Source organism: Hevea brasiliensis, chromosome 9 (assembly GCF_030052815.1).
Source record: "Hevea brasiliensis isolate MT/VB/25A 57/8 chromosome 9, ASM3005281v1, whole genome shotgun sequence".
NCBI lineage: Eukaryota > Viridiplantae > Streptophyta > Magnoliopsida > Malpighiales > Euphorbiaceae > Hevea > Hevea brasiliensis.
The window spans coordinates 76862021-76934109 of NC_079501.1; the positions used below are offsets into that span (position 1 = coordinate 76862021).

Sequence of the window (72089 nt, forward strand, 5' to 3'; positions counted from 1 at the left end):
TTCATGAAGAACACAAACCCAAATTATTCCCTTAACCAAGTCATTTAGCCACCAAAATTTGGTGACCTAGAACTGCCAGAACCAGTTTTGGTGCCCAGAAAATCTGGGTTAGGCCAATTCGGCAGCCATGTTCAAATGGCTAAAAAACTCCAAATGGAATGATTCAAAGAGGAGAATAAAGTTAAGATAATAAGGAACAATTTCTATGAAGAAAACTTAGCCAAATTCTAACAGCAACATGACCAATGGAATAGTACAAAATAGGACACCAAAACTAAAAATTTGAAATTTTGCCTAAAAGACTTAAGTTTTGAGAAAACAACCAAAACCAACAAATTAGGTAACCAAAATGTGGTATGTGAGTGAAATTAGAATTCCCATACCTATTAAGCATTAGAAAGTCAACAAATCGACTTGAATAATGTCATAAATAGTAACCCCGAAATATAAATTTCAAAGAACGTCAAATTAAGCATAATAAAGTTAAATTTGAAATTATTTTTGGACTTATGATAAATTATGATACTGAAACACTGTGAAACTGTGTGTTTCAGTGGAAAAGAATACCGGGAAAGAACCCGAGGTGTCGAGTCAAGGCCAAGAGGCGACTCATATAAGGTTTGTGCACAATCTAGAATTTTTGTAAATTTTCTTCTGCATATTGTTTTGAATAAATTGAAATATTGAATTGTGACACCATTGTCTTGAAATGTTTACTATGCTTTTGATTTAAATTTTTGAAGGATTATTTGTTTATGTTTGAAATGGAAATAAATGTTTAGTAAATTGTTAAAATAGTTTTGAAACCACAGTGTCATGACCATATATTTGAATACCTCACTAGCATGACTAATGGGGGAAATTAGTTTCGAATTTTGATTCCTTCTCTGGCTGAAGTATTGAGGTGTGTGCCAGTAGAAGAAGAAAAAGAATGGGTTCCCATATATTTGAGCTAGCTAGCCTTGTGATGTGACTTCTCCTTAGCCTCTGGCTACTGAGATGGTATTTGTTTCGAATGGCATGATATAACTGTGTGTTTTAATGAAATTTGTTTTGAGACTTTTGAAATGAAATTGTTTGGATTAAAATCTTATAAATCATATTTTCAATTTATATTTCATGTTCAGTTTAATTTTTGAATAAATATGATTTAAATTTTGCATAAAGGTTATTTCAATATGTTGTGCACTACTGAGTCTTAGTACTCAGCGATGGCTGTTATTGCTGTCGCAGATATAGAGACTAGAGGAGTAGCAGAGTGAGCTGCTGAGGATTGAGGAGCTACCTACTCTAAAGTTTATCGGGTATATTTTATACCTTGATTGTAAAAATTATTTTGATGTATGTAATGTATGTAATGTATGTAAATGTAAGAAATGGTCATGATCAGTTATATAAAGCTTGTAATAAATTTTGGTTTAGATTTTTTCTAATGTAAATTTTTAGAATGATGTATCTAAATTGTTTTATCTTTATTGAAATATGAATGGAAATATTTTGTTTTAATTTGAATGAAATTGAATTATAGTATTTTGATGATGTTGAATTTTGGAAATTGAGAAATGATGTTGAAATTGGTTGAGATGGATGTTGATTTGTTGAAGTTGATGAGATAAGTCATTGTAAGTTCTTTTTACAGGTATTTGAAGAACTGTTTTCTCAAAATACAAACGGCACTCTGCCGAAATTTTTATAAAATTTATGGAAAAATAAAATGGGCCAAAATCTTAACTAGTTTTCAAACTCTAATTAAATGTTTTGACACCTAATAGAAAATGCTCACCACTTATAAAAAGTGAGAAAATTGTTTTAAAATCCCTTGTAGGGTACTTAATGAGTTATCGGTAGGTGAAGTTCAGTAGTTCATTAGGTATTCTACGGGATAATATTATGCCTTACAGAGGGGTAAGGTGTGACATTTAGGCATGGTGATCTTCAAAGAAATTGTTTTCCTATGTCCTATGATCATTGAGAAATTTGAATCACAATTTTTCAAGTTTTGTAGAATTATTTATGGCCAATTAACTGACTGGGACTCATATACCCTGTGCTAACAGGTGTTCAGTTCAGGTCAGTGACTGCAGGTCACTTTTTGAGATTCTTAAATTCATAATTTGAGGAAGGTTCCTAAAACAAAGTTGTATCCCTATCTCTTAGGTTTCTGCAAAGGTATGGCTCATCCCAATTGGATTTTTCTAGTGAGAGTTATGACTAAAAGACTATTCTGGGGTCAAGTGAACTTTGGTCAGATTCTAGGTTTTTATGCAGTGACTTACTCTAACTATTTGACCTAGTTCTCTTGATTTCTGGGTTTTGGTCAAAATACTAATTTTGTAGGTCTGTGTCTTGTGGACATTTTGCCATTGGTTTCATTACATTTGAGTTGTTGTAGACCATGTTATGGCCATTTTGCCAAAACTAGTCGGGTGAGTTTATGTCCAGCAGTTTTTGGGCAACCTAATTCTGGGCAGTTTTGTGACCCAACTTGGGCCAGCAATTTGGTTTGATTTTTGGCATTTCTGGGTTCAGTGATCTACATGAAAATTGTAGCCCTATATCTAAGCTTTCCAATGGTATCAAATTCAGGTCATTTGGACCAGTATAGAGGGAGTTATGACCAAATGAACAGTAGTTCATTTGGTCATTTTCTAGGTTTTGTGCAGGGTCATCCGAATTTAGGCAGATTTTAGGTCAGGTTTTAGGTAGAATTTGGGCATGGTTTCTTTATAGAAAATGGGCTATTTTGGGTCTAGTTTGACCTCCAATTGGCCTTATACCAATTGGAGTCACATAATTTCAGTTATGGTTCAAAACTCATGCTGGACTCATTGAGTCCCAAAACCTATAGAAAACAAGCACTCCCAATTTCAATTTCCTCCATCTTCCTTACTTCAATTGGCATGCATAGCACTTCTATAAGCAATAATCTCAACTCAGCCAGGCCAATTTCAAGCATTTACATAAAGTTTCCACATCATGTACATAAACCCTAGTTTCAAAGTTTCAATTTGCACAAACACTACAGATTCAAACTCCCAACATATCAACTTATCAAACATTCTCATGGAACCCATTTTCATCATTTAAAATCATCAAACCCCAAGGGTTCCATGGCTGCTAAAATTTGGGCATTTCATTTTCTTATCATTTGTTTTCATTTTCATGTGATACTCACTCATCTCATCATTCTTACAAGATTTAAAGAAGAGAGAAAGTGGTATTTTACACTTACCTTTGTGACCCAACTTGCAAACTTAAATTTCCCTTCTTCTAATGGCTACCAATAGCTTCCTTATGGGGTGGAGATGATTTTTAATAAAGAGAGCTAAAGGTTTTGATGGGTAAATGGAGAAGAAATCAAGCTTTAAGCTTGACAACAATGGTGGAAGGGAGAGACCAAGGGAGACAGCAAGGAGAGAGAAAAGAGGAAGAAGAAGATGGTTGGTGGGGTTTTGTCTCTTGTGGGTATATATATATATATATATATTTATGTGTACTTAAATTTTTTTTTTTTTAATTTCATAAGCCTTTTTTTTTCCTTTTCTTTTCTTTTCTTTTCTCTTCTCTTTTTTTTTTTTTCTAATTCATTTCATAAATTTTAATTTATGTTAATTATTTAATTCTCTCAATTTTTAATTTGACATTTAAGTCAAAATTCACCTCTGGGGGGTGAAATGACCAAAATGCCCTTCAGTGTGCATATCGGGATATTTTTATTATTTTTGTACCAATTAATAAATTTTGTAAATTTTATTTTATTTTCTCTAAGTTTTCTTTAATATCTTTGATGTCATTTTTACCTAAATAAACCTTTAATTAGGTCCCAAAATTATTTCCAATATTTTGTTAAATTTTCTTAACATTTATTCCATCAATTTATGCCTCCTCACTATAGTTTAAGTGTAGTTCCAGACATCCTGACTGTCTAAACAGACATTAGTCATCGAAACAGTATAATGTACGGACTACCTACGGTGAGGGCATTACAATTCTTCCCCTCTAAATTGAAATTTCATCCTCGAAATTTACCTAATGTGAAGAGCTGAGGGAACTGTTGCCTGATCGTCTCTTCGCTCTCCCATATTGCTTCTTCTGTGTTGTGGTGTCTCCACAAGACTTTCACTAATGGGATCCTCTTGTTTCTGGGTTCTTTCACTTCCCATGCCAAGATTCTAACTGGTTCTTTTTCATATGTCAAATCAGGTTGCACAATTATCTCCTCTGCTAAAATGACATGTGAAGGATCTGATCTGTATCTCCTGAGCATTGACACATGGAATACATTGTGAATCTTGTCTAACTCAGGTGGTAAAGCTAGCCTGTAGGCTACTGGACCCACACGTTTAATGACATTGTATGGACCAATAAACCTAGGGCTTAACTTACCCTTATTACCAAATTTTAGTACTTTCTTCCAAGGTTATCTTGAGAAACACCTTATCACCAATCTCATACTCTATATTCTTTCTCTTCAGGTCAGCATATGACTTCTCTCTGTCTGTGGTGGCTTTCACATTGTCTCTGATGAGTTTCACCTTTTCCTCAGTCTGCCTCACTGAATCTGGGCCTACTAATTTCTCTTCTCCTAAATCTATCCAACAAGTGGAAGTTCTGCATCTCTTCCCATACAATGCTTCATATGGAGCCATTTTTGTGCTGGCTTGGTAGCTGTTGTTATAAGCAAACTCTACCAAAGGAAGATACTTCTCCCAACTTCCTTCAAAATCAATGACATAGCTTCTTAACATATTTTCCAATACCTATCATATAATTCATGTCATATCATTACTATCATGTTTTTAACATCTATAACAAATTTAATAAGTTCTAAGGGTTACCTATATCACCTTTTCGGACTGTTCATCCATCTGGGGATGAAAAGCCGTACTGAAGTGCAATTGAGTGCCCAATGATCCCTGTAACTTCTGTCGAAGTAAATCTTAGGTCTCAGTCAGTTATGAGCGATATCGACACTCCATGTAACCACACTATCTCAACTATGTAGATCTCTGCTAATCCTTAGTCTGTCTTACTAGATCTAGCTCTATAACCTTATCCCTATCTCGATTTACTATCAGAAATACGTAGCTCTACACAATTATCCCAAGTTGATACTATAATCTACAACTTATAGCACAAACATCGAGAACATTGCATAGTTACCACGATATATCCCAATAGATCAGGTTTTTCCTATACTTATCCTTAATCAGTTATGCACTCATCCTCTTTCATCTCATATATAGTCTCTTTCTTATTTCCATCCATTATCTTTAACACAATCCTTTTGGGTTAATAATCTACAATCACTTGATGACCTAAAGTGTTAGTGACAAGTATGTCATCTTCTGACCCATCTATCGGTATCCTCTTTCAATAGGAGGTACAATGCATATATAGGGGTGAACATAATTAGGGTCTACCAATACATATTTAAAGGTATTATAATTAGAAAATGTACCTCTGACAACGTTTACCAGGTCTGGCTCCTCTCGAGCCATAGCGTACACGCAGGGTGCTACTTCAACCTCGGCCTATTCTATAGTCTCAAAAGCCCTCGATGATGTACCAGCTATCTCTGGTCTCATCGGTCTTCTGCCCCTCTGTACTATCGGGGCAGACCTCTGAGTCTGTGGTGGAGCTGTGGGAGCACTCCTCTGTGGGCAATCTCTCAAAAAATGCTCTGTGGACCCACATCTGAAACTTCCACCCGTTAGCAATCTACACTTTCCTCTGTGGTTCTTCCCAAAATGTGTACAAACTGGCACTAGGGTTGATCTTCGCGCTATAGGATCCACAGAACTGCCAACTGATACACCCGTCTGACCTCCTCTCCTCGGGGCAAACCGGAACCTTTGCCTCTGTTCTCTGCTCTGAATCTGACCCTGAGACCCCCTGGTTCTCTTGCTCTCTGCAGCAGCTGTGCTAGACTGGCCAGGTCCAGACCCTCTCTTATGCTGTCTGTCCCTCTTGAACTGCTCATCATCTCTAACTCTCTTTACTGGGGTCCTACATACTGGTTTGGGAGGTGGTGGCATAGCTCCGGTGACCTGATGGAGCAATTGAGTCATCTGCTCTAGGAAGGCCTATTATGTCTTTACTAAAGTACCCAATGATGGTTCTACTCTACTGCTACTGTGCCCCCGACTAGACACAAGTGCAGGTGCGTGACTTTCTACCTCTTCCTTTATCGATCTTGGAGACCCGTGCTCTGATAGATCGGATGCCATCGATCCTATAAAACAGACAAAAAACAAATTTGCATTAGTGTTACCTCGACTCTATTTAAAGGCCCATGCATGTAATACACTCTATCTATTTCTATCTATCTAGGTCTAGGACCCCCTAAACCTATTCTCTGATACCACTAAATATGACTCCCCTTACCCGTCTACTGTATAGCCGAGCAAGGAGTGCCACATTCGGTGCCTAAGCACCCTATCTTATCCTATCATGTCCATTGTTAATTTTAAACTTTATAGAAAACATGTGGAATTTTTTGTATCACAATTTAATCCTATGGATACCCGAGCAGAGCCTCCTCTATTTTATTAGCATCTGGCGGGTTCCACTTGTTACCTATTAAAAACAATTTCATATTTGTCTTATATATCCATAGTCATATCATATCATATCAGTTCAAGAAATGAAATTCATTCATTCATTCAGATGGAAATTTATATACAAAAATTCATAACTTTATTTACAACTCAAAATATATTTACAATTTTTATTTACATCACAAACTAGTGATTACATCATGATTATACACAATGAACCAACATACTAGTCTATACATGGTCTCTACCAAAATACAAAAGACTAACGAGGTGAACTCTATACTATCTGCAGATCTGGTCAACTACGGTCAAAACACTACTGTGGCGACTGCTGCTGTGCCAACTGCTGATCTCCAATACCTACGCGATGGAAAATCCAACGCGCTAAGCAAATTGCTTAGTGGTGCAAAATCCTAAAGCAGAATAACTAAATGATTTAAAATAACAGTAATATGTGTAATTTCATAATTCTAGGTCAATTGCATTTTTTATAGCACTTTGGAATCAATATTATTATCAGGATCTTATCTATGTATACATTCCATTTTCAGTCTCCTTAAACTCATATCAGTGAATTTGGCATCAATTCTAAGACATTTAAAAATTTCCTACACATTGGGAACAGTTAAATTTAACAGAATCTTTTCTACTCATTTCTTATATAGTCTAAATCATTTATGACTTTTCTATACTTTGGAAATAAATTAATTATCAGTATCTTTTTTGTTCATTTCTTATATAGTCTAAGTCATTTATGACTTTTCTATACTTTGGAAATAAATTAATTATCAGTATCTTTTCTGTTCATTTCTTATATAGTCTAAGTCATTTATGACTTTTCTGTACTTTAGAAATAAATTAATTATCAGTATCTTTTCTAGGTATAAATTTCATTCTCTGGCTTTTTAAACTCATATTTGAGTCTTTGGAATCATATCAGTGTATTTTATGTCATATCAGTGTATTTCATGTCATATCTATATGTTTATGCCCAAGTAACCGATAACAAACTATAGTGCTGGATACATGGGAGTATACGGGTTAGACAGCCATATGTCTACCTCAGATACATCTGTCGTGCACGAGACAAATTGCCGAGCACGAGGTTCGCTATCAGGCTTGTAAAGCCAGAAATAATGTTAGGCGCAATGGCCAATGGGTAGTCATATAGCCTGTAGAACAATCACATCAAACATAAATTGTCAGTTCATGATTTACTCTATAAGCAGTACTGCTATTCGTGGTCCCTAATTGGTATACTAATCGATCCAACTATATACATATAAGCCTAGGTATACTTTGGGCAAATTAGTACTATTAAGCACTTATAGTTTTATTATTTCATACTATGTACTATTAAGGATTCATAACATGTTATTTCACTTCATGTACTACATATGCTTTATAACATTTTCATGTCATTATAATGGGAACATAGGTCCCAAGCACTTATTCATATAACTTATGTATTTATCACTCTCAATATTTTATGTCATGTACTATACATATTTATAGTATTGTTATTTCATATATGATGGAAACATAGGTTCCAAGTGTGTTTTCCTATGACTTATGTGTTTAGCAAACCATTTAGGTAATTTACATTTTATGTATCAACTGATTTCATGTCACCTTGTAGTGGGAAAGTAGGTCCCACATACCTATTTCATGTAATTTAGCATGTAGTGACTTATTAGGGATAAGTCCTTACTAAGAACAATTCAATTCAAGAACCTTTCTTTAGGTTCAGTTTCACTGTTTTGACTTTACATATCAAATTGAGCAATTACACATTATTACTTATTTCTTTGAAATGAACATATCACTTTATAGTGGGAAAATAGGTCCCACATACCCCTTTCATGTGGTTTAGTGTTTAATGGCTTGTTAGGGTTAAATTCCTACCATAAGATAATTTATCTCATGGACCTTTAGTTTTTGTGTCTTACTTTTACCTATCCATATGATTAGTTTGTAGCCACTGTTTGGCCACACTTCCTTCATGGAAGTTGTTCCTCTATGTCTTATCTTTATTTTCCCTTTTGAATCATGTCAATTTGATTCTAATAACTCAAGGTATGGTCAGATAACCATAACTAACTCATTTCCAGATTCTGGTTCCTTAACTAGGCAGCTTTTGGACTTAAATTTTACCTCATTAATGGAACATGTTGCAGTCACTTTTAGGCCTAGTGATCTTCAAAAAAATTGTTTGTCTATGTCCCATGATCATTGAGAAATTTGAATCACAATTTTTCAAGTTTTGTGGAATTATTTATGGCCAATTAACTGACCTGGACTAATATACCCTGTGCTAACAGGTGTTCAGTTCAGATTAGTGACTGCAGGTCACTTTTTGAGATTCTTAAATTCATAATTTGAGGAAGGTTCCTAAACCAAAGTTGTACCCCTATCTCTTAGGTTTCTGGAAATGTATGGCTCATCCCAATTGGATTTTTCTAGTGGGAGTTATGATTAAAAGACTACTCTAGGGTCAAGTGAAGTTTGGTCAGATTTCAGGTTTTGATGCAGTGACTTGCTCCAACTATTTGACCTAGTTCTCTTGATTTCTGGATTTTGGTCTGTGTCTTGTGGACATTTTGCCACTAGTTTCATTACATTTGAGTTCTTGTAGACCAAGTTATGGCTTTTTGCCAAAACTTGTCGGGTGAGTTTATGTCCAGCAGTTTCTAGGTAACCTAATTCTGGTCAGTTTTGTGACCCAACTTGGGCCAGCAATTTGATTTGGTTTTTGGCATTTTTGGGTTCAGTGGTCTTCATAAAAATTGTAGCCCTATATCTAAGCTTTGCAATGGTATCAAATTCAGGTCATTTGGACAGTATAGAGGGAGTTATGACCAAATGAATATGTACTGTTCATTTGGTCATTTTCTGGGTTTTGTGCAGGGTCATCCGGATTTGGGCAGTTTTTAGGTCAGGTTTTGGACCGAATTTGGGCATGGTTTCTTCATAGAAAATGGGCTATTTTGGGTCTAGTTTCAACTCCAATTAGCGTCATACTAATTGGAGTCATATAATTTCAGTTATTGTTCAAAACTCATGCTGGACTCATTGAGTCGCAAAACCTGCAGAAAATAAGCACTCCCAATCTCAATTTCCTCCATCTTCCTTACTTCAATTGGCATGCATAGCACTTCTATAAGCAACAATCTCAACTTAACCAAGTCAATTTCAAGCATTTACATTACGTCCCCACATCATGTATATAAACCCTAGTTTCAAAGTTTCATTTTGCACAAACACTACACATTCAAACTCTCAACATATCAACTTATCAAACATTCTCATGGAACCCATTTTCATCATTTAAAATCATCAAACCCCAAGTGTCCCATGGTTGCTGAACTTTGGGCATTTCATTTTCTTATCATTTGTTTTCATTTTCATGTGATGCTCACTCATCTTATCATTCTTACAAGATTTAAAGAAGAGAGAAAGTGGTATCTTGCACTTACCTTTGTGACCCAACTTGCAAACTTCAATTTCCCTTCTTCTAATGGCTACCAATAGCTTCCTTATGGGGTGGAGATGATTTTTAATTGAGAGAGCTAAAGATTTTGATGGGTAAATGAAGAATAAATCAAGCTTTAAGCTTGACAACAATGGTGGAAGGGAGAGACCAAGGGAGACGACAAGGAGAGAGAGAAGAGGAAAAAGAAGATGGTTAGTGGGGTTTTGTCTCTTGTGGGTATTTATATATATATATTTATGTGTACTTAAATTTTTTTTTTTAAATTTCATAAGCCTTTTTTTTCTTTTCTTTTCTTTTCTTTTCTTTTCTTTTCCAATTCATTTCATAAATTTTAATTTATGTTAATTATTTCATTCTCTCAATTTTTAATTTGACATTTTGATCAAAATTCACCTATGGGGGGTGAAATGACCAAAATACCCTTCGGTGTGCATATCGGGTTATTTTTATTATTTTTGTACCAATTAATAAATTCTCTAAATTTTATTTTATTTTCTCTAAATTTTCTTTAACATCTTTGATGTTATTTTTACCTAAATAAACCTTTAATTAGGTCCCAAAATTATTTTCTATATTTTGTTAAATTTTCTTAACATTTATTCCATCAATTTATGCCTCCTCACTATAGTTTAAGTGTAGTTCCAGATATCCTAACTGTCCAAACAGACATTAGTCATCGGAACAGTAGAATGTACGGACTACCTACGGTGAGGGCGTTACATTTTCTCTCTCCCTCATCTCTCATTTTACCACTAGATGGCTTGGCCTCTCTTTTATTTTCACTCACACTCACTTTTGCCTCACTAATGGACTTCATAATGTTCATTTGGTCTTAGTGAGCTGAAGAAGGTGTTAATGGTAGCAAGGTGACCTTTTGGCCATCCTTCATGGAGGTAATGGTGTTTTTTTGGCCTTCTATGCTAGTATCTCTGTCAAATAGTCATGGTCTCCCAAGCAACAAAAAATATAGCTTACATAGGTATCACATCGCAATAAACCTCATCATGATATTTACCTATGGTGAATGGAATAACACATTGCTTGATCACTTTCACCTTTGCACAATTATTCAACCATTATAATCCATAAGGTTTAGGATGCTTAAAAGTGGGCAAACCCAACTTCTCCACCATAAGTGAGCTTGCTACATTACAATAACTTTCACTATCCACAATAACACTACAATGCTTGTCCTTTACTTTGCACCTAGTGTGGAAGATGCTCTCCCTTTGTAACAGTTCCTCATCTTTCTCTTCCTTTGCTTGTGTCTCAGCTCTATAAGCACCTTCATCATCATCATCCTCATCTTGCACTTCCTCCCTCTCTTCCTCACTCTCTAACTCTCCATCATCAGTAAGGAGCATTACTCTCTTGTTAAGGCATTGAGAAGCAATGTGCCCATTCCCTAAACACTTAAAACAATTTATATCCTTACTTCTTTGTGTGGCATTTGAAGCAATGGAAGTGGTGTTTTTCTCCTTCCCCTCAAATTTCTCTTTTCCCTTCCACTCTTTTGTGTGACTAGGAGTAGTTTTCTCAACCTTAGCCTTAGAATCAGTATTCGGCTTCCATGAAGGTTTGGAGACCAAATATGCAATTCCCCCACATTTAGCCAAGTGCTTCTTCTTAAGTTGTTTTTCCACCTTAATGGCCATTTGCACTAGCTCATTCAAATCTGCATAATGGTGTAACTACACTATGTTAGCAATTTCTGGATTACGCCCACTATGAAACCTAGACATGGTACCTTTGGCATCCTCCTCAATATTAGCCCTAATCATAGCCATCTCCATAGCTTTGTGATAGTCGTCCACACTTTTGGAACCTTAAGTTAGTCTTTAGAGTCTTTGATGTAACTCCCTAATGTAGTGTGGTGGTACAAATAGATCCCTCATCACATCTTTCATGTCTTCCCAAGTCTGGATTGCTTTAGCTCCATTTCTTCTCCTATGGGCTTGCACTTGATCCCACCATACTATTGCATAGTCCCTGAATTCCACAGTTGCCAATTTTACCTTCTTCTTCTCTATGTAATTGTGGCAATCAAAGATCAAGTCAACATGCCTCTCCCATTCTAAGTACACATCTGGGTCATTCTTGCTAAAAAATGCTAGAATTTTCATTTTGATACTTCACACATTGCTAGTCATTCTCTCCCTTTCACCATTATACTCATTCGGTCTCCTTCCCCCTACTTCATCATCCCTAGTTACCTGTCCTCCTCTTTTTCCTCTCATCCCTCTTCCCCTTGGTGGCCTAACTCCTCTAACCCCAAAGTGATATGGTTGGTCTTTATCAAATTCAAATTCTACTCAATCTTTCTCATCCGGATCCTCTTCCCATTCATGGTCATGTTGTTCCTCCCTTACATTTTCTCTCCTACCTCTTCCATTTCCACCCAAATTCAACCTTTCCACACCTCCCTAATGTCTCTCACCATTTAGATTCTTATCTTTATTACCCCTCCTCAATTTGGTTCTAAGTCCCTTAATGGGATCTTGAAGATTGTTCAACACCATAGCAAACCGATCAAATTTTTGTGCTATTGCCCTCCTATACTTGGTCTCACTCCTATTCCCTTCAACTTCAGTTTGTATCTCCAAATCATCACTAACAACATCTCTTGCCCTACTAGTTTCCTTTTATTCCCTTACTTGTGACATTTTGGTACCTACAAGAAAAATGAGTAAATAGAAATGGCTCACCCTCTCAAAGTGTTTAATCACTCAATTTTAGGCTTTTACCCTCTTAGAGTCTGACACACTCCAGCCTTTTACCACTTAATGTTCTTATACCACAAGTTCCACTTTTGAACCAAAATTATGTAACACAACTAGGTCATAAAATATGGTCCTAAGTTATACTCAAGTGATAATTATGGAACAATACGTATAGCAAAGACTATGTATGTGACACTAGAGCCAAAAATAAGGTTAGACACCAAATTGGAATTCAATGCAACAAAGATAAAATGATAGGTTTTGAGGTGTTGTCCAAGTTAAGTCTTATGATGCCAATCAAATTCCAATTGCATATTAGGTCTATGGTAGTCTTAAGATACTATGTCCAATAATTTAATTGTTCAAGTCCTTCAAAGGGCACAATTCGGCTTAACCAATTCCTTTGTTCTTTCTTTTTTTTTATCTTTTTCTTTCTTTTACACTACTTTTGCAATTAGGGAATTAAGTTTCTGCCCCTAACTCAAGTGTTTCTTTCTTTTTATTTTTCTCAAGTCAAGGCTGAGTATGAATGTCCAACTAAAAAGGTTAATGTTTGGTTTTTATCCAAGGTCACAACTTATGTCCTTTGTTTAAGTGTCCCACAACTTCTATAATAATGTTCAAGTAACAATTTCATCCACAACATCAAGAACATAGGCGGTCACACAAGAAAGATGCAAATAAGTTAAAGAGACGCACTAGGAAGAGTGAAACACAAATGAACAACAAGGAAAATGTGACAAGTGTATGTTTTGACTCTTAAAAACACTAAGAACCAAGAATAAGTTACTGGCCAAAAAAATGACCAGGCTTTGGTTTTTGGTTTTTTGAGTTTTTAAAGAAGTTTTATAGGAAAAGAAGAAGAAAAAAGCTAAGCACAAAATGTAGGAAAGCTTTGAGTTTTTAAAGAAGTTTTGTAGAAAAAGAAGAACACTTGTAGGAAAAGAAGAAAAGCTTTGAGTTTTTAAAGAAGTTTTGCAGGAAAAGAAGAACACTTATAGATGAGCACTAGTAGAAAAAGCTAAAAGCTCTACTACCACTTGATGAAAGCCTAGCTAAATTGCTAAGGAAGGGTATGTTAGGTTTGGCCAAGCATAAAGGATCTATTCCAGCAACCAAGATTAACTCCAGCAACTCAAACACAGTTAAACATTACCAAACAAACCATAATACTAATTTAGAGAAGAGAAATCTTGAATATATTAACTAACAAAAACAAATTACAAAGAGTCAATGCACTTGAAACGGCAACTTGTTCCAAGTAATCCCAAGTATATGCTTAAGACAATACAAGTGACAAACTTATATTGAATCTAAGTTCTGGGTGGAACTTAGCAAAGAACATAACCTCACTTAAGAGTATTTAAGCTTAAGCTCTTACAATCTCTCTCTAATGGAGTTCTAAAAACATAAAACCTGATCTTAAAATTGACAAAATGAAGAAGAAAGAGTTTAAATGGTTGTTTGGCCAAGCATGGCAAATGCCTAATGGTCCATGCTTGGATGGTTATTATATAACAACTTTCCTTAAATGTTTGAATGACTTAACTACAAAAAGAAGGCTTCCAAAGTCAGATTTCTTCCCCCCAGAGTCTGCCATTATCTTGCAACCAGATTTGCAACATTAGCTTTTATTAAAAATGCAAAAATGTTAGATAATGACATTTCCCACTCATCACTTGGACAATGGATAATGACTTGAACCAAAGTGGTAGGTAAGCATGCTAACACATCATCCACATGTGCTGCCACCTAATCCAAGCTGCCAGCGATACACATCATCCACATGTGCTGCCACCTAATCCAAGCCACCACATCACCATTCATGTGGCATGCCAAGTCAACAAGCCTCCAAATAGCTTCCTCTAAATTCGGCCAAGCTAGGATCACCTTGAATATGTAGTTGCAATATTGTAAAGCACTCCAATTGACATTCCATAGTGTTGGCCAAATGTGTTAGGGCTTCTTGCTTTATGATTAGTGCTTGCAAAGCTTTAGCTCTTAGTGCTTGAATTGTGGTGCTTTAAGGTCCACCATGATGTCTTCATCATAACCATATCTACCTTGTATCATCTGCAAGAGGATCACTTGTGAGGTGATCATCTCTGTCAATACTTTTAAGATACACATGAACCTTTTTACTCCAGTCAATAAAGTTTGCCCTAGAAAATTTGTGTTCCATGATTTTTGTCATCATCAGAATCATGTCCACTATCACTGAATTACTCTTCATCATTTTCATAAAGAAAAACAATAATGAAGTAAGCCCACAAAAAAAGTCATTGACAAAACCGAAGTCAACATAACTAAAAAAAAAATTAACAAAACCACAAGCAAGGATCACAGCAAAAAATAACCAGAAACAACGCCCATAACATAGTCACAATACCCAACAACCCAAACAAAGCTCAAAAAAGGCATCATAGTACCTCAAATAGAGTAGGGTACCTTTAAAGAGGTGTCAAATGAGCAAATAGGTCACTGGGTTAGACTCCCCTCTCCAAGCTGACTATGTCAGAGGAGATTAAAGTAGATCAGGTCATCAAAAACCACTCCATGTACTAACGTGTGGCTTGACGGCGTTTGGAAAAAAATGGTGCATGAAGGACACTTATGGCTCCTCCAGTGATTGGTTACTGGGGATTGACTGATCGATGACTGGCACACCTCCTAGGGCCAGCGATGAGAGCAAACAATACCCTATATAGGTTACCTATGTTTAAACAAGATACTGAACAGAGAAAATTTTACAATAGAAGGAAAATCATTTCCTATATATGCTTTGATACCATGTAGAAGATGGATTTTTTATATTTCTGAATAATCAGTAATACATATTTGTATAAGTCTTTTTCTTATAATTCTGCTACTTATTTAGAAATAAATATTTACAATTATGGCTTATACTAAATAAGAATATACAAGTATACACAAGTCAACCCTTTCAATAACAAAATGCCTACAACAAATTTGGATGTCGTTAGGGAATAAATATACATCTGGAAAATAAGGTACAGATAAATCTTTGAGCATGAATTTTTTTTTTCCTTTAGTTTTACATGTCAATAATAAATCTATCATGGGTCAAGTAAATGAGTTGCTTGTTTCTATTCTCTAAACTCAAATATTTAAACGCGGGGGTTTTAAGTAACAAAATAAAATAAGGGACAATAGCATTAAATGAGGTATAGTTCAAGGACAATAAGTGAAATTAAGTCTATCCATTTCTAATAATGAAGATGGAGAAACCAATCCCAGCTAATAAACCATGTGGTACCACTGGCTATTAGTGATAAACAAGTAATCCAAAAAGAAAAAGTAGCCATTAAAAAGGAGAGACCAGAACAAAGTCAAGAATGCTAAAAGAGGGCTAAGAGGATTCAAATGTTTAAATTTTTTGAAGATATCCAAATGGGTTATTATGTCGAGTTGTAGTGTTGGTGGTCATTTACTTGAAAGAACAAAGATTCAAGGATAGTGTATTATTTTCAAAGATGGTATAAAAGGATGTCCTTTAACAATGATTTCCAAATCTAGCATTTGTCCATCAATAGCCACAACATGCACCTTAATGTTTCCTTTTCTTCTATAACTATTATAGGGCATTTGGTACGAGATTACCAATGAGTAATTATTACTTTATAACTTTTAACGTTTCACTAATATTGTTTGGATACAATAAGAGAATATGTTAACTTTTAACCTTCTTATTATTTAACAAGGGGTAATGTTAACCTTGCAGGATTAGATTAACAAAGCTTAATAAATAGAAGATAAATTATTATTTAGTCCCTATATTTTAACGAAACTAACTACTTGGTCCCTATATTTTGAAAAATACACTATTTAGTCCCTGTATTTTACTTTCATTAAACTATTTAGTTCCTCAATTAATTTTCTGTTAGTCAATAGTAGCCAAACTACTATTTAGTCCCTCTATTTTAATGAAACTAATTAGTTAGTCTCTATATTTTAGAAAAACACATTAGCTAGCTCCTATTATTTGACTCTATTAACTCTTTAGTCTTATAATTATTTTTTAAACCTAAACTATTCTAATTCTCTACCCCTTATTTCTCTTTTATCATCCCTTATTTTTTTTCTCTCCATGTTTCTTTTCCTCTACACCCACACCCTTTTCCCCCTCATTGTAACACCCCTATATTCAGTGGTGCATTCTACTATTTTGGTGACTGGTGTCTATCCAGACAGTTAGAATGACTGGAATTACACTTAAATGTTAGTGAAGAGACATAAAATAATGAAATAAAATAGAGGAAAATACAAGAAAAACAAAGGAAAAATAAGAGTAATGAAATGTGATTAAGTTAAACGAGCCAAAAACTGTAGCAATGTGTGACCGCACCGGGAAATTGCGGCGAGATCGTTGACTAGCCCTAGACCGTGGGAAACCCTGGGAAATATTTTTGAGACTTAAACAAACATCTATTATGGTATAATTGACTTAGAAAATGTCAAAAAAAAATTAATTTGTTAGTACAAAGAAAAACAAAAAAAATCAAGAAATCGACAAAAATCGATGTTACTGAAAAATCGGGAATACAAATCGAATAGGGGCATTTTGGTCAATTGACACCTAAGTTGACTTTTGACCAAAATGTCCATTAAAAATAAGTAATATTAAAATTTAAAAATGTCAAAGAAAAATAAGAATTTGATACATAATGTAAATAGTGGAAGTTGGTGGTAAATTTGCAAATTATGGAATTTGAAAATTAATAAATCATAAACTAAGCTTAGTGGAGCACTAACTACACATTATGGGACATAAATAAATCTACTTGAAGACAAAAATATGCCATTCAGCATCTTCTTCCTCATTTCATCTTAAAGTTGCCGAAACCATTTCATTCCAAAGAAAAAAAAAAACTCCATTGCCGTCCCATGTGTGGAGCTTCATCCACTCAAGATCAAGCCATGGAATCATCAAGTCTTCTTCATTAAAGTTGGAGTACACATCTTGGGCTGCATTTTGGGAGCAAAAAGGGAGAGATTTGAAGAAGTTTGACAAGTGCAATTTGAGGTACATGTCCTATTTTTCTTCATTTCCTTGTTAAAGTTTGTGTTGGTGTTATGGTGAGTTGATTTATGGAAGGAATTGAAGTGGTTTGATGAATATGGACAAAGCTCCAAATCGGCAGCCTTTATGTCCATGGGAGAATGAATTATTTCTTCATGTAAATGGTGATTTGAGGTGTTGATTTAAGTGCTTAAATGTATAAGAGTTTGATTACCATGTATATAGTTTGAATTGTGAGTTTGTGAATTGAAAATGGAAGCTTGATGTATATGTGTAATTTGGGCAGCCTTATGGTGAAGTTGGAAGTGTTTAATTTCATGGAATGGTTTGTTAAATTATGGTATTAAAGGTGGTAGAATGTGTATATAATTTAGTAGTAAAGTTATATGTAATATTTGGGAGTGTTTATGTGTATATATTGTTATAAATGGACTTTGTAATTTAGGATTATATTTGTTGTATTAAAGATCATTGTATTCTACCCAAATTGACTATAATGTAAAGTGATTGATGAATATGGTAATGTACAAAGTCAGAATTAGGTATGGAAGGTAAGCTAGAATAAGTTGAATGTGCATTTGGATTGGTGTTTGAGAGAAATGTAAAGGGTAGTATGCAAATGAGCCTATAACCCTAAGTGTGTGACTCCAATTGGTATGGAGCCAATTGAAGGTGAAACTAGGCACAAAATGTGCCAACTTTCATGTTGAAAGCCTATCAAAATTCTATCCGGAAAGTGACACTAAAACTGACCTAATCCGGAATTACAAACTTGGTAACCCAGAAATTGACCATTTGCACAGTAGTCAGTCTTTTGGCCATAACTCAATCAAAAAAGGACCAAATGACCTGAAATTTATATGGTTGGAAAGCTTAGACATAGGGCTACAATTTTGGTTAAGACCACCAAACCCAGAAATGACCATAAGTAAGTCAAAATGCTTGCACAAGTTCAGGTATAAAACCTGCCAGAATTGGAAGTGACCTAAAAATGACCTAAGTTCACAATAAAAAGGCAATTTGACCAGCAATAGTAAAATGACCATAACTTAGTCCAGAAAACTTCAAATGACATGAAATTAGTGCCAAAATGTCACCAAGACATAAATCTATAATTTTGCTCTTTTAACTAGAACCTAAAAACCAAGGGAAACAAGACATTTAGCTAGAGCAATCTAGCATACAAAATCTAGAAAATTGCAATAAAATGCAATAAGTTTTAAAATGAAATTGGTAACATATACCAACACTTGAGGATTATAAAATGTGACATATTGATAACATTAAAATTAATTCACCTAGTGTGCATTAAAGGTCAATATTATAGGTTGACTAATGAATGGAATAGTATCAATAAAATTTAATTATGGAACCTTATGATTAGAAATAATTTAAATGAGTACTGAAATACTTTAAATTGTGTGTTTCAGTTGAAAAGGATATTGAGAAGCATAAGGAACATTGAGTCAAGGCCTAGAGGCGACTCAAATAAGGTCTGTGCACAATACTTTTTATATTCATTGCTTTTACTAGAAAATTTATTTGGAGAAATGAGTTATGAATAGTTTTTTATTGTTTTGGCTTTGGGAATTTTATTTGGAAATTATTGTGTTGTCTACTTTGCAAATGGAAATTTTGAGATAAAATGTGATTTGTGATTTGTATGAAATATTTAAATATTGTGATTTGGAATTGTTTTTTATTCACACTTGGCATGGCAATATCACTATGTTCCTCCTCCATTTATGGGGTGAGTATGACTATATTCCTCCCTCTTTGACTTGCCAATCTGAGGTGAGTATGGATGAGTACTCATTATCTAGCTAGCCACCTCCCTCATTGATTTCGATTAGTGGGGTGAGTATGCCTTGTCGTGGTGTACAACACGACATGTTCGAAAAATTTTGTGTCATGTCCTAAGTTGTGTTATTGATTGGCAATACTGTGTTATTAAATTGTTTGATCAAATTTGTGTTATATGAGCTTTGAAAATTGTAATATGCAATTGTGAATCATTTGAATTGTGAATTATCAATAAATGTTTTATATACCGCATTTTAAATTTTTATTGTGCACCACTGAGTAAATTTTACTTGGCAATAGCTTTTTCATCGCTGTCGCAGGTAGACAGACAAATAAAGCAACAGAGTAGGCTATTTGTGACTTCGCTGTGGGATTTTGCCGGGTATATTGAGTATACCACTTTCTTGTAATTTTTGTTATAATGTATGTGAACTGTATGTATATATTATACTTAGTCTTGAGCAGTTGTAAACTAAAGTTGGAAAATAAAGTTATAAATTATTTTGGCCTGTCAAAATATTGTATTACAATTCTCTTATTTCAGCTTTTGAAATACTCTGTTATTTTGCACTTTATTTTTGGAATTGCTGAATTTTAGTTTGACTTGTGTTGTGAAAATTGATTTGAGTTAAGCTATTATTGGACTTGGGGATTGAAACAAATATATTGGAAGTGCTTTTTTTTACAGGTTTTTGAAGAATTGTTTTCACAAAATACAGATGGTTCTCTACCAAAATTTTTATAAAATTTGTGGCTATTTTAGACCTAATGTGTGATTTAACTTCAATTAAAAAGTTTTAACACCTATCAAAAGTGCTCACCACTTTAAAAAGAAGGAAGAAATTATTTAAAATCCCTTGTAGTGTATTTAATGGGTTACTAATAGGCAAAGTTTGGTAATTCATTATGTATACTATGGGATCATGTTATGCCTTATGGAAGGGTAAGGTGTAACATGTTTTAGTGGTATCAGAGCTAGTTTTTAAATTTTGTTTTGACCTGTAATTTGAATATTCTTTTTTCATAGTGCAACTACTCAATGTCATGGTTTGATACATAAAGTACATTACATTATAAATATGCACTAATGGGAGAAAATCTCCTTATGTTATTTGTCAGGAGGTATAATATCCTCTAATTGACTATGGAAGTAAGGGACCATTCAGTCGATCAATCAGTAGAGGCTGAGGTACATGGGGAAGCCCCAGCCCTTCAAAATGTTAGTTGATCAACTGCACCAACCCCCTCAATACTGCAGTTCCCTGCTCAATTTGCTCAGCAGATGGCTACGATATTCCAACAGATGGCTGGTAACATGCCCACTCAAGCCCCACAGCAGACACCAATGGTACAACCATAGCCTTTAGCTAGGCAGTACGACAAGCTGATTAAGTATAGGGCTACTGAGTTCAAGGGGACAGTGGATCCGCTAGAGGCAGAACAATGGTTGGAAAGGATGGAAAGAGTTTTTAGGAAGCTGCACTGCACCGATGAGCTAAAGTTTAAGTACTTAGTCTCACTTCTACAGGGGGATGCATATGACTGGTGGAAAACCATTCCCCACAGTTTGGTGGAACCCCCAGTGTTAACATGGGACGACTTTCTCAGAGAGTTTAGACAGAAATATGTCCCAGATGCCTATATGGACCAGAAGCTACAGGAGTTCTTAAGCCTAAAGCAAGGGGACAGAATAGTGGCAGAATATGAGAGAAACTTCTCTCGATTGAGTCATTATGCAGGAAGCCTACTTACCACTCCTAGAGACAGATGTAAACGTTTTGAGGCCGGGTTAAGGCCTAGTCTAAGAATACAAGTTGTGGGGTTCCGACACCAGAATTTCTCAGAGCTAATATCGCAAGCCCTGGAACTGGAAAGAATTGAGAATGAAGAAGCAGTTAAAAATGGTACAGAAGAAAAAGAGAAAATTAGAAAGACTATTGATCAAGTTCCTGACAGTGGGTCAGGAAAAAAAAAGCACTTTGGAGGATCTAGCTCACGCGAATCGAGTAAAGATAGGTCTTCTAGATAGAAACCACCCCGATCGGATCAGCAAACTCAGCAGAAACCCAGAAATGCGCTGTCGGATTGACTTTGTGAAACTTGTGGTAAACCACATAGTGGGGTATGTTATAGAGCCATAAGAGCATGTTTTAATTATGGAGAGACCAGTCATTTTGCTAAGGATTGTATAAATCCATGCCGTTCTGGATCATTTACTACACCAGAAGGATCAGCCCAAGTTTCTACCCCAAAGAGTTCACCATCAGTTAGTAGAGGCAAAGGTAGAGGTAGGATAGTACACCTGAAAGTCAAAGTACTGTGAATCAGCCAGAACAAGGTGATGCTCTAGCTAGAGTATACACTATGCGGCAGAGGGGAGAGGCTGAGACTTCTGACATTGTTGCTAGTTCTTTCTTAATTTTTAACTAAGATATATATATGTATTGTTTGACTCAGGGTCTGCATACTTTGATGTTAGTGCTAGCATTGTTTGCCTTCCTGGTGTCCCTCGTATAAAAATAAATTTTGATATGTTAGTGACTAGTCTTTTTGAAATTAGTTTTGAAAGAGTTTGCTAGTAAAAGACATTTCCTAGAATACAATAAATTTTTGAAAATTGATAGATAAGAAAGTTGTGGAAGTAAAAATTTGAACAGTTAGTTCAGATGTAACAAAGAAATGTTATGAATATGAGTAAGATAGTTGACTAGAATGGTCAGAGGACCAATGATTAGATAAATAATTCTAACATGACCTCAAAGGTCATTCAATAAGGGAACATGAATCGAAATATTAAACAGAACGATAGTAAGAAAAGATTCATATTATATAAACAAATTAAATGTTATATTAGATTGTTAAAAGTCTTACATAAACTTAAAGGAAAAAAGATTATATGATTTTCTAGAAAAGAGAAAAACTAAGTTCTCACCCCATAGAACCACACAAGGCCCTAGAAAGAGTGGATTCATTAGTACACAGAATTGCTTACCTCTAAAAGTGAAATGAATTTAAATTCAATGCATAATAGAAAAACTCATAAAGATCATAGCACATGAGGTGAAACAGCTGAGAAATAAATGTATACGTTTAGTTAAGGTGTTATGGACCCTTATTCAGATTATGAAGATTATGAGGCTACATGAAAATATATGAAAGACATGAGAAAACAAACGTATGACTATGTTAGGATGGCTATTGGATAAAATTTCGCGGATGAAATTTATTTTAAAGGGGGGAGAATTGTAATACCCCTATATTCAGTGGTGCATTCTACTATTCCGGTGACCGGTGTTTGTCCGGACAGTTAGAATGCCTGGAATTACACTTAAACATTAGTGAGGAGATATAAAATAATGAAATAAAATAGAGGAAAATAAAAAAAAATAAAGAAAAAATAAGAGCAATAAAATGTGATTAAGTTAAACGAGCCAAAAACCGTAGCGATGTGTGACCGCACCGGGAAGTTGCGGCGAGCCCGTTGACTAGCCCTAGACCTCGGGGAACCCTGGAAAATATTTTTGAGACTTAAACAAACATCTATTGTGGTATAATTGACTTAGAAAATGTCAAAAAAAATTTAATTAGTTAGTACAAAGAAAAACGAAAAAAATCAAGAAATCGACAAAAATCGGTGTTATCGAAAAATCGAGAATACAAACCGAATAGGGACATTTTGGACAATTAACACCCGAGTTGACTTTTGACCTAAATGTCCATTAAAAATAAGTAATATTAAAATTTAAAAATGTAAAAGAAAAATAAGAATTTGATACATAATGTAAATAGTGGAAGTTGGTGGTAAATTTGCAAATTATGGAATTTGGAAATTAATAAATCATAAACTAAGCTTAGTGGAGCACTAACTACACATTATGGAACATAAATAAATCTACTTGAAGACAAAAATATGCCATTCAGCATCTTCTTCCTCATTTCATTTTAAAGTTGCCGAAACCATTTCATTCCAAAGAAAAAAAAAAACTCCATTGCTGTCCCATGTGTAGAGCTTCATCCACTCAAGATCAAGCCATGGAATCATCAAGTCTTCTTCATTAAAGTTGGAGTACACATCTTGGGCAATATTTTGGGAGCAAAAAAGGAGAGATTTGAAGAAGTTTGACAAGTTCAATTTAAGGTACATGTCCTATTTTTCTTCCTTTCCTTGTTAAATTTTGTGTTAGTGTTGTGGTGAGTTGATTTTATGGAAGGAATTGAAGGGGTTTGATGAATATGGACAAAGCTCCAAATCGGCAGCCCTCATGTCCATGGGAGAATGAATTATTTCTTCATGTAAATGGTGATTTGAGGTGTTGATTTAAGTGCTTAAATGTATAAGAGTTTGATTACCATGTATATAGTTTGAATTGTGAGTTTGTGAATTGAAAATGGAAGCTTGATGTATATGTGTAATTTGGGCAGCCTTATGGTGAAGTTGGAAGTGTTTAATTTCATGGAATGGTTTGTTAAATTATGGTATTAAAGGTGGCAGAATGTGTATATAATTTAGTAGTAAATTTTTATGTAATACTTGGGAGTGTTTATGTGTATATATTGTTATAAATGGACTTTGTAATTTAGGATTATATTTGCTGTATTAAAGATCATTTTATTCTGCCCAAATTGACTATAATGTAAAGTAATTGATGAATATGGTAATGTACAAAGTCAGAATTAGGTATGGAAGGTAAGCTAGAATAAGTTGAATATGCATTTGGATTGGTGTTTGAGAGAAATGTAAAGGGTAGTATGCAAATAAGCCTATAACCCTAAGTGTGTGACTCTAATTGGTATGAGGCCAATTGGAGGTGAAACTAGGCACAAAATGTGTCAACTTCCATGTTGAAAGCCTATCAAAATTTTGTCCGAAAAGTGACACTAAAACTGACCTAATCCGGAATTGCAAACTTGGTAACCCAGAAATTGACCATTTGCACAGTAGTCAGTCTTTTGGCCATAACTCACTCAAAAAAGGACCAAATGACCTGAAATTTATATGGTTGGAAAGCTTAGACATAGGGCTACAATTTTGGTTAAGACCACCAAACCCAGAAATGACCATAAGCAAGTCAAAATGCTTGCACAAATTCAGGTATAAAACCTGCCAGAATTGAAAGTGACCTAAAAATGACCTTAGTTCACAATAAAAAGGCAATTTGACCAGCAATAGTAAAATGACTATAACTTGGTCCAGAAAACTTCAAATGACATGAAATTAGTGCCAAAATGTCACTAAGACATAAATCTACAATTTTGTTCTAACCAGAACCTAAAAACCAAGGGAAACAAGACATTTAGCTAGAGTAATCTAGCATACAAAATCTGAAAAATTGTAATAAAATGCAATAAGCTTTAAAATGAAATTAATAACATATACCAACACTTGAGGACTATAAAATGAGACATATTGGTAACATTAAAATTAATTCACTTAGCGTGCATTAAAAGTCAACATTATAGGTTGACTAATGAAAGGAATAGTATCAATAAAATTTAATTATGGAACCTTATGATTAGAAACAATTTAAATGAGTACTGAAACACTTTAAATTGTGTGTTTCAGTTGAAAAGGATATTGAGACCCATAAGGGACATTGAGTCCAGGCCTAGAGGTGACTCAAATCAGGTCTGTGCACAATACTTTTTATATTCACTGCTTTTACTAGAAAATTTATTTGGAGAAATGAGTTATGAATAGTTTTTTATTGTTTTGGCTTTGGGAATTTTAGTTGGAAATTATTGTATTGCCTACTTTGCAAATGGAAATTTTGAGATAAAATGTGATTTGTGGTTTGTATGAAATATTTAAATATTGTGATTTGGAATTGTTTTTTATTCACACTTGGCATGGCAATATCACTATGTTTCTCCTCCATTTATGGGGTGAGTATGACTATATTCCTCCCTCTTTGACTTGCCAGTATGAGGTGAGTATGGATGAGTACCATTATCTAGCTAGCCACCTCCCTCATTGATTTCGATTAGTGGGGTGAGTATGCCTTGTCGTGGTGTACAACACGGCATGTTCAAAAAATTTTGTGTCATGACCTAAGTTGTGTTATTGATTGGCAACACTATGTTATTAAATTGTTTGATCAAATTTGTGTTATATGATCTTTGAAAATTGTGACATGAAATTGTGAATCATTTAAATTGTGAATTGTCAATAAATATTTTATATACCGCATTTTAAATTTTTATTGTGCACCACTGAGTAAAGTTTACTCAGCAATAGCTTTTTCATCGCTGTCGCAGGTAAACAGACAGATAAAGCAACAGAGTAGGCTATTTGTGACTTCGCTTTGGGATTTTGCCGGGTATATTGAGTATACCACTTCCTTGTAATTTTTGTAATAATGTATGTGAACTGTATGTATATATTGTACTTGGTCTTGAGCAGTTGTAAACTAAAGTTGTAAAATAAAGTTGTAAATTATTTTGGCCTGTCAAAATGTTGTATTACAATTCTCTTATTTCAGCTTTTGAAATACTCTGTTATTTTACACTTTATTTTTGGAATTGCTGAATTTGAGTTTGACTTGTATTGTGAAAATTGATTTGAGTTGAACTATTATTGGACTTGGGGATTGAAACAAATATATTGGAAGTGCTTTTTTTTACTGGTTTTTAAAGAACCGTTTTCACAAAATACAGACGGCACTCTACCGAAGTTTTTATAAAATTTGTGGCTATTTCAGACCTAATGTGTGATTTAACTTCGATTAAAAAGTTTTAACACCTGTCAAAAGTGCTCACCACTTTAAAAAGAAGTAAGAAATTATTTAAAATCTCTTGTAGTGTATTTAATGGGTTATCAATAGGCAAAATTTGGTAATTCATTATGTATACTACGGGATCATGTTATGCCTTATGGAAGGGTAAGGTGTGACACTCATTCTCCCTTTGTCTTCATCTGTTGATAAAACTAGTGCAAACTATCTACGCAAAAGAGTTAAGCAGTTTCCTTAAAGTTTTAAATAATTAAGAAAAAAAATTTTCCAATAGAGAAAACACAAAAATGATGTCCAATGAATTGAAAATTAAAAAAAAAAATGTAAACTCATATTTAATCTCACATAGCAAAATTTTTATTTTTATTGAAAATTATATTTTTCAAAATATATGAACCAACTTATTAGTTTCACTAAAATAGAAGGACTAAATAGTAATATTTTTTAAAATTCAAAGATCAACTAATTAATTTCCTTAAAATAAAACAGCTAAATAGTAGTTTGAATAGCATGAATAATAGAAAATTTGACAGATGAACTAAATAATTTAAAAGAAGTAAAATACAGTAACTAAATAGTATATTTTTGAAAATACATAATCAATTAGTTAATTTCGTTAAAATATAGAGACTAAATAGTAATTTTTCCTAAATAAAATAACACCATACTTCATTAAGTTTTTTTATTAGCCTCCTACCAAATACACTATTAATTATTTCTTAATCCCATAATAATTATTCTTTTAAAATTTATAAGAGTAAAATTTTTAATGGAATCTTTAATCTTAAATTGCAAATTAAAAAAAAAAAAAAGGAAAACCCAAGAACCATCTAGAACTCAATATTACCGATGCTTTTAAATTTTTTTTTCAAATTATTTTTTTCTTTTGTGAGTCTCATTTTTTAGTTTATGAAATTTTTTTATTATTTTTTCTATTAATTTCTCCTCCTCTACGGTGTTAAATTATCTCTATTTAAATTTAAGATTCACCGATCCAATTTTGTAAACTTAGTGTTTGCAAAGCTTCACAAAGTCCTTTCTTTTCTTTTTATTGAGTTTATTCCAATTTGCAATTTGAAAAATGATTTTAGTTCTATTAGATTAAAATTTATTGATAATTGTTCTTGTCTTTTTATCTTGAGGATGCATTGCCAACTGGCCTTTTGTAGTTTCTACCCCTACACCACAAGGATGGTTGTTTCTTTCTCCCCAAGGCAACACTCTTGGGATGCAATGACGAACTGCTGCATAGAAATAGCAATGAGTTGGATTTTTGTGGATATCTGATCTAGCCAAACTTTAATAAAAAGGATTTGGATACTATAGAATCAGGTTTTAAACGAATTCAGGATTTAGATACTACAAAATCAAGTTTTAAACGAGTTCAGATTTTAAAAGTATTACCCATGACAGATTCAGATCAGGTTAGATTTTTATTTACCGTTACCCGAATCCATTAAATAAATATTTAATTAAATATAAAATATATATTTTTATAATAATATTTATAAATTTTTAGATAATAAAATTTAAACATTTTATGAAATTATTAGATTTTTTAAAATATAAATTATTAATAAAAATAATCTTTTATGTAAATTATTAATTAAATTATATAAAATTGAACGAATTTAAATATTTTTCAAGTAATAATAATTAAATTTAAAATGAATATAAATTTTAATAATATTATATAGTTCAAATAGGGTGATTTTTGCAAATGGCCTACCCATTGTCATCCCTAATACACCGCTAGAGCCATTTGCATAGTTTCAAATTATCCACTTGTGTTATTTCCATTCCCAAATAATTCCAGAATATCTCATGCAATAGTAGAACCACGGCTTCTTACTACTCAGAAAGAAACAAAAAAGATGATCCAATGCATGAAACATCCCACACCAGGGCGTTGGAACACATTATGCCTACCCTCCAACCTGCCAAACAATTTGTTTAATTTGACAAAAACAAACAAATATACATGCAAAATATTTGGTCCAAGTGATCCCTAAGGCTATTTGAGGCAAAATTTTATAAAGAAAAGGACAAATGGACTCAAAAACATGAATTCGATTTCTAGGCAACAAACAACATGATTTCACAATCCATATTCTAGAGAATAATATAACCAACGAAAACTGTGAGGCCTGTATCTATTCAGCTGGGATATACACCTAACCTAACAGGAATTCCAGCCTCAAATATGCTGGCAATGGCATGCTTATATATATACGTATAAAGTTCTATTTCCAGCCAGCATCTTGGTACATCCTCAAGGCCAATGAATTTCATCAGTTTACTTCCTTGAGAAAGAAAGATTTGATTGCAGAAGGAGAATCATTATGTTATGTTCGTTGTGAGGGAAATGACCAAAGGCCATAGGACATTTCATAACCACTTCCTCCAACTGGTTGTTCTTCTGTCACCAGAAAATAACCTAGGAAGGCTTAGAAGGCTATTAACCCTTGTAATACCTTCTAAGGCTGACCACTCCTCATCCTGTGCAGTTGAAATGCACTCAGCCAGACTCCTCTTTGACCGACTCTGGCTCTTCAAAGAAAGCTTCTCCTCTGTCAACTCAGAGACGGGTACAATCTCATCAGAACCCCGTATTGTATCCGAATGACTAAGAACATACACATGAGAATCTTCATGCCTTTCCAGTTCACTATTGTTTTCATTGGTTTTTAACACACACTCTGATGATTCCTTTGGAATCATTTTCACATCCGACTCTTCCACTTCCCCATTTGCTTCAGATAAATGATCAAGAAACAGGCATACAACAGCACAATCATCATTCTTGGAAGTAGGATACTTAAGCTTCCATGCTCGGACAGCACAGTCTACAAGTGCTCTGGCTGCTGTAGCCCGTCCAGGGGCTGAGGCCACAATGTCAACAGCTTCCTTATTTGAAAGGACATCCCAAACCTGTCAATAAAATTCAAAATTAATGAACATTTAAAAGTAGATACGGAATTCATGCAAAAAAAAAAAAAAGGAAAAAAGAATCCATGCAGCCCGGTGTTCTATCTGACACACTTAAACAAGCACGCAGATCTATCATTGTATTGTAGATATTTAAGAGAGCTTCATACTAGCAGCATACGAAGTGGTATCAAGGCATGTCACAAAATAATTATCCAATTCAAGAAAACGGCCTACGTTACACGAGGATTAAATTCAGTTTGAAGTGAAATAATAGAATATACCCCATCAGTAGCAAGAATGATGAATTCATCTCTTTTGTTAAGCTGACGATAATAAACATCTGGTATAGAAATTAAACCAAAATCCTTCAGACAGAAGTCCCCAAAAGCTCTAGCCATTGCTAGACCAGGAGAGTCATTATTAGGCAACCATACACGTGCAACCTCTGGCTCATCCTTCAATGCAAAAACTCTTCCTTTACATTGCTGGATCCTGGCGGTTTCCCCTAATTATTAAAAGGAGAAGAATTTTAAGTTCTAACACCATATGTCTGAAGTAGTTTTCCAGTATATTATATTATATTATATTACATTAAGGCTCCATATTTACAATTGAACTAGATGCAACAAACAGATGTGTGCACTTGAGTTGATTTTTTTGTGTGTATGAAAGTGTATGTTCATGCATGTGTGCATTTAGTGGGGTGTGTGTGTGTGTGTGTGTGTGTGTGTGTGTAGAGAGAGAGAGAGAGAGAGAGAGAGAGAGAGAGGGAGAGAGAGAAACTTGGCAGATCAGGTTTCAAGTCCACAGTCAATTGTATAGCAAGCAAAGAATTGTCTTCATCTCTAGTTGCCAGAACTGCTCTGGAGTCACCAAGATTTCCGACTACAAGATCCTGGCCCTGAAAAGCCACATGGTCATCAAGCATGATTAAGGATACAGGTTTAAATTCATCCTATGAAAAGCCAAATCATTTCATTTTCTGTAATATTAACAACGATACCACTTATGTATCAGTTAACATTGTCCATAAAATCATTTAATGATGTAAGATCAAGTTTTAGGGGTCAAAAACATGAGTACAATAGAGGTGTGATGAGCAGAAGGGAAAGCCAAACTTCAGAAATGACAGGCATGGCTTTAATGACATAACTTTAGCCAAGACATGAACACGCATGCTTATTCAAGGGATACAACAAGGCAGTTATGGTCTGATAATGCAATATTCAGAGGTAAGAATCTTGTGCAAGGCACAGTATCATCAAAAGCATCAGATGCGTCTTGAGCACCCTTGGAGGCTAGGGGCATGGTGCATGGTGCAAAGCACAGACAAACACCTAAGCGAAGTTAGAGCATATCTTTGAAATTAAAAGTACAAAAATTTCTATGAGAAACTAATAACATGGAAATAAGAGAAATACCAAATAAATTCTAATAAATTCCAATGTCAAGGAAGTTGACACCATTAAAATGACGGTAGCATACTTTGTACCAGTTTTGCTGCTGCAAAATCTCTACAGTAGTACTCAGTTTATATTTCTATTCAATCAGGCGAGTACCATCTATATCCAAAAGGTCATCTCACTGATAAAACTAAGAACTGCTCTGTAGCTTTTGCATGTGAAGTGAGTAACAGAAAATGAAGGAGGCCACACCCCTAATCTTTAATTTGGAAATTCATTCAGAGTCCAGGAATGATGTGCAACCATGAATAACAAACACTTAAAAAGATCAGGTCATTAAATTTTATAAGCTGCTAGTTTGTTGTACAATTATTTTCTTACAAGATGTTTGAGACTTGTGAGTTTAATGCAGTTTTTTTTTTCTAAAATACAATTTTCATTCTCTACGTCTAAGTCCTAGTCATAGAAGGATTGACAGATTCAGTCTAATACTATGACATTCTTTTTTTATTCAGAGAAGAATGCAGAGACTTGATATGTTGTTGAGCTTGTCTGGGAGGTATCATTGCCCTCTTTCAGAGGCATGGTTACCTAGAAACCCCATGAGCAATTCAATATGGTTAATTTGTTTCTTAACAATTTTCCCATTAAATTTCATACTTCCTGCAAAATTCAGCCCCCAAGATAAAGCCTGAACTTAGTCTTAACATGAAATTGATTCATAAATCCTGATTCCAACTCATAATGCGATAAAGACTGCAATTAAATTCCCAATCATAATGTTGAAATAAATATGTCCTGCCTCAAAATTTCTAACCAAGAGAAGTGGAAATTTAGCTACACATAAGCAAGACAAATTGCATGTAATACTGTACCACTTGTGAAGATGGGTAGAAAAAGAATCCTCAGTTTTCTAGCCTCTACTCTAAGCCAATTTATCTGCCATTTATTTAATCCAATCTCTATCATCTTACAATCATAGAGGCACAGAATTATTTCAATAGAAGGCAAATCATTATTTGGTATGACAACTTATTAAATATGCATCTACCTGCAAGGGAGGGGGAAGGGGGGTGGGGGTCCATAGCTTAATGTGTGGGGGCAAGTGCACCCACTGAAATCATGAAATACTTAAGTTTTTATTGCTAAATATAAGTATTTTATTTGATACCCCTATTAAAATTTATTTAATGCCGCAATTAAAATGTATTTTTGTTTCTCAATTCATGTAAAATTTAATGTATGACACTTGTCAAAAATTTTACTCAATGTAATACATAAAAAGTTTTATGATTATTTACTTATTTCTTAAAAATTTGACTCAAATACTTATTACATTTAACATGCACTTGATTAAAGTTAATAAAAATATATTCTATTCTTTTATGCTATATTAACATTACTTTTATCTTATTGATCTGAAATTTATTAATCTTCATGTCTAATATATAAATAAAGATGACACTTACAATAAGCATATAATTATTCTTTTATCTATTTTTCATGAGACTATAATGAATTTATTTTATATAATTAAATTTAATATTTATCTCAAAACAAAGTTTAATAGTTGAATTAAAATTTTTACATAATTATACTTTATTGAAAATGGCATTAATTATTTTTATGGGTAAATATTTTGTAAATAAAAGGTATAATTCTTGCCCCCCACTAACCAGAATTTCTGGCTCCACCACTGTCTCTCTGTTACTTTCTAATTGGCAGTGTATCATTTGCATTAATACCAGAGAAGATCCTTGAATTGATGAAGAAAGTTTGATCTGAATTCACCTGACAAGACAGCCTTGAATTGCTGACTTCACCCAAATCCAACATTCAACAAGACGAGTTTTAAACTGATATTGCCCAAAACCAACTACAAAAAGGCCCTTCAATCTTATAGAGTATAGACACATTATTATATTATTTTTGACATGTTCTAACAACTTCCAGATGTAACTTAGGTAATCAGCTTCTCTAATTCATTACCATATACATGGTTGAAATTCGCATTACCAATTTCTAGGTCAATGTGAGATGGTCAAGCTTGGGTTGAACAGTTTCTGGAACCATCCCAAATTAATACATTGCCATTTCTACCAGCCAAACAACTCCAATTGAAAACAGAAAAGGGAAAACTAAAGAATAAACACCTTGCTAACATCAGACAAACAGCATTAAGCTTAAAGTGGCCAAAATATGTCAGCTAATATCACCTGTCACAATAGCATTCCCAACATATTCTTAACTTCAGGATACAGAGGATCAAGCTAATGTGACCACATATCATTGGAATTCATCCAGAGTACACTAACAGAAATGTGGATGAGAAAGAACACATTGGTTCAAAGGAAGCTGAATCATTTGGCAAGTTGACTCAACAGAGTAGCACTTGAGGGATGCCTTCACAGACTTAATAGGCAAACAAAATTTTCACATGCATGGATGCAAAGACTTTCATTCCATTGTCATAAAGTTATCTCTCTTGATAACTGCCTAGGATAACTTTGCAAAATGAATAAACATCATTACAATGTCTATTTCCTCTATGGACCAAACAAAAGCTTCAATTTGGTGTTCTATCTTTTATCTAGAAAAATTCAAGCAGTGGTAGGTGAACAAATTAGACCAAAAGGTCAGTTGTATCTGTCTAGGACAAGGGTGTTTGTCTCTATCTGGCACCCAAACTTTGAATGATCCAAGCAAGACCAATTCAGTTTAATTGCAGTGGTAAAAAGTATGACAACCTGATTTTGATCCCACATTAGAAAACTATAAAACAAAAGGGGAAATAGTTTATATTGACACAGCAAGTATGATTAAAAAAAAAAAAAAAACACTGATGCAGCTAGAAAAAATTACCTGCTTTATCAAAGTCACAGCAGTTGTTCCGCTGCAGAAACAATCAATTGTTGGATGCAATTTTAGATCCTTATCCATCAACTTAAATGCCTTCAGCATAGACTTTTTCAGCGGTAGATACATCTCCGGGAGTTTTTCATTTTGCTCAAACTCCAAAGAATTATGTGACTCATCATCCATGCTTGCCGCAGATGCAGTTTCCTCAGAATTTGTGCTTCCAGGAGTGTTTCTAGCCTTATGAGGGCTGCTCTGCTCATCATTTGAACCATCTTTCCACTGAGTACACAGCATAAGCGGAAGGGAATCCCGAACTTTCTTGGAAACCATATGACCAAAAGGACCATGACCATCAAATACCCCACAAAAAATTGTATCACTTCTTGAGATGAAATTCTATTTCAGAAACAGTTAAATACAGTCATCACATATCAATGCCACAGAAAAATGACAAACAATAATTGATGATAGTTACAAAATTTTCATGCTGAGAATTGATGTGAGCAATGATTTGGAAGGTGCAATAATATAAATGCCATTTTTGCTGTAAAAGTTGGAAACTCAAACAAGGTGCGTCAAGATGAAATTTCAGAGAATAAATAGATAACTCGTCACAAGACAAAATGAGAGCCCCCCACTAGAAAATATGATTAGTATCTTCAATTCTAACAAATTCTCTCAGATTAACCATCACCAAATCTAGCTTTCAAACATCCAGACTGATCGATCCCGTGCATAGCTCATACATGTGCTGTTTACAGGCATCCTATTTTTAGCGGTTAGCATTACTAATGAAGGCAATGTAATATATTTTCCAAGAATGAATTAGGTAACTAAAGCACCTCTCATTACTTGAGCAAAAAGAACGCTATCCCAAGCTTTGACTATTTTTATCCAGGCTTTTTCCTCTACTTGTCTTCTCTTTTCTCCTCTTCCTTTTTCTCACTTTCTTTTGTTTTATTCACTGCAAAGTGTAATCCGAAATTATGAACTCTGCATTTTCACACATCCAATTTATAAACAGTGTTTTCATTAGCCACAAGCACCGCTGTGGAAACTGGGTACATCTTGAACTAAAAATAAGTTCCAAATATATGTGGTTCCTTATAAAAGGAAGAATGAGCAGTAAAGACCCTTCTCCTGCAAAAGCATTGTTTTGTTCTCTCCAGTCATCCATGAATATTTATGTGCTAAGCCAGAACATAGACATCATGATATGACACCAAAACTTTTTTATTGGACCATATAGTGGTCACCTTCCTTGTATCAGATTTCACCTAACACTAATGCCAAACACTTGACTGTGAGATGTGACAGCGAGCGTTCAAATGGCACGACATATGCCATGATTCACAAATACACCTCCAGCTCATCATCTCAAGCTTGCAAAGGAGTCAAGACAGACAGATACCCGAGTTGCCATATCAGCCTAATTACTTGGGATTAGCTACAGAATATCTGCTTCTAAACATACTTGATTTAAAAGCTACAAATCGAATTCTTAGCCAATACAATACAATCTCTCAAATTGGGCATAATTCATATAGAGCATGACTAACTAGTAAGTCAATATAGATGATAAATTGAGCCTAAAATAAACTAATGAAGATGGAGGATAAAGATAAAAGGGCTTTAACTAACCTCCCAAACAAGCATGGCGTCTTGATTGGTGCCTTTCTTGCCCTGTTGAGTGTACAAGCAGGCAATCTTGGATGCACCATTCATGCACATCCTGCCAGGAATTTGATTGAGCACACTTTCATCACCACCATCATCTCCAACTGATTTCTTCTTCCACCTGTGCCTCTTAGGAGAAGCTCCTGAAGCAGCAGTAGTTTGCTCCACTGCACCATTCTCATCCATCCCCCTCTTCCCCATAGACGAGTAACAAGATCCCATTTAACACCACCACCTGCCCTTCCTCCCCAACTTCTCTCAAGCAATCAAAAACGGCAAAACACCGACTGAAATCAAATTAAAAACCCACAAAAAAAAACTACTCAAGAATGAAACACTGCCATCGTCTCCACTTTGAGTTAATGGGTCAAAAGATAATGAGCAAATAAAAAGAGCAGAAGCTGATAAAGCCTAGAAATTCACACGGGTCCATTCAAAACACAGCGATCAAGACGATTAGTAGATGCACCACTATTGAATCATCATTCTCAAGCCACAAATATAAAGATCAGCAACATAGAACAACTGTACCCTTTTAGCTTTTAAGCCTTAGCAACCCAGAGAGAGAGAAAGAAAGAAAGAGAGAGAGAGAGAGAGAGAGACCACAGTAACAATAAAATGAGTATGCAGGAATTCGGTAAAGAGTAAAGACTACAGTCTCTAATAAAATACACAGAATTAGGTAAAGGACTATTAACTATTTATATAGAGAGAGAGTACGCAGAATTAGGTAAAAGACTATTAACTATATATATATATATATATATAGAGAGAGAGAGAGAGAGAGAGAGAGAGAGAGAGAGAGAGAGAGAGAGTGTCCTGGTGCAGTTGATTAAAAAAAACAAATATTACTTAAAAAATAAATTAAAAAAAATTAATTATTTTAATATTTTTATGATTGGAAGATATAAATTTAATTTTTAATTTTTTTAATATTTTAATTAATATATTTAAGAAATATTTTTAATAATAATTCCTATAATAATATTAAACATATCATAATTATTATAAGAGTCATAAATTTAAAAACTAAAATTTTTTAGTAGTGCAGTTAGGGTTGAGCAGAATTCGATTCAAATCAAAAAATTGAAGCGAATCGAGTCAATTCGGTTTAATTGATTTCGTTTTAAAATTCAATCGGTTCGATTCGATTTTACATTATAAAATTTTCGGTTATTTCGATTCGGTTCGATTTTAAAGAAAAAAAAATTGGCTAAACTGAACAGAACCGAATAGTAATTTATATATTCAAATTGAACTAAATCGATTTTTGAATTGATTTATTTTTATGAAAAATTTGTAAATTATATTTAATTTTATATATATTAATTGTTTAATTTCATTGATTAATGGTTATTAGGTTCAAATCAAAGTCAAAATTAGATCAAATAACTTGAAAATTAAGTCTAAATTAAAAAAATCAATCAAAAATTAAAACTGATCGGTTTAAACCGAACCGAAACGAAATAGAGCGGTTCGGTTCGAGTTCGATTCGGTTTTTAACCCATTTCAGTTCGATTTAATTTGTAAAATTTAAAATTCAATTTTTATAATTTAATTCGGTTAGGTTCTGTTCGGTTCGAACCGAATGCTCACCCATAAGTGCATCAATTAGTATTTTCGTATTAAAATTAATTTTTTAAAATAATTTTCAAAGTTTATTCTTTTATAAGATAAAATAAATTAAATTAATTTTATTAAAATTATAATAAAAATTTACAAAGTAAGAATAATAAATCTTAAATTTCTAAAAAATATGTAATAGAATATTTATGTGTTTTATTTTTGCCAATAATATTTATTTCTTAATAAAGTTAAATTAGGAAGTCATTCATTTTAAATTTTAGTAATCCCTCTCTATAAGAATTTTTATGAAAACTTCACCCTTCTATCAATTTTTTTTATTCATCAAAAAATTGATAATATTTTTATTTTTTAATATTTAATAAATTTAAAGGGTAAAACAATTATTAAAATTTAAATTTTATTATGAAATTGTACTTTAGACTATTTTTAAAAGAAACATTAAGCTTCTCTCTCCTAATATATATCTAATAAATTAATGAATTAGATAATCTCATAAGATTTCAATACTTTTATGTGAATTACAATTTCATCCCTAATTTTATCATTATTAACAAGTTGATCCCTATTCCTTAAAATTTTTGATTTCGTCAAATATTTTCATCCCTCTATCCATTTAGCTATAAATACTTATAATGTGTTTAATAAGAGGTTAAAAAATTAATAGTTAAATATTACTATTATCAGTTTTAATCTTTAAAAGGGTAATTATTAATTTAGACCTTTAAGTTAATATTTAACCCCAAAATGGTATAATATTAATGAGATAAAAATTTAACCTAACTTATTTAAGTATTCAAATAATATTAATGAGAGGTTAAAAATTATAAAGATAATAATTATTCCTTATTAACTTTATATTAAATATCCAAAAGGCTATAAAATTTTTATAAAAGCCAATAATTAAAAGAATGTTTTAATCTATTTTTTAAATAGTAAAATTCAAGGATTAAAATGGATATTTAGGTAAAACATTTAACAGAATCAAAATTTAAGAATATTTTAATAAATTTTATACTAACTTATTAATAACAACAAAATTCAGGTATGAAATTGTAATTTAGCTAACTTTTATTTGTTTAGTTGTTATGATGAGGATAAAAAACAAAAGAAGGGAGAGGTGGAGACTTGGGGGTGCCGACTGGCGTGGCTGGTGACGTGACTGGCGTGGGTGGTGACATAATAACGAGACGAGCAAGGAAGGCAACTAGGCAAGAGAGTGAGCCAAAAAAGAAGACAAAAATAATAATAGCTGGGGCATGATGTTGCCTTCTTTCTGGTAGTGTGTTCTTGTCAATTTTTATTTCTTTATTTATTTGAATCGCATTTACTTTTTTTTTCCCAATTATGTACTCACTTTCCATTGGGACCATATGCCCTAAACTATTATTCATTATGATTTTATTTCACCTAATATGTAAATTTCTATATAAATTATAATAAATTTTAAGATACATTTGAATACTTTCTTATGGTGTTATAAATTTTGAACTGATCCGATAGATTAATTTTGATGAATTAATGACTCAGATATAAAATTAGAATAATTTTTTCATTCAATCAGATAAAGAATTAATTCAGATGCTTTGATAATTGAATAGGTGATTCGTTAACCCAATAATTCATTAACTCAAAAAATTTAAAATTTTTTAAATTGAAAATTTTAAAATATATCAATGATATTATATTTTTATATTTTATAAAGTGATTTTTTTTTATTTTTAATATATTATTAATATTAAATATTAACAAGATAGTTATTCATTTATAAATATATTTTTATTTTACATATTAATTATAAATTTGAGAATAAAAATATTTTAAATTTAAATATTTTTAATATTTTAAAATATATATATATATATATATATATATATATATATATATATATATATATATGTTAGAATATTGATTAAGCTTACTTAATTATATTAATAAGTGTAATATTTAATTAATTTTTAATAAACCATTAATTAAATCATTGACCCACTGATTAAGTCAATAACTCGTCAATCTAGTCTCAAGTCAAAATCTAAGTCGAATTTAATAACTATGCTCTCTCACTAATAAAAATATAATATTTTTTTTTTACAGTGAAAATGTTTCGCAACAGATTTTTAAATGTGTATAGGTGTGAAAAAGCATTGTGATTCCCATCATCCGTCTACAGTGTAGCCGAGCAAGGTATGTCACATTTGGTATCGAAGCACCCTATTTTATCTTGTCATGTACATTATTAATTTAATATCCATTTATTTTTATTATTCTACGCATAAATTTCTTTTTTATTACATTTCATTCTTATGAAGACTCAGACAGAGTCTGCTTTGTTTATTAGTGCATGGCGGGTTCCACTATTTACCTGTTAAAATTTTCATATCATAAGTTCAATCTATATCAATTTACCTCTTATCATATCCATCTCATTAGTTTTCATATATCACATCATATCATCAATTCATATCATATGTCATATAATCAATTCATGTAAAACACATTTACTTTTATTAATAGAAATTATATACAATAATTTACAATTTATATTATAGTCTCAAAATGAATTACATTTTTGACTTATGTACATAAATCAAAAATATAAAATCCAAATACACATGGGTCCTACCAAAAATACTCTGTTGAGATGACTCCCACACTAGTGCAGATCTGCTCAGAATTTCTGTCTGGACTCTACTGGTTAATCTCTCCAATACCTATGCGAGGAAACAATCCATCGCGCTAAGCATATTGCTTAGTGGTACATAATTTAAAATAAAAATAACTGAATAATCAAATATAATTATTTCATGTATAATTTCATATAGGGATTCATATTTCATTTTTCTGTCTTCTTAATTTCATATCAGTGGTCTCTTCATGTAATTATTTAATTTTTAAAGCGTATTACTTATGAGTCGTTTCATAACTTTAGCTGCTCCATATGAGCGTTTTAATTTACTGGGATCTCTTCATATAATCGATTGATTTTTACAGTCTATTACTCATATTTGTGATCTTTTTAGTACTTAATTAAATTTAAGACTCATTACTCATATTTGTGATCTTTTCAGTACTTAATTAAATTTAAGACTCATTACTCATATTTGTGATCTTTTCGATACTTAATTAAATTTAAGACTCATTACTCATATTTGTGTCCAAATAACCTATGACAGACTATAAAGACTGAATACACGGGAGTATACAAGTTAGACATCCATATGCCTATTATGTATACATCTGTCATGTTAGGCACAAGGCCAACGGGCAGGCATAAAGCCAGAAATCATATCAGACATATTTTCTCTATCAATGATTATTCATGTATGCTTCTGTCATGTCAGGCACAAGGCCAGCGGGCAGGCATAAAGCCAGAAATCATATCAGATACAATGGCCAACGGGCAAACATAAAGCCAGTAGAACAATCATATCAGACATATATTGTCTATTAATAATTATTCCTATGGGCATGCAGTACTGCAATCTGCAGTCCCTAAGTGGTATCCAAGCTATACATATGAGTCTAGGTACACTTTGGGCAAATTGATATTATTAAGCACTTATAGTTTTATTATTTCATGCTATGTACTATTGAGGGTTCATAACATATTGTTATTTCACTTCACGTACTATCTATGCTTTATACCATTTTCATGTCATTATAATGGGAACATAGGTCCCAAGTACATATTCATATAACTTATGTATTTATCACTCTCATTATTTTATGTCATGTACTATACATATTCATAGTATTGTTATTTCATATATGATGGAAACATAGGTTCCAAGTGTATTTTTATATGACTTAAGTGTTTAGCAAACCATTTAGGTAATTTACATTTTATGTATCAAATAATTTCATACTACCTTGTAGTGAGAAATTGGGTTCCACTTACCTATTTCATGTAATTTAGCATGTAGTGACTTATTAGGGATAAGTCATAATTTCTTTCAAGAACCTTTCTTTAGGTTCAGTATTAGTATCTTAATTTTGCATATCAAATTGAGCAATTTGTGGCTACTGTTTGGCCACATTTCCTTCATAAAAGTTGTTCCTCTATGTCTTGTCTTTATTTCCCTTTTTGAATCATATCAATTGGATATATAGAACTCAAGTTATAGTCAAATAACCATAACTGGTTCAGTTGCAAATTCTGGACCTTAACTAGGCAGTTTGGGTAATATACTTTGACCAATTTATTTGGATCGGTTGTAACAATATTTAGGCCTAGTGTTCTCCATAGGATTTGTTGCCTTGTGTCTTATGATCACTTAGAATTTCTAATTGCAATTTTTTAACTCTTGTAGAATTAATTATAGCCACATTATTGGACTGGACTCAAGTATCTTATAGTAACAGGATTTCAATTAGGTCAGTAGTTTTGACTCAATATTTAAGCTTCTTACATTCATAAGTTGAGGAAGATATCTAAAACAAAGTTGAAGATCTGTTTCTTAGGTTTCCAGAATGGTATGACTCATTTCAATTGAAGATTTCTAGTGGGAGATATGCTTAAAAGATTATTCTAGATTCAATGGTCACTTATGCAAATTTTCAGATTTTATATGCTGTCTTGACCTAGCTAAATGACCTAATTCTCTTGATTTTCTGGTTTTTGGTCAAAATATCAATATTGTAGGTCTATGTCTTATTGAAATTTTAGCACTGATTTCAGGGCATTTGGATTTTTGTGGACCAAGTTATGGTCTTTTTACCAAAACTGGTCAAGTTGCCTAGACAAAGGTAATTCTGGGCTATATTGGTTCTGGACAGTTTTAGTGTCCTAACTTGTGCAAGCACTTTGACTTGGTTAATGACATTTCTGAGCTTTGTTTTCTTTACGAAAGTTGTAGCCCTATGTCTGAGCTTTCCAATGGTATAAATTTCAGATCATTTGGATCTGTCTAGAGTGAGATATGACCAAATGAATATGCACTGTTCATTTGGTCAATTTTCTGGGTTCACAATTTGGTAATCCAGATTAGGTTAGATTTTAGGTCACTTTTTGGATAGAATTTGAACATGGTTTCTTCATGAAAAATAGTATATTTTAGGTATAGTTTTACCTCCAATTAGCCTCATACCAACTGGGGTCATACAATTTTACTTATGGCTCAAAACATTCACTGTCTTCAACAAATACTCAACCTGCAAGAAAATTGTACACTTCAAATTTTATTCCTCCAACTCCCAAATTACAAATTTACATTCATAGCACTTCTAATATCATTAATTCATCTCAATTCAATCAAATTTCCAACAACATCATTTAAGTCTCAATTGAGTAATTCAAAACCCTAATTCAAACTGTTAAAGTCAACAATTCACATTCAATCAAATTTCTATCACATGTAACTTCAATTACCTATCCATCAACATCATTAATCTCAATTTACATGTATGAATTAAGCACACTCCCATGCTTTTCAAGGCTGCCAAAGTGAAGCAATTACACAAGTCTCATCAAACAAATTCAAATTGCCAATTTTAATAATTACACAAAGTCTCCATAATTGTCTTCAAACCCTAATTCAAGTTTCCCCCAATTTATGCATATCACATACATATCACTTCCATTGCATTTAGATGCATCAACTAATATTAATAACCATCATTCTAGTTAAGAATTCATCAAACTCTCAAGGAAATTAAGGCTATCGAATTGAACTTCCATATGTATTTCAAAACCCTAATTCAAATTATCAATCTCCACATAAACATGAAATCAATGTGCTAGAACATCTAATTACCTTAATTAACATCACTACCCATCATTTACATGTAAAAATAAATCAAACTCCTTTAGTTTCCATGGCTGCTGAATTCAAGACTCCAAAATACTCATCAATTTTCTTAACATATCAACTCATCCTAAGCTCAAAACAAGAATTAAGGAAGAAAAGTGGGAAGATTGAGCATTAACCTTAAATCAAGACTTTCCCAAGCTTGTAAAACTTTGAAAATTTTCCTTCTTTTTACTGCCTATAGTCTTCCCAAGGCGTGAGGATCACTTTTAATAAAGGGAGTTACAAGACTTATGGCATAAACATGGAGAAATGAAGCTTGCATGAAACAATTTTCATGGAGGAAAATGGGAGGACTATTTCGGCCATGGAAGAAGTCTTAGGAAGAAGATGAAGTGAAGTGGTGGACTTTGTCATCTAATGGCTTATATACCCCCACTAAGTGTTAATTAATTATTATAATAATTCAAGTTTTCATATTTCAATTTACACCCCCCATATTTCCTTTAATTACATTACACATATAATTTCTTATTTTCATGGGATTTTCAAAATTTAATACCACTCATTTTTAATGAATATTTAGGTCAAAAGTCAACTGTAAGTGTCAAATGACCAAAATGCCCCTCTTCGGGTTATAGTCTAACTTTTTCAGTATCACCGATTAAATCCCTGATCCGATAGTTCCTTTAATTTTCATGTTTATCGATACCGATTAACTAAATTTTCTTTGAATTTTTTAATATCATTTGTATCTCTGTAAACCTTTAATTAATTCCAAAAAATTATTTCTCCGAATTCCTCTCGGGTTTGGAGTCATCAACTATCTACGCAGTGGCTTCCTGATGCGGTCACCCATCGCTATAGTTCTAGCTCATTTAACCTAATTACATTTCATGTCTTTTATATTTCCTTAATTCTTTTTGTATTTTCTTTGTAACACCCTCCTTGTAGCAACTCTGTACATTCTACTGTTCCGATGACCAGTGTCGGTCCGGACAGCTAGAACGTCCGAAAAAATATTTAAACTAAAGTGAGAAACCATAATTAACTCAAATATTAATAAGAAAAATTTAGGAAAAATTTTAGAAATAAAATACAACCAAGTTAAATGAGCCGGTGCCCTAGTAATGAGTAACCTAGTGAGAAGTTGTGGTTTTCGCAACTAGGAGCCCTAGACCCAGGGGAAAAATTATAAAATAATTATTGGGACTTCAGAGAAGGGTCATTGAGGTTCTTATGGCATTAGAATGCCAAGAAAATGCTTAGAAAAATTTTTCAATCCGTACAGACAATTTTGGCTTGTTAAGCCAAACAGAGGGCATTTTGGTAATTTCGTCTTCAGAGATGATTTTTGGCCAACTTGTCTAGTTAAATAAATAATTTATATAACATAAAATATGACTAAATGTTGTTAAAAATTTAATTGAAATTAATTAGACAAGAAATGGAGAGAAAATGAAAGAAAATGGAATAATGACATCATCATGATGTCATTAAAGTTCTCCCAACCAATCCAATGTTGACACATGGCATAAACTTGTTTAAAAGAGACCAAATGGGCTGGAAAACAAAAGAAAATCAGAACTCTTCTTCCTCATCTCTTCCTTGCCGTGACCTATCCACCATTGCCAACCTTAGCAAGCTTTTTCAAAGCTTATTTTCCTTAGCTCTTACCCCACTAAACCCTATACTCCCAACACAAAAAAGTGTTCTTGCATCTTAGTGATTCTTTTGGGAGCAAAAAGAAAAGGAAAATAAGAATTCTAGCAAGTGAGAAATCTCACTCCATAGAGGTTAGTGACCTAACCTTGTTCTTTCACTTTAAATTCATGTATTAGGACTATGAATGAGTGCAAATGATAAGGAAATTGATGGAATACCATTTGTATGCCAACCCATAATTTTTGGCAGCCATGGTTAGGGCAAGATTGTGTTGATTTTAATGAAGTTAAAAGGGTAGTATGGCTGCCCATAATATGCATCTTGTAAGTGAAGTGATGAAATGCAATGATAATGCATGGTTTTGTAATGTTGAGTTAGGGTTTGGGGTGGAAAAATGGGACTTTGACCATGTGATGATGAAAATAGGTTTTAATGGTCAATTAGTGACCATTTGGTTCTGTTTAAATAAAAAATGAAGTATATTGAGTAGTGGGATTTGGGTTTGGTGTGGCTGCCCTTGGTGACCTGCAGAATTGGACATGAGTTCAGCAGGTTTGGGCAACAATAACTTGAATTATAGAGGTCCAATTGGTGCAAGGCCAATTGTACATGAAACTAGACACATAATGACACAACTTTGGTGAAGAAATCAAGCCCAGAAAACCAAACCAAGTGGACCAAAAGTTTGCTCTAATCCGGGTGACCTGCATTCTGCCTGGGCAAAATGACCAAATGAACAGTGTTTGGTTATTTGGCCATAACTCAGTGTAGAAAGGTCCAATTGACCTGAAATTTTACCAGCAACAAGCTGAGATGTAGACCAACAACTTTTATGAAGAAACCTAACCCAAATTATGACCAGAACATATTCAAAAAGTGAGTTGCAATCACTGTTTCTAACACTGTAGATTTGGTCATTCCAGAAATTCTGGAAAAAAATTTCAATCCGGCCAGTTGTGGTTTTTGGGCCATAACTTAAGTTACAAAACTCCAAATGGAGTGATTCAAAAAATAAAATTCAACTAGACAAAATAAGGAACAACTTTCATGTTGATCATTTTGCCAAATTCTCACTGCAAAAATGACCAATAGAACAGTAAAGACAAAACATGAAAACTGAAAATTCTGCCCAATTAACATTAAGCTTAGAAATGGTATTGGCAACCAATACCAACAAATTTTGAATGCAAAATGTGGTATGTTGGGAGTATTAAAACTAATGTACCTATTGTCTATGCAAAAGTCAACATTTTAGTTGACTAATAAAATGAATAGTAACATTCAAACTTGAAATTCAAAAATTGTGAAATTTAAAAGTGTAATATGCCCTAGAATACCTAACAAGATTGGTTTGGATAGCTTGGCATGCCAATAGGGTTCTGTTAGCAGTATTGCATATGGCTTCATGCCATTCTGTGTTTCATGGCTTCCCATGCCATTCTGTGACATAATAGCCTTTGGCTATGATATTGAGTTGTTACACTCGGGTTTAATCCCCGATAATTATTACAGCTTATTAGCTATTCTGTTGCACACCGGGAGACACAATGTGACCGATGGTGTGATGGTCCGAGGTACTTAGTACCCAGTGCCAGTTTACCCGTTTATCCAGTCCAGTCAATTAGTATGGGTTACTCGGGCAATGATAATAAACCTTATCAAATTTTAATCGAATAATACTGCAATAAATATCAGAAATTAAGTCTACCCAAAAATGTAATCATACATTCTGCATACTTATTTTATTTTATTTTATTTTATATTGTCACCACTAAGCAAAATTGCTTTGCGCGTCGCTTTTGCCATGCGCAGGTACTGGAGACCTAGCTGGGGAGCCCAGCAGACATTAGACAGGGTGAGCCTTCAGAGCTGCATCCGGAGTCTAGTCACCTCACACTTGCAGTGCATATGGTAGGACATAGGACTTTGGGGTAGCATTTGTATTTTGTATTTTGTATTAGTTTTTGGATTGTAACTATAAACTTTTGAAATTATTTGATGATGTAAATATATAAAATTTCATGTTATTGAAATTTTCTGTATAATGTATGTTGATAATGAAATGTTGAGAAATATTTATGATTGAGCTTCCAGTACTGAAGTGAAGAGAAAAATTTCTGAAAATAGTGTTGTGATTTGAGATTTTGAGATTGACTTGAAATGTGTATAATGGAGTTTGGATTTGGAAATTATATTGAAACTTTTTTTAAACAGTTCTAAGAACTGCTTTTTCAATTTACAATGCACTCACGGATTTTCTATAAAATTTGCTGAAAAATTCAGATTTATCAAAAATTGAAAATAAATGAATTAAAAGGGATAAATTGTAATTGAAACATGAATTAGTGCTCCGGCACACTGAGTGGCATATCTTGCTCGGTTACACTGTAGACGGGTAAGGGGTGTCACATTTAGTGGTATCAGAGCATCGGTTTAGGCGTTTCTGGGCCTAGATAGAGTGCATACCATTGCATTGCATTTGTAAGTGTTGAGGTAACACTGATGCAGATCTGTTTGTTTTCTTATTTTGAATAGGATATGGATCCTGCTTCGCAAAGAGCAGTTGATGAAGAGGTGGAGAGTCGTGCTCCACCAAGGGCTAAATCTGGGGGCAGGGGAGAATCTACTCCACCAGCAGCTAAGGCACCTGCCCAACCTCAGTTTGCTCTATTTCATCAAATGACCGAATTCTACTGGCAAATGATGGGGGCAATTCCACCACCACAACCACAGCCACAACCTCCACCAAAGACCGCAGTAAATCTCATCCGAGAAATCACAAAGCATGGGGCTGTGGACTTTTTTGGGAAGAGGGAGGATGATCCCATGACAGCAGAAAATTGGTTAGATAGAACCATTAGAGTGCTGAAATAGCTTAACTGCACCCCTGCGCAGAACCTGGAGGGTGTTGTGTCCCTACTTCAGGATGATGCATATCAGTGGTGGGACACAGTAACCAATGAGGTACAACCTGAACGGATCACTTGGGAATTCTTCCTCACAGAGTTCAGGAAGAAATATGTTAGCAAGGTGTATTTAGAAGAGCGAAGAAGAGAATTTATCAGTCTGAGACAGAGGCAATTGTCAGTAGTTGAGTATGAACATGAATTTATCAGACTGAGCCGGTATGGGAGGAAGATAGTCCCTACAGAGGCAGACAGGTGCAGACGGTTTGAAGAAGGGCTCAATGACAACATCAAAGTCATGATCACAGCATTGGAGATCATGGATTTTGCTAAACTGGTAGATGCTGCATCAAAAGTGGAAAGGGTCCGAATAAATGAACAAAATAGAAGGGAAATACAGCAGAAGAGGGGTCCAGGTCAGTCCAGTGCATTTTCTGCTCCTAATAAGAAGAGTAAGGGTCCTCCTGCTCAAAGTTCAGGACCACCACAGGTCGTGGTCACCTCGGGGGCCTGCACCATCGCTTCACACCTAGGAGAGGCCAGTCCACACCATCAGTGGGCAGCTCTCCAGGGACGGTGTTCAGGGGACTAGCCCCAGCATCTTTTGCCTGTCCGTACTACCAGAAGTGGCATAAGGGAGACTGTTGGTGAGTGACTGGTGCATGTTTGCAATGTGGATCGACAGAACATTAGATCAAGAATTGTCCGAAGAGGACTATTACAGTTGCTCCAACACAAGCTGACAGACCTGCTCCTGCACCACAAAGGGGTAGGAAGCCCGGTAAATCTGAGGCAGCGGGTCCATCACTGAGGCCTGCATCCGAGTTAGTTGAGAGGCCAGAGACTAGAGTGCCTGCCAGGGCCTATGCCATCAGAGCTCAGGAGGAGCAAGATGCCCCGGATGTCATCAGGGGTACGTTTTCCCTCTACAACACTTCTGTGCATGCATTGGTGGATCCAGGATCCACTCATTCCTACATTTGCATCAAACTACCCATAGAGAGGGGAGTTCCAGTAGAGGAGAGTGATCAAGACATTCTGGTCACAAATCCACTAGGCCACAGTGTGGTAGTGAATAAGGTGTATAAAGGTTGCCCGTTGAGGATTCAGGGGTATGAATTCTCGGCAGACCTAATTGAATTGCCCTACCACGAGTTTGACGTGATTTGGGAATGGACTGGTTGCCACGTCATCAGGCAATAGTTGATTGCAAATTGAAGAGGATTTCTCTGAAAACTTCTGAGGGTAATGAGATCACTGTTGTGGGTGAAAGGACAGATTTCCTATCTAATGTTATCTTAGCCACAGTTGCAAGAAGATTGATGAGAAAAGGCTGTGAAGCTTACCTAGCACACGTGGTTGATACTAGGCAGGCTAAGCTAAACCTGGGTGATATACCCACAGTAAGAGACTTTCCAGATGTATTTCCTGAAGAGTTGTCTGGTTTACCACCAGAAAGGGAAGTCGAGTTTGCTATTGAGGTAATGCCGGGTACAGCACCCATTTCTATTGCTCCTTATAGAATGGCACCCACTGAATTGAGGGAGTTGAAAACTCAGTTGTAAGAGTTGCTTAATAAGGGGTTCATACGCCCCAGTGTGTCACCATGGGGAGCTCCGGTGCTGTTTGTGAAGAAGAAGGATGGAATATTGAGATTGTGTATTGATTACCGGCAGTTGAACAAAGTAATTGTGAAGAATAAATATCCATTGCCTGAATTGATAACTGCTTTGATCGATTAAAGGAGCGGTGTATTTTCAAAAATTGATCTCGATCGGGTATCATCGCTGAGGGTAAAGGATGCAGATGTGTCAAAATCGCATTCGTAACTCGGTATGGGCATTATGAATTTCTAGTGATGCCATTTGGGTTAACAAATGCACCAGCAGCATTTATGGACCTTATGAACCGTATCTTCCATCCATACTTAGATCGGTTTGTAGTGGTCTTTATTGATGATATTCTGGTGTATTCCAAGACTAGGGAAGAACATGATGAATATTTGAGGATTGTTCTGCAAACCCTGCGAGAAAAGAAGCTGTATGCTAAGCTGTCCAAGTGTGACTTCTGGATGAGTGAAATCTCCTTTCTTGGACACATAGTATCAGCTGAGGGGATTAGAGTAGATCCTAAAAAGATAGAAGTAGTGATGGAATGGAAGCCTCCCAGAAATACAACTGAGGTTAGAAGTTTCTTGGGGCTAGCTGGGTATTACAAAAGATTTATGAAGGGGTTTTCTCTTATAGCTGCTCTAATGACCAAGTTGTTGTATAAGAATGTGAAATTTGGCTGGAACGACAAGTGCCAAGCCAGTTTTGAGAGGCTAAAGGCTATGTTGACAGAAGCACCAGTGTTAACACAGCCAGTGTCGGGAAAAGATTTTGCGGTCTACAGTGATGCCTCACATAATGAGCTAGGGTGTGTATTGATGCAAGAGGGAAAAGTGGTCGCCTATGCTTCCAGGCAGTTAAGGCCACATGAATAGAACTACCCTATTCATGACCTGGAGTTAGCAGCAATTATCTTCGCACTAAAGATATGGAGGCATTGTTTATATGGTGAAAAATGTTACATCTATACAGACCACAAGATTCTAAAATATTTGCCAACCCAGAAGGAGCTCAATCTTAGACAGAGGCGATGGATTGAGTTCCTAAAGGACTATGATTGTGTGATAGATTATCATCCTGGGAAGGCAAATGTAGTTGCTGATGCTTTAAGCAGGAAGTCCATCACAGCTTTAAGATCACTAAATGCATGTCTGTCCTTAGCTCAAGATGGAGCTATTTTGGCTGAGTTGCAAGTGAGCCCAACCCTGCTATAGTAGATACAAGATGGACAGAGGGCAGATGAAAAATTAATGGCCATTGTGGGTAAAATTCTAGAGGGAAAGGAAACTGAATATGAGGTGAAAGCAAATGGCTGTCTATACTATAGAGAAAGAGTGTGTGTACCAAATGATGGGGAACTGAAGGTTAGTATTCTGAAAGAAGCACACACTAGTGTTTATGCTATGCACCTGGGAAGCACGAAAATGTATAATGATTTGAAGCCTCATTATTGGTGGCCTGGTATGAAGAGGGATATAGCTGACTATGTGACTAAGTGTTTGACATGTCAGCAAATTAAAGCAGAACATCAAGTTCCATCAGGATTGCTACAGCCTATAAGCATACCTGAATGGAAATGGGACCGGGTCACTATGGATTTTGTTAGTGGTCTACCTCTCACCCAGAAGAAGCATGATGCAGTATGGGTGATAGTGGATAGATTAACGAAGTCAGCACATTTTCTGCCAATTAGGACTGACTACTCACTGGAGAAGCTAGCAAAATTGTATATCAATGAGATAGTTAGACTGCATGGAATCCCACTTTCCATCATATCTGACCGAGACCCAAGGTTTACATCGAGATTCTGGAAAAAGTTGCAAGAAGCTTTGGGCACACAACTCCGTTTTAGCACGGTTTTTCATACCCAGACGGATGGACAGTCAGAATGAGTAATCCAGGTAAACTTAAGAACTAATTGAATTTTTGTAATTAATAAATTGAAATGATAGTAACAATGTGAATTATGTGATAGATCCTGGAGGATATGCTAAGAAGTTGTGTCATTGAGTTTGAGGGGAGTTGGGATAGATACCTCCCACTAGCAGAATTCGCATATAATAATAGCTACCAAGCCAGCATTCAAATGGCTCCGTATGAAGCACTATATGGGAGGAAATGTAGAACCCCAGTGTGTTGGACTGAACTGGGCGAAGATAAGCTGATAGGACCAGACCTGGTGAAACAGACTGAGGAGAAAGTGAAGATAATCAAAGCTAACCTGAAGGTTGCCTCAGATAGGCAGAAATCTTATGCCGACTTGAAGAGAAAAGAAATAGAGTATGCAGTTGGCGAAAAAGTGTTTCTCAAAGTCTCACCGTGGAAGAATGTATTGAGGTTTGGGAGAAAGGGTAAGTTAAGCCCTAGGTTCATTAGCCCATATGAAGTCATTGAAAGTGTGGGACCAGTGGCATATCGGCTAGCTTTACCACCAAAATTGGATAAAATTCATAATGTATTCCATGTTTCTATGCTGAGAAGATATCGCTCAGACCCTTCACATGTCATTTCCATGGAAGAGATTGAAATCCAACCGGACTTGACATATACAGAAGAACCTATATAGATCCTAGCTCGGGAAGTGAAGGAACTGAGAAATAAACAAATTCCACTGGTGAAAGTGCTTTGGAGGCACCACAACACTGAAGAAGCAACTTGGGAAAGTGAAGAGATGATGAGGCAACAGTTCCCTCAACTGTTTGCATCAGGTAAATTTCGAGGATGAAATTTTTATTAGAGAGGAAGAGTTATAACACCCTCCTTGTAGCAACTCTATACATTCTACTGTTCCGGTGACCAGTGTCGGTCCGGACAGCTAGAACATCCAGAAAAATATTTAAACTAAAGTGAGGAACCATAATTAACTCAAATATTAATAAGAAAAATTTAGGAAAAATTTTAGAAATAAAATACAACCAAGTTAAATGAGCCAGTGCCCTAGCAATGGGTAACCTAGTGAGAAGTTACGGTTTTCGCAACTAGGAGCCCTAGACCCGGGGGAAAAATTATAAAATAATTATTGGGACTCCAGAGAAGGGTCATTGAGGTTCTTATGGCATTAGAATGCCAAGAAAATGCTTAGAAAAATTTTTCAATCCGTACAGACAATTTTGGCTCGTTAAGCCAAACGAAGGGCAATTTGGTCATTTCATCTTCAGAGATGATTTTTGGCCAACTTGTCCAGTTAAATAAATAATTTATATAATATAAAATATGACTAAATGTTGTTAAAAATTTAATTGAAATTAATTAGACAAGAAATGGAGAAAATGAAAGAAAATGGAATAATGACATCATCATGATGTCATTAAAGTTCTCCTAACCAATCCAATGTTGACACATGGCATAAACTTGTTTAAAAGAGACCAAATGGGCTGGAAAACAAAAGAAAATCAGAACTCTTCTTCCTCATCTCTTCCTTGCCGTGACCTATCCACCATTGCCAACCTTAGCAAGCTTTTTCAAAGCTTGATTTCCTTAGCTCTTACCCCACTAAACCCTATACTCCCGACACAAAAAAGTGTTCTTGCATCTTAGTGATTCTTTTGGGAGCAAAAAGAAAAGGAAAAAAAGAATTCTAATAAGTGAGAAATCTCACTCCATAGAGGTTAGTGACCTAACCTTGTTCTTTCACTTTAAATTCATGTATTAGGACTATGAATGAGTGCAAATGATAAGGAAATTGATGGAATATCATTTGTATGCCAACCCATAATTTTTGGCAGCCATGGTTAGGGTAAGATTGTGATGATTTTAATGAAGTTAAAAGGGTAGTATGGCTGCCCATAATATGCATCTTATAAGTGAAGTGATGAAACACAATGATAATGCATGGTTTTGTAATGTTGAGTTAGGGTTTGGGGTGGAAAAATGGGGCTTTGACCATGTGATAATGAAAATAGGTTTTAATGGTCAATTAGTAACCATTTGGTTCTGTTTAAATAAAAAATGAAGTGTGTTGAGTAGTGAGATTTGGGTTTGGTGTGGCTGCCCTTGGTGACCTGTAGAATTAGACATGAGTCCAGCAGGTTTGGGCAGCAATAACTTGAATTATAGAGGTCTAATTGGTGCAAGGCCAAGTAGACATGAAACTAGACACATAATGGCACAACTTTGGTGAAGAAATCATGCCCATAAAACCAAACCAAGTAGACCAAAAGTTTGCCCTAATCCGGGTGACCTGCATTCTGCCTAGGCAAAATGACCAAATAAATAGTGTTTGGTCATTTGGCCATAACTCAGTGTAGAAAGGTCCAATTGACCTGAAATTTTACCAGCAACAAGCTGAGATATAGACCAACAACTTTCATGAAGAAACCTAACCGAAATTATGACCAGAACATATTCAAAAAGTGAGTTGCAATCACTGTTTCTAACACTGTAGATTTGGTCAGTCCAGAAATTCTGGAAAAAAATTTCAATCCGGCTAGTTGTGGTTTTTGGGCCATAACTTGAGCTAAAAAACTCCAAATAGAGTGATTTAAAAAAGAAAATTCAACTAGACAAAATAAGGAACAACTTTCATGTTGATCATTTTGCCAAATTCCCACTGTAAAAATGACCAATGGAACAGTAAAGACAAAGTATGAAAACTGAAAATTCTGCCCAATTAACATTAAGCTTAGAAATGGTATTGGCAACCAATACCAACAAATTTTGAATGCAAAATGTGGTATGTTGAGAGTATTAAAACCAATGTACCTATTGTTTATGCAAAAGTCAACATTTTAGTTGACTAATGAAATGAATAGTAATATTCAAACTTGAAATTCAAAAATTATGAAATTTAAAAGTGTAATATGCCCTAGTATACCTAACAAGATTGGTTTGGATAGCTTGGCATGCCAATAGGGTTCTGTTAGTAGTACTGCATATGGCTTCATGCCATTCTGTGTTTCATGGCTTCTCATACCATTCTGTGACATAATAGCCTTTGGCTATGATATTGAGTTGTTACACTCGGGTTTAATCCCCGATAATTATTACAGCGTATTAGCTGTTCTGTTGCACACCGGGAGACACAATGTGACCGATGGTGTGATAGTCCGAGGTACTTAGTACCCAGTGCCAGTTTACCCATTTATCCAGTCTAGTCAACTAGTATGGGTTACTCGGGCAACGATAATAAACCTTATCAAATTTTAATCGAATAATACTGCAATAAATATCAGAAATTAAGTCTATCAAAAAATGTAATCATACATTCTGCATACTTATTTTATTTTATTTTATTTTATTTTATATTGTCACCACTAAGCAGAATTGCTTAGCGCGTCACTTTTGCCACGCGCAGGTACTGGAGACCTAGCTGGGGAGCCCAGCAGACATTAGACAGGGTGAGCCTTTAGAGCTGCATCCGGAGTCCAGAGTCACCTCACACCTGCAGTGCGTATGGTAGGACATAGGACTTTGGGGTAGCATTTGTATTTTGTATTAGTTTTTGGATTGTAACTATAAACTTTTGAAATTATTTGATGATGTAAATATATAAAATTTCATGTTTTTGAAATTTTCTGTATAATGTATGTTGATAATGAAATGTTGAGAAATATTGATGATTGAGCTTCCAGTAATGAAGTGAAGAGAAAAATTTCTGAAAATAGTATTGTGATTTGAGATTTTGAGATTGACTTAAAATGTGTATAATGGAGTTTGGATTTGGAAATTATATTGAAAGTGTTTTTAAACAGGTTCAGAAGAATTGTTTTTACAATTTACAGCCGGCACTCTGCCAGATTTTCTATAAAATTTGCGGAAAAATTCAGATTTATCAAAAATTGAAAATAAATGAATTAAAAGGGATAAATTGTAATTGAAACATGAATTGGTGCTCCGGCACACTGAGTGGCATATCTTGCTCGGCTACACTGTAGACGGGTAAGGGGTGTCACATTCTTATCATGTATTCTATTATTTTATGTCTCCTGACTATCATTTAAGTGTAGTTTCAGGCATCCTAACTGTCCGGACAGACATTAGTCGTCGAAACAGTAGAACGTACGAACTACCTATGGTGAGGGCATTACAAGCATACTATTTCTTGTCAGATGTGTAGTTAAACTATTTATATATTCATTTTATTTAATTAAAAAAATTCTTGTTAAAATATGAGAAATAAACTATAATGAGAATATATGTGTAACTGGTAAACTAAATAATCTTTGATAAATTATTATTCTAAAATTATTGCACTTGAGTTTTGCTTGTTTAGCTTTATTCTTGAATTGTATTCTATTGGGTTTACGAATTTTTTGATTTATTGATATTAATAAGTTTAAAAATTTTAAAATAAAGATTAAAGAAAATTAAAAAAAAATGAGCAGTTACAATAATAATAAAATTTTAATTTTTTGTTTATATTATTAAATGAATCTCAATATATTGGCATTAAACATTATTAAATTCAACAAAAAGCAACTAAAAAAAATAAAAATTAGCAAACAAAACTCGAAAATCTTAAAAGTTTTTGAAATAAATTGTCTACTAATTTTAATAGTTATAATTAGAGTATTCTTGTACCAATTTATCTATCTCAACTAAACTCAACTAAGTTTTTATCTCAAAAATTTGGGTTGGCTACATGGATTCGCTTTCTCCACTCTAAACGATTTTGGGTTAAATACTCAGAAATGTGTAATGCTTCTAGTTCATGTTGTACAACTGTCCTCCAAGTCAATTTAGGTCTACCCCTTTTTTTCTTTCTATCCTCTAACCTAATGTGCTCTACTTGTCTAACTGAAGCCTCCGTATGTCTATGCTTCACATGACCAAACCACCTCAATCTCCCTTCTCTCAACTTATCTTCAATTAGCACCACTCCTACCTTTTCTCTAATACTCTCATTACGGACTTTATCTAGTTTAATATGACCACTCATCCACCTTAACATTCTCATCTCTGCAACTCTTATCTTAGACGCATACGACTCTTTCAGTGCCCAATACTCACAACCATATAATATAGCCGATCGTATGGCTGTACGGTAAAATTTTCCTTTCAACTTATTGGGAATCTTACGATCACATAAAACTCCCGTGGCACGTCTCCACTTCAACCATCTGGTTTTAATCCTATGACTAACATTCTCCTCACATCCCCTATCTACTTGAAGGACTGAGCCTAGATATTTAAAGTGATTACTTTGGGACAGTACCACTCCATTCAAACTAACTCCATTCCTATCACCAGTTCAGCCTTCACTGAACTTGCAATGCATGTATTCTGTCTTCGTTCTACTTAACTTAAAACCCTTTGACTCTAGAGTACTTTTCCAAACCTCTAGCTTTCTATTGACTCATTCTCGTATCTCATCTATCAGAACAATATCATCCGCAAACATCATGCACCAAGAAATATTCTCTTGTATTTGTTTCGTCAATTCATCTAAAACTAATGTAAAAAGGTAAGGGCTTATGGCTGATCCTTGGTGTAATCCAATTTATCTATATTAAAATAAATTTTTTTACCTCAATTAGTATTTTTAAAATTATTACTATAGAGTACTTTTCAGCAAAATAAAATTCTAATTATTATGAAAAGTTTTTCATTATTGGCACTATCATGTGTGCTCGTAACTTTTAAGGCAATTTATAATTTAATCTCTTTATATATAATAAAAATATATAATTTAATTTTTTTATTTTTTATATTCATTTTATGGTCCATAAAAAATTAATTCTTTCAAAATTTATAATTATCCATTCTAAAGATACTTTTTCCAGTATTGAATTTGAATTATCCCTTTAAAAAGCAGACTTTATTTCTATATTCAATACTTATTGATTTAGTGTCTTTAATTTTAAAATACCCTAATTTTTTTTCATTTTATCATTGTGTGTCTCTATTCATCACGTGTTTAATTTTCTTTTGACGCAATTAGTATTTTGATTTGAATTCAAAATTTTATAATTTAGGAGCTAACTTCAATAATAGTAATCTAATTAAATTTATTGGTGTAATAATGTCAACAATATGGCTGCCCCCTTCTTTGAATTCTTTTCCTCATCTCTTTTTTATCAATGGGTTTCTAGTAATTTTTAAATTTGTATTTTTTTTAAACAAATTTGTGTTTACCCTTAATCTATTATTGTTGATAGATTTAAGTTTTGCTGTCTTTTTGAAAGAATTTGATTTCTCATTTTTTATGAAAATTTGATATTTCCCCTTTCATAAGAATTTGTTGTTTTTTTTTATTGCGTTTTGTCATGAAGTGGAGTATACTTCCACCAAATGGTTACATCAAATATTTTATTAATATGATTAAATCTTTCAAATTAAAATAATTATCATTATATTTTATATAAATAATTTATTTTAAATTTTTTTATATAAATTGTAAATATATGAAATTTTGTATTTCAGAATTGTATCCTATCTTTATTTAATGAAAGTTTTATTTTTTATTTTTAATTCATTGCTCCACATATTAAAATTTTCGAACATGTATTGTTGTGTCAATTTTTTATATAAATTTTTATTTTAAAAAAAATGTTATCTCATAGTTAGCCTTATCAATAAATAATCTACTTAATTGGTAATACTTTTTAACTGATAAAACAAAAATATAATAAAATTTTATAATAATCAAATTCTAATTAAATACAAAATTAAACAGAAATTGAAACTATAGCAAGCATAACCTCTAAGAATTTTCGAAGCATAAAAAATATTATATAAATCTCAGTTCTTTTTATCAGCGAACATATCACAAATTATGGGACATTTGATTAATAAAATTTAATATTTATATTCAGAATTAATAATTCTATTTAAAATCACTTTCTTAAAAAATTGGTTTTCATAGGGAAAATAGACTAAATTTAATTCAATTTTAAAAATTATTTCAAAAGAAAAAGATTTGTTCAAGTCTTATATTTAACATAAAATTCTTATTTTAAACCAATACAAGACAATACATCCTTTCATGTCAAGCATACATTTGGAGCGTGAAATTTATAGGTAAATATGTTTGCAAGTAGTCCAATATTAAAGTAGAATAAATTCTGATACTATGTAAAAAAATAAAATGGATCTATGTCAATATCAAAAATTAGCTCAAAGTGAAAAAAAAATTTACTCAAATCTTATATTTAATACAAATTCCTTATAATAATAAAAAAAAAATGTAGAACAACAGTAGGAATTATCGTTCTTCTAAAATTTTAAATGGAAGTAGCTAAACGTAGCAATGTTTTTAATGAACTCCCACATTAACTATTAAAAAATTAATGAAAAATTAAGAAAATTTTTTGTTAACTTAATTAAATAAAAATCTAGTAATCTCATATTTTAAAAATCAAAAAGTTATTTTTAGTTAACTAATAAAAAAAAAACTCAAATTATAGATAAATCATACTTAAACCTAAAACACCATATTTCGAGACTTTAAATTTAAATGTTGCATCCATAACTAATGATAGCTACACACATTAATATAAAATATAGTTATTATTAAAAAATATTTTAAAATAAATATAATTTGTTTATAATATATGACTAAAACCAAAATTAGAATAGAAAATTTGAAAAGTAAAATCAACTATTAAAAATCAACTAAGATATTGTAATTTCTTATAGTTTACTTATTATTTAGAACCTTTTATCGATAAGGATTTTAGAAACAAAAAAAAAAAAAAAATATATATATATATATATATATATATATATATATATATATATATATATATATTATTCCAATTAATAATATTAATGTTTATATATTTTTTAGTTTTTTACTCATGAAAAAAATAAAATTTCTACTATTAGAAATGAAAAGGTTTTTTTTTAATATATAAAAAAATAAAAATAAAATTTGTATATTTAAATATTAGATTTTTTAAAAATATAACATTTCTTTACATGCTAAACACTAAAATTTAATATTAGTCACTTTCTCTAGTAAATTTGGAATATGAAACACTCCCTCACAGCAAAGGCACCACATTAATGAAGGAACTTATGTTCTTTTTAAAATAAATAAATCATGTCATGCTCGTGAAGATCCGCGGAGTAGGGAGCGTTAGCACCTGTGCAACGCACCGCCTAATAGAACTTACTGTGGGCTACTTGTCTTTTTAACAGCTGAATGGTTTTAATTTTAAGTATTTGCAATATTAGTAATTTTATTTAGGGAAAGTACAAAAAGATACTTACCGTCTCCTGCTTTGATACATAATAGGTTGTGATTTTATTTTTATTAAATTAGTATCGTGTGATATCCTCCGTTTACATTCAAAACGTCAATGCTTGTTAAATTGATGTTCAAATAACTCTCATAAACCTCACTAAATTATATGTTATTAATCAAAATTAAATTAATTTTAAACTTAAATATAATTACATCAATTAAAATAAAAAGTAAAATAATGAGAATAAAAATAATATATCCCTGCCATATGTTGGAATCGGAAAAAAAAAAAAACAAAAAAAGCTACTCCCAAATTGTAAGTTTATAAGAATTCTAGTGCACTTCACATTACAGTAACTCTTCACTCAAAACAAGATGAACACTAAACTTAAACCAATAAAAAGGTCCCCACCGTCAATGGAAATTTGTAGGAATTAAACTGTTTCTGTTGGGCAAACAAAAGCATTGATTGATCTTGTGCAATTTACATTCTCCAAACTACTAATTTTCTTTTGATTGTCCTTGATCTCTATCAATAATTCAATCTGTCGAGCTCGACAATCACCAATTTCATTCTCATAATCTACAATCTTCTCCTTTAGTTGAGCAACAATTTCTTCGCAACCTCTATAAGACATCTCATCTATGTATCGAAAGAAAGAACATCTCTTCCTATTCGTATCAAACCTTCTACAGCCATGAAATTTCCTCTTTTCATTTTCATTTGTGGTTGCAGTTCAAATGGGTGAAACCAACCCGCAATGACGTAGTTGAGCTCTGGAGCTTGACATTTCTCCTCAACTTTGCTCAGATTCTAAGTGCGATGTCATCCTTTAGCTCTCTTGCCATTGTATTTACCAAGTTTTCAACTCGAATTAAGTATCTAAAGGGATAGAGGCAAAATGGTTTAAGAGCTAAATGAAGAAGAAGTCAATTTATTTGGATTAATTTTCCTTTTTTGTTTATCAACATTTATTTATTTTTCTTCAAAATTTATTTTAATTAATGTAATTATATTTAAATTTAAAATTAACTTAATTTTGATTGGTTACATTTAATTTAGTGGAGCTTATTAAAGCCACATCAACACCAATTTAACAGCATTGACATTTTGGACCATTAGTGCCAATAGAGGATACCACACGGTATCAATTTGATAAAAATAAAATCACGGTTCCTTATGTGTCAAAACGTGAAACCACAAGTACCTTTTTTATACTTTTCCCTTTTATTTATACATTGCATGAATTATCTATTATTTTATTTTAATAATATAATTTAATATTTTTATATTTTACATTTTTAAAATCATATTATTTTATTAATTATAACAAATGTAATTTAAATTTGTATTGACAATTTAAATAATTATATACCTAAATCAAATTATAAATTTTCATATGTTAAATATTTTTAATTATTTTTTAAATATTCTTTCATTAAAATATAATAATATGATACCTTTATCACAATAATTGGCATTTCCATTAGGAACATATAGAAATTGCTTTGTATTTAAGCACTAGATAATCCATTTTTATTGACTAGCATGTAATAAATTGTATCATGAAATTTTCAAACTTAAAAGATATATTTTTAAAAAAATTTTAAGATATATACCAAATAATCTAAAATATTTTGATTAACGTACTAATTTTTATTTTTTAAACTATATGCCATATGGCGATTCTTTTAGCACCATTGTCAAGTTAGGTAGCATCATTTTATGTTAATTTTTTAAGTTTATGCCACGTGTAGAAACCTTTTTTTTTATTTTTCTTATATTTTCTTGTTTTCTTTTCTTTTTTCTTTTTTCCTTTTAATCTCCTTTTTGACAGCTACCAGATAGTGTTTTCATCAGTGGCAATATCTACTTTTTTTTTTTAATTTTTTTCTTAATAACTCTCAGATCTATATTCGTTTGGAACATATTTTCAGCAAATCTCTTTAGATCTATCGTTATTAATGAATTTTGAGTGAATAAATCTTTAGATCTGTCATTATTTATATATTTTGATTTTATGCTATTTTCTCTCTTTTAATAGAGTTATCATGTGTTTTTGTTATTGAGATATTTTCTTTTTTTTGGTAAATTACACTGACGGTACCCCAACTTTATGGTATATAACAGTAAAGTAACCAAACTTTAAATTGTAACAGAAAACTCTCTCAAATTTAAAGAATGTAACAATAAACACTATGCTACTTATTCTAGACGGTTACCCGGTATTGTGTTGACATGGCTTGGCAACGTGGGAGCTTCCTTCTCTTTCCATATGCATCTCTCTCATCCAACGTGACATCTTCCTTAAAGACCCCCTTGGCTTTCTCTTTAAAAAATGCCATACTTATTTCTCTCTCTCTAGAAATGCTCTTTGGTCGTGTATATCTCCTTCTCTCCATAAACTCATTGAAGAAGAAAGATTAAAGAATCTTTTGTAGTTAGATCTCATAGCAATGAGAGACGGAGTTTGCTAGAAGACGAAGGTTGCTATCGAAGAAGAAAGGTCAAACAATCTTTAAAGCGAAGGAACTAGAGATGTTGCTTTTCAATGGTAGACAGCTTTCACCAAATGAAATTCCTTTGTATCGATGCGATGAAGAAGCAAAGCTGTCAACTTCTTGGACTAATGAATACCTTAAAAGGAGGTTTTATGGCTATCCTAAGTATAGGGCAAGTGGAAATGAAATTACAATTTGCATGGATGTTGATTTTTTATTTTTATTTTTTTCCTTGAAAATGAAAGATGAAATTTGAAATCTTTTATGGGTTGTGCTATACAGAGGAAAAATTATTGTAATTTTTCGAATGGGCTGACTCAAAATTCCCAAGACAAGTAAATGCAGTGATTGTTAGGTTGTTAAATCGAATTAACTGAATAGAGAGAGAAAGAGAAGTAGAAAAAGAGGTAGAACAAAAGAAAAATGAGAAAAGGAGGAATTTTCCCTAACCCACAACATTACAAAATGAGAATGATAGCGCTCCTTCGATCTTCTTCCTCACTTTTCTTGTTGCAAAATAAGGAGGAATGGGGACACAACTTTGATTGAGATTGAGGGCAAAATCCTTCACTTTATATGGAGCAAATCTTTTTCAATTTAGAAAGCAACATTTACCCAAAAGAAATCACATTAAAGCCCAAACGAAATCAAAACCTTAAATTAATCAAATGAGATCGAAATCTATGGAAGAATAGGGTGATACTGATAGGAGAAAGGGCAGAGCATAGAGGGAAGAGAATGGGTTTACATAGAGGGAAAGATCGTTTTTCTTTAATTCAATTGCCACATTGGAAGAGAGAGCATATTAAAAGGTGAGAAACAATGCTTCCATTTTGGTATGCTATATCATCATATAACCAGTAAACTAGCTACAGGAGATTACATGGTATTTACTATTACATTCTTTGATATTGGGAGAGGGGGTGGACGTTTCTGTTATAATTTAAAGTAGGGGTAAGCATTTGGTTCAAACCGAATCGAACCAAATTAAATTATAAAAACCAAATTACATATTTTAGAAACCGAACCGAACCGAAATGAATAAAAAACGAATCGAACCAAACCGCTCTATTTTGGTTTAGTTTGGTTCAAACCGATCGATTTTGATTTTTGATTAATTTTTTAATTTAGACTTGATTTTTAAGTTATTTGGTCAAATTTTGATTTTAGTTTAAACCTAATAACCATTAATCAATGAAATTAAACAATTTATATATATAATTAAATATAATTCATAAATTTTCCATAAAAATAAATCAATTCAAAAATCGATTCGGTTTGATTTGGTTTGATTTGAATATATAAAATCACTATTTAGTTCGATTCAGTTTAAACGATTTTTTTTCTCTTCAAAATCAAACCGAATCAAAATAACTGAAATTTTTATAATATAAAATAGAACCGAACCGATTGAATCGAATTGATTCGATTCGGTTTGGTTTTTCGGTTTGAATCGAAATCTGCTCACCCCTAATTTAAAGTTCAAGGACCTTACTATTACATATCATAAAGTTGGGATACCATCAGTGTACTGTAACACCCCAAAAATTTTAAATTTTATTATTTTATGAGTAATATTGATATTTTAATTATTTAAATTTTAAGAAAATTATTTGAGATTTTTCGGATCTTAAAAATCGGGTTCGATTTTTCGAAAATATAAACTTTGATGATTTTTAAAAATTAATTTAAAGACCACGTGGCAAAACTACAAATATATTTGGAGTCTACGAATTTTTCTGAGTTTTCTGAAATTTTTTCAGAATTTTTGGACCTCGTTTTCGGTCCCGAGGCAGAGTAAAAATTTAAAATTTTGTATTCTAAATCGAACCGGCCGAATCGAACTTGACCGGATCGGACCGGCCTTCTTCTTCCTTTTTCTTCCTCTCCCGCGCACGTTTCTCCTCCTCCCTTTCTCTCTCTTTTTCTCTCTCCTCTCTCCTCCCCTTGTCGTGCCGCCACCTCCCCTGCCACCCCAGCTCGCCGGTGCGCCGCCTCACCCCTCCCCCACGGCCGGCCGCCGCCTGGAATGCCGGAAAACGGCTCCTGAAGCGACGCGCACGAGCGCGCGACCGTTCGTCTTCCCTGCCAAAATCTGGCCGATCCGGCCACCAATTGGACCGGGTCTTGTGTCTAAACTCATCTTCTCGTCGAGAGCTTTCCATAGACACAAAGAACACCGAAATCCATCAAGCGGTTTGTCCAATTTTTGCCCGGGAAGTTTTAGCACATTTTGACTTTTGGGCTAGATTTCTCACAAACCGTAAACCCCACGAGAAAACCGAGAGTACCAGAGCACTCCACTCGTCGAGAGCTTCGCGGCGACATAAATTTCGAATTTTTCTGACACCGTTTTTGGGTGGGTCCCACGAAACTTCGCAGTGTTTTTCCAAGCATTAAATGAGCTTAGAAAATTCTGAAAAATTAATGTGCTAACCCCCGTGTTATGGGCTTCGTGTAGGTATCCTCAATTCGCGAAAATTCGATAGTTGTCCGGGTCTGTGAATTTCCGGCCAGACAGACCGTTACCGGAAAAGTCTCCGAATTGGACCGAGGTTTTGGCTACCCCCCCATTGTCAGACGTCCCGAGCGCGTCCACGAAGTCGGAATCTGCAAAGGTAAACCCGAACCTTGCTTTTTCGTAATTTTCTAGTGCTTAAATAGGATTAAAAATTCATAAAATATTCGTGGTAGCTCAGAAAATTATGATTCTTTTTGAAATAGCCTAGTAATATTGCTAAGGACCGCGGGGCAAAGTTTTAAAATTTTTAGAGCTTATTTGGGCAGTTTTTGCAAAAATGATCAATTATAAGGACTAAATTGAAATTTTACATATTGTGATGAATGACTGTTTGGATGGGCCCAGGAGGGGCTGTGTGATGTGATTGAATTGTGGATATATGAGTTGCGAATATAGAAGTGTATTTTGAGCCATTTTGCAAGTTGGGTAGGTCCTAGGTATAGGGGAGACTCTGCCGGATTTTCTGCACGACTTAGGACGTATTTGGTCTTTTCTTGATTTGTATTGAGTCATTTGTATTAAATAATTGTAATGTAATTGTCAGGTGAGCCGGGACAGGTTTCTTCCTCCGCCCAGCCGCCACAGTGATTGCTGTCAAGTCTGTGAGTAAAATATTAATTTTAATTGTAATTTCGATATTATTATATGTTCAAGCATGCCCATGCATCACTTATATGCATATATCTATGTAGTTAAACTCTAGGCACATTTTATGTTGCATTCACAACTGTTAAAGTACCATGTATGTTGTTGTGATAATTTGGAGCAGTGTGCGTGTGTCGGCGTGCGTGTGATGTAGTGTGGACTATGGATAGGACGGGTAGACACGGCTTGAGATCTTCGCTGAGACTTGGTCCTTCGGGGTAGACACGGCTTGAGTTCTTCGCTGGGACCCCGATTTGGTTATTAAGTGGAAGTCCGAGCTGAGTTCTTCATTGCACAGTTGGATTTAAGAGAGTCAGTATAGGGATCAGCTCCCATATATTATGATTGATATTACTGGGTGTGTGAGTGCTCCAAATTACCTTTTTGCTGTTATGATGTGAAATTATTGCTGTTGTTGCATTTCACTCTACAGGGTGCATTAGTTTTAGATAGTTATAGAGATTATGGTTAAAATTGATATTTTACTCTCTGAGTTGAACGCTCACTCCTGTTCAACATTTTTTTCAGGCTACAGGAGAATTTTGTTGTGGTAAACCTGCTTTTCTCCTTCGCAGGTTATTTTATCAATATTTGTGTAATTTTATTTACTCCTAGAATTTCCACATGTGTTAGAAGTATTTATTTGATTTTGGTCTGTAATATTATTATCATGTTGGACCTGTAAACGTATAATGATATACATGTTTGATGGACTGGATGAGGGAGCTGAGCTCCCATATATTTTTATGATGATATGAGTATGTGGAGGGTGAGCTGAGCTCCCCGATTGAGTATTTACTGTGTTTACAGGTTGGGTGAGTGAAAAATTCCCCATTGGAAGGTTCATTTTATGGCCGAACTCTGTCCAGTTGATTTCTTGAAATTGGGCCCAAATGGGCCTTAGAGTTGGGTTAATGAATAGTTAGACTTACTACGGGCCTCGGGGGCTTTAGGCTGGCCCAGGTCCTAGTGCCGGTCCGGCCCATAGGTTGGGTCGTGACATGTACCATAAAGTTGGGATACCATCAGTGTAATTTACCCTAAAAAAAGTAATATTCTATGAGATTTAAATTTTGAAGTTATCTGATGGGCTCGTAAAAAGACTATGTAGTCAAAAAGTAGAATGCGTAGCCCGTCTATTGATCAGTTTATATGCTCTATCAATACTATTGCGTCGTCCATATTCTTTACATTATTTTTTTTATATGAGTTGTTCATTTCATTTATACAAAAACACAATATATTAATTTGTACTTTTTTTATTTTATTTCTAATAATTTTTTTTTCATTTTTATCAAAATGTTTATGCTACATGAATTTTTTTAAACACTATTATTAAATTAGATGGCTTAATTTTAAAAGGCATTCTCTTAGTTTTAGCTTTAATACATATATATATATATATACTATAAAAATAATAAAATAATTTTTTTAAAAAGTGTTTTTTTAACTCTTAAAATTCAATACTTTACGAATCTCAATTTAGACTGAATATATCTGAATTTTATTTAATTAATAATAAATTTTTTTATATATAAAAATTATATAAAACATAATTTGTCGTAAAAAATGAATTAAATTAATAACACTTAAACATTATAATTTCAATTTGATTTTAAAAATTATAATTTGAATTTGATTATTATAATTTGAATTTGATTTTTAAATTTAAATTAAATATCGCACACTCCTCTTACGCATTAGATGAGTCCTTGAAAACTTATTTCCAAAGATATAATTTTATGATTTGATAGAAAGTTAAGATTTAATCATTTTTTCCTTCACTCATCTTCTTCCGCCTTTGACTTTTTTAGTGGCAGTTACTTCTCCATTCAAGAAATTATATAATAAAGTAGCACAAGTCAATGATAATCATACCATATAAATTAGTGAATCCTACAAGATTCAATTATTTTCAGGGGTTGAAAAAAAATATATTTTTTAATAAAATGTAAATATCTTTTTAAATGAAATGTCATTTTATAATTTACTTGTCATTCCACGTTATATCTTGACATGAAATCACATAATAGTATATAATTACTCTTTTCTTTTTGTGTTGTTTTTATTATTTTTTTTTATTTTCCTTAATGATTTTTAGACATGTGTCCTTTTGAAAGGAATTCTTGATATTAAGATATATTCTTATTTCTTAAGCTATTTGCTTCCTTCTTAATAAAGATATATATATATATATATATATATATATATATATATATATATATATATATATATATATATATATATATATATATATATATATATATATTTTCTCCTTTTCATGGAGTTGTCCTAATTGGGAATTTATTTTATCTTTATTTTAGGATGTATTTTTTTTATTATTTTGATAGGACTGCATTATTGCATGTAAATCTTTTCTATAGTAAAATGCCAAAATTTGAAGGTTATGAGATTGGATTTGTCGAAAAATCATAAAGTCAAATAGTAGTCATATATTGTGACTTAGTTAGAGTAAAACACGTTAAAGTTAAACGCTTTATCAATGCATTAGTTTCTTTAAATTATAATAATGTTTAGTTAGTAAAACACGTTAAAGTTAAATGCTTTACCAATGCATTAAATCTTTTAAATTAAAATAATAATTTTTTTACATGTTATTTATATTGAATTTATTTATATAAAAAAATAATAACATGATAATTTAAATTTAAAATTTGTATTAGGTTTTTAATTAATAAAATATATTTTTCTTAAAATAAAAGAAAGGTAAATTTTAATTGGGATTTCAATAGGAGCAACTGAAAAGGAGGAAAACGTTGATGTCAAATTAATGCTACTGTCAGTAAGAAGTCGATTAATATCAATTGGTATTGGTAGCGTAGGTAAGTCTAATCCAAATACCTACCAATAATACCAACCAATAAATAACACCAATTAATTTCATTATTGCATTTGGATGAAAATTTTAAAATTTGAGATTTGAATTTAATAAAATTATAGATTTTTTTATTTGATTAGAGTTATAATTTTATATTAGACTTACGAATGTGAAGAGCACACTTATTATTTGAAATTCATTTTAAAAATTTTACTAAGTAAAATAATATTATTTGAAATTTATAATTTATTAATAATTTATGCTAAAATCAAATTAAAATTTTGATGTCTAAATAGATTAGAGCTAATTTTAGGTATGAAGTTGAAGTTTATTTATAATAAAATCTAATTTAATGGTGAAGTTATTTTATAATTGTGAGATATTATAATTTTAAATACAACTAAAATTTAATAAAAAATTGAGTTTAATTCAACTATTTGGATTTATGATTATGCTCTAGTGCAACCTGAAAATGAAAAGAGTAAATCTATAAAATAAACAGCATAAAATCTGTGGCTCATATGGAGGGAGTGTTTGGTTTATTTTTTAAGTGCAACTGATAATTGATAGACCTTTAAATAGGAGAATTAAGTTATTTGATGAATTTCAAAAAATATAGTTGATAACTAATAGATAACTAATGTGATAAATTATAGTTTATATTAATTCTATTTTTAGAATTATTTCTCATTGACAGCTAATTTAATTTTTTTTTTCATTTAAATCATATTATCATTTCAAAAATTTATTAATTGCAAAATTTTTTTCTTTAAAATAATTTTTATATCAATAGATTTTTTAAATTATAATAAATAAATATAAAAAATTATAAATATAATAATTATAATGTTTGTTTTTATATATACTTAAAAAATATATTTTTAATATATTGTATAATAAATTAATAATTATATATTTATTTCAATAATAAAATAAATAATATGATATATATTCATATTAGTTATTTTTTATATTACAGTAGCAATTACACATAGTTTTATTAAACGCTTATGATATATCAACTATTATCAGTTGCCAGCTATCAGCATCAAGTGTCAACTATTAGTTATCCACTATCAATTATCAACGGTATCTAACAGTTAAACTAAATAGACTCGAAAGGTAAAACCATGCAATTCTATTGTGTTAATCTGTGCTCTCTATTGTATAAATATTATGGAGAGAATCATGTAATTATGTAAACATTACTTCATTTTCCTCTCTGTTGTATAAATAGTTGTATCTTTCAAGATGTAACATATACAGTCTCTGTGAGAACTTTCTCAAGACAAAAAAAAATGTAAATAAATAAATTAGCAACTGATTGAATTGGTTGCTAATCTATTAAAATCGGTTGTTAACTGATTTAGTAACCAATTTAATAACTAATTCAGTCGGTTGCAATAAGAATTGTTGCAAATAGCAACCGACGACCAAATTGATTGCTAAATTAATTAAATTTAAAAAATAAAACTTTTGATAAAAAACTATCGATTGCTAGCAGAAACCAATTTAGCAACCAAAATTGATTGTTAATGGCAACCGAAATATAGTCATTTGCAAAAAATTCAGTGTTTTTCATTTTGTAATTTTGCAATCATTTTGTAAATCGGTTGCTATTTGCAACTAATTTAGCAATCGAAAAGTTGGTTGCTAATTTAAAAAATTATAAAAAAAATTAATTTCCATATAATAAAAAAAATTCAAATAATAAATTTTCCAAAAAATTACTAGAATAATAAATTATTAATGAAAATTAGTACTATAAATTAATATAAACTAAAAAATTACAAATAATAACTATTATAAAAAAATATTAACAAAAAAATTAAATATAAAAAGATATTTGTAAGATAAATTACTAAAAAACTTACCATATATATATATATATATTATAATAAAAAATTACTAAAAATTAATATCACAAATCATTTACTAAAAAAAATTATTTGTTCAAAAATTTTTATTTTATGACAATGACAAATGAATTAAATAAAAAAGATGATTAAGAAGAAAAAAGATGAGAAAGAAATAGATAAGAAAAAAAATAGATGAGAAAGAAAAAAAAATACAGAAGAAAGTATATGAGAAAGAAAAAGAAGATGGAGAATAAAATATATAAGAAAGAAAAAGATGAAAAAGGAAAATAAATGAGAAAAAAATTATGAGGAAAATAGATGAGAGAGAAAAGATGGTGAAAAAAAATATGTTAAAAAGGAAAAGATGAAGAATAAAATAGATGAGAATGAAAAAAATGATAAAGAAAATGAGAGAAAAAAAAAGAAGAAAAAGAGAGAAAAAAAGAGAGTAGTGAGAAAGAAAATGAGTAGTAGTTATATAAGTGAATTAGTAACCGATTATCGATTCCTAATTTCTTTTAAAAATTGAAAAGAATTTTTTGGAGGAAAATTACCGATTTACAAATAGTTTGCAAAACAAAAAATAAACAAATAGGTAGGAATTTTTGAAGGAAAAAATCTGTTGCTGATAGTAATCGATTTTAATCGATTGCAAGAATTAGTTGCTATTAGCAACCAATTCGCAAATCAGTTACAAATCAAAAAAAGAAAACAAAACATCAATGGAAATTCTTTTGGGGAAAAAATCAATTGTAAAATTAGTTATAAATCGCGACCAATTTTAATCGGTTGCTAATTAGTTGTTGTTAGCAATCGATTTACAAATCGATTGGAAATAAAGAAAAAGAAAATAAAAAATTGGACATAAATTTTTGGGAGGAAAAGTTTAGTAACCGATTTGCAATTTGTTGCAAAAATCAGTTGCTATTAACAATTGAAAAGAAATCGGTCGCAAATAACAATCGATTTAAGCTACTGATTGCAAATCGGTTGCTAACTTTAGAACTAATTAAAATGATTCTTTAATTTAGTAACCGGCTTCGTAAATTAGTTGCTAATAATAGCTGATTCCTATCAATTGCAAATAGCAATAGATTTTACAATCAGTTTTTAATCATATATTTAAGGTTATTCTAATATTTATTAGCAATCCATTTAGCAATCATTTATAAATCAGTTGTTAATAGCAATCGATTCTTGAATCGTTTTCTAAATTTTTAAAAATTAACTATTTTATTAAAAAAAAAGTTAAAATTATAAATTAATTGCAAAATTAATTACTAATAACAATTGATCTCAATTAATTACAAAAACCGATCGTAAAACTAATTTTTTTTAGTGTTTTATTTGCATTCTAAATTCTCCGTACTAATGACATCGTATCAGAGTAAGCATAGTAGAATTATATTCTTAAGCCCGTGCAAAAAGTACTGATTTTTTTTTTTTTTTTAATTTTGTTCGGCCTAGGCCTAAGTGAAATGTCCAAACTCAAAAATATTCTCAAATTCATGAACAAGTCTAATTTAAAGTGGTTTTCTTATAATAAGTTTAATCTACTTGGCGTGGTTTTTTTAAAGAAGTCTAATTACCATCTTAGGAGTGTAAATGAGAAATTTAACTCGATAAAATTTTGGTTTGATATGATTTAATTTTTTAGTAAGTCGAGTTTAAATTTAATTTTAAGCTTATTAAATAAATATTCAAGAATTAATTTATTTATTAAACTTACAAATTGACTCATATTCGTGAACTAACTCATCTATTAACTAATTTAAAAGCTCATTATCTTAACTTATTTATTGATATTTAGCTTTTTTTTTAAGTTAATTATTATTTTTTATAATATTATAAATATAGTTTTATTTACTATTATTTTATGTAATAATCTATCAATATTTATTATTTAAAATTGTAGTGTAATTTAAATTTATTTTTTTTTAATTTTTATGAGAAGAAGTTATTTTTCTATTAAAATAAAACTAAAATGTTAAATGATAGATTTTTTTAAACTTTGAAGTTGTATATATGAATTATAAGAACATTTAAATTATTATATATATTAAATTTAAATTATATTATATATTAACTTAAAATAATAGTGAAATTATTAATATAAATATTTATTGATAAGTACCTGTAAAAAGCATGGCTATAATGGCTAGTAATATAAAATTGATGGCATTTAAATTTTATATTATCATGTAATCTTATATTTTAACTTGTTATTAAATCAATAATCTAATCGTCATGCCACATGAACTTTCAAATCTTTCTCATTATCCAACTGTAATTTTTCTAACTGTGTCATTTTTAAATAATTAATTTATAAATATGAGAGAAAAAATACTTATAAATCGCACACAAATAAACTTTCCAATCATAATAAAGAAAAAATAGAACATATTAATAAAATACCAACAATAAATAGTTAATCACATTCAATAATAATTGAATAATTAAAATTTTAAATCATTTAAAGGATTGAAATTTGAAAATAAAAGTTTATGAATTAGTAGGCTATCAAATTAAATTTGATTTGTTTAAATTATTTTAGGTCAACTAATAAAATAGACTCTATAATTTTTTTTATTATTTTTTTTAAAGTAGAGGTATAAGCTAGCTCCGTCCTGCCTATAGTTATTAATTTTTATTTTATTTAGAATATTAAATAATATAGTGACATTAAAGTTGGTCTTTCTCTATTAATAACAAATAAATATAAATTAGAAATATCCTATAGTGCTAATGTGTGCATAAATCTAACCAATAAGCTTTAACTCTATGGTATTGAAATTGCCTTTAAAGCTATAAGATCTTAAACTTAATTTCAATAAGAGCCAGTTATACTAAAAAACTATGCCTACAAA

General features: G+C 32.5%; 1 protein-coding gene across 1 annotated transcript; it reads right to left on the minus strand.

The window, feature by feature from the left end:
• Positions 1-28339: 28339 nt before the first annotated feature.
• On the minus strand, positions 28340-35852 carry LOC110638740 (probable protein phosphatase 2C 6). Its single transcript, XM_058153803.1, has 5 exons — positions 35183-35852; positions 33545-33937; positions 30063-30180; positions 29561-29784; positions 28340-29279 (listed from the first exon to the last, which is right to left on the minus strand). Exons 1-5 carry the CDS (start codon positions 35438-35440, stop codon positions 28737-28739), a joined length of 1536 nt encoding a protein of 511 aa, XP_058009786.1. The 5' UTR covers positions 35441-35852; the 3' UTR covers positions 28340-28736.
• Between the last annotated feature and the right edge of the window lie 36237 nt (positions 35853-72089).

What these genes read in the sequence shown, in the direction of transcription:
- LOC110638740 (XM_058153803.1), bottom strand. Translation starts at nt 35,440, where the DNA reads ATGGGATCTTGTTACTCGTCTATGGGGAAGAGGGGGATGGATGAGAAT. An exon ending in CTTGAAACCTGATCTGCCAA is followed by an intron (nt 29,785 to 30,062) that starts GTTTCTCTCTCT and finishes TTTAATAATTAG; the next exon opens with GGGAAACCGCCAGGATCCAG. An exon ending in TCATTCTTGCTACTGATGGG is followed by an intron (nt 29,280 to 29,560) that starts GTATATTCTATT and finishes TTTTATTGACAG; the next exon opens with GTTTGGGATGTCCTTTCAAA.